The 72,089-nt window shown below is 33.8% G+C and overlaps 3 protein-coding genes and 1 non-coding gene across 7 annotated transcripts; 2 read left to right on the forward strand and 2 right to left on the reverse strand.

Annotated features, from left to right (window-relative positions):
• Positions 1-19,960: 19,960 nt before the first annotated feature.
• Positions 19,961-39,829, reverse strand: LOC120121805 (GDSL esterase/lipase At5g45950-like). The gene is made up of 7 exons (XM_039141099.1): positions 39,826-39,829; positions 30,599-30,605; positions 21,949-22,200; positions 21,008-21,138; positions 20,674-20,907; positions 20,330-20,576; positions 19,961-20,233 (listed from the first exon to the last, which is right to left on the reverse strand). Exons 3-7 carry the CDS (start codon positions 22,172-22,174, stop codon positions 20,043-20,045), a joined length of 1,029 nt encoding a protein of 342 aa, XP_038997030.1. The 5' UTR covers positions 22,175-22,200; positions 30,599-30,605; positions 39,826-39,829; the 3' UTR covers positions 19,961-20,042.
• Positions 26,715-28,130, reverse strand: LOC120121804 (peroxidase 19). The gene is made up of 3 exons (XM_039141098.1): positions 27,785-28,130; positions 27,460-27,660; positions 26,715-27,315 (listed from the first exon to the last, which is right to left on the reverse strand). The coding sequence occupies exons 1-3, from the start codon at positions 28,046-28,048 to the stop codon at positions 26,737-26,739; spliced, it is 1,044 nt and encodes a 347-aa protein (XP_038997029.1). The 5' UTR covers positions 28,049-28,130; the 3' UTR covers positions 26,715-26,736.
• On the forward strand, positions 30,492-38,444 carry LOC120121806 (ATP synthase mitochondrial F1 complex assembly factor 1-like). 4 transcript variants are annotated; one of them, XM_039141102.1, is made up of 6 exons: positions 30,492-30,966; positions 31,063-31,142; positions 31,233-31,291; positions 31,907-32,081; positions 32,134-32,226; positions 38,433-38,444. In XM_039141102.1, exons 1-5 carry the CDS (start codon positions 30,622-30,624, stop codon positions 32,192-32,194), a joined length of 720 nt encoding a protein of 239 aa, XP_038997033.1. In that variant the 5' UTR covers positions 30,492-30,621; the 3' UTR covers positions 32,195-32,226; positions 38,433-38,444. The 4 variants fall into 4 exon arrangements, with proteins under 4 accessions (XP_038997033.1, XP_038997032.1, XP_038997031.1 ...); XM_039141101.1 differs by having other exon boundaries at positions 31,907-32,226; XM_039141103.1 differs by lacking the exon at positions 38,433-38,444 and having other exon boundaries at positions 30,745-30,866; positions 30,910-30,966; positions 31,907-32,302.
• TRNAI-UAU lies at positions 34,563-34,636 on the forward strand. The gene has a single exon. It is a non-coding gene; the product is annotated as a tRNA-Ile (tRNA).
• Positions 39,830-72,089: the final 32,260 nt, after the last annotated feature.

The following is a 72,089-nucleotide window of genomic DNA, read 5'->3' on the forward strand; positions in this document are numbered from 1 at the left end:
TATGCTCAACCCCTCAAATTGGAGAGGATGATCCAAGAGAGAGTAACTCATTTCGTACCCTTAGAACTCAGCAAAGAAGTAATCCTTGGGGTCGATTTCAAACGTCTTGTAGAAGCTGACAACATTAATATTCTTCACAATTTGAGGTCCGCCCTGAGGATAGATTGGGACGATTGGAACTAAACTGAGGTATAAATAATTTTAACACGTGTTTGAGCTCCACCCAAAATATGAATAATATTTGTTTTCTTCAAATGTGGGTTCAGAATGATTTAAGCGTGCATTATCTTTAATTTTATAAATTTAAGATTTTAAATAGTTTTAAATATCGTACGAAAATAATACATTACCTAATGTATCTTATCACTCTTTTAAATCCTTTCTGCACAATAGTAGTTATCATTGTTATCTTACGAATATTATATGTTTTAAGTATTTTCAATCATTTAAAAATGAATGTTCAATCATCATTGCAGCCGATGATGTTCGAATCCGTAATCTCTAAGAACAATAATAATTTCTTTAACCACTGAAATAAGTTGATTCGTACAGTGTTACGAGATTGAATATATATATATATATATATATATATATATATATAAAAGATGTTGGATCTTCGTGGCATTTGACATCATTTTGTTCAAGATAACATTGCGATATTGATGCCCTATTAACATCATGTTTTGTGTTTTACTTTTCCCGCATCAAATGTTATTAGTGGAAGCTCTTTTTACAAGACGAGACTTATATTTTTAAAATATAATAACCACATTGGTGTGTTAATCTTGAATACAATTTATCTTCGTTTAAATTTTATTATCCTTTACTCTTTTTTTTAAATCTTGTTTTGATTATCTAACACTCAGATCTTGAGTTAGTGGGATGTTTAATGCTCATTGGCTCAATTATGCATAGAGATAAATATGTACTCATTATAGTTATAATGATGATTTCTTATAAGTAGAATCACATGTTTAGTTAGTATTGGATTGACATATACAATAAAATAAGGGTTTTCTCTACTTTATAAAGATATTTATTGAGATTCACCGATAAGATCTTCATTCGTAATTTGTTAAATCTCCGACGGATTTGTTGGGTATTTCGTCAAGCTGTCATGTCGTGTCATCCTCACTTTAAAGAATAATGTCTATTGGGGTAGGAGGGATTTTTAAAATTGAGAGGAATGGCATTAAATCCAACAGTGACAAGCTCATAACCACAGCAATTTGGAATGAGAATATTGGAAGAAGAGAGTCAATAGTTGCATGGAAAAGCATATGGTTTCCCTTATATGTTTCAAAGTTTTCTTTTATTGCTTGGGGGATATACTCACTAAATGATATTTAGCGACGTTTTATTTTTGTAAACGCCGCTAAAAGTTATGATATTTAGCAGTATTTTTTCCAAATACTGCTATTTATCTTTTCTTTTGTGGCGTTTTCTTCCAAAACGCCGCTAAATCATTTGATATATATATATATATATAAGCCAAATTTAGGTCAAATTATAATTTTGGTCCTACGTTCGAATTGAAAACGTTAATTTGACATTATTTAATTATTCAAATATATGCCGATTAAAATATGAACATTTTGAAAACATCATTTCCAACTTAGAAAATGACCGAAACACTACTAAAAAAACACATATTATGTGAGATTAAATCCCAAATCTAAATATAATAAAATGACCAAAATAGTTCAACTAAATCCAATTATGAATATATTGAGACCAAAATCTCATTATTTGAGTTCCAAAATTACATGCTTCGACTAGCAAAGATCCTAATAACCAGCAGCAGCAAGGAGTTTTATAAGCTCAAAACATTGCAAGTTTTACAATGTACAGATTCACAAACCAAAACACAAGCAAGTTGTTTTGTATTGCATAGGGAATCATGATACACAAAGATAATAAAGGTCTGCACTTGTCTCATATAACAAGCTATCAACATTGAAAGTAACATCACATGCGCCTCTATAAGAGAAGAACCAACCAACGATATCATTTGAAAAGATTTATATCGGGGTCAAGCTAACAACTCCTACACAAAGATTACCAAGAAAAAAGAAAAAGACAAAGTAAATACCCACTAGCTTTGATATGTATGCTGGAAAGATCACTTAGTTTGACACTAAAACACTCAACTGTAGTATGGCAGAATCGACAATATTGGGTACAACGTAAAGCATATAGATATATATACCACATCCATTGTCATGCCATGGATGTGCAATTATTTCAAACAGTCCAAGAGTCCATCTCAGATACATACACACACACACATATATATACATATGTTGTGTGTGTGTGAATGCTTACTAAAATAAACAAGCTAGAAATAACTATGCTCGAAACACGGATGCAAGAAAAAGAAATCAAGGGTGAGTCTGGAATTCTTGTATGCTCTGTAAACATATAGGCATGTAGATAAAAGTATATGTGCACATACCGCATGCCAATCTTCCACCAGCATTGCCAGTAGTTAGACTAAGTTCATGTCCACCTGCAGATGCATAATAAGACATAAATATAAGCAACCAAAATGAAAGTATGAAGTAAATAAAAGGGAAAATCTATAATCAAGAGAGTTAAAGTTGAGTGATCAAAAAGGAAATATGATCTAGATCCGCACACGATAAAAATGGAAAATTTCATGATCAGACAAACGAGAATATCCATGTACAGAGATTTTCATGGAAAAAAAACATGAGTTTTTGAACATCACCTGATTGTCCACAATCGTTGCCTCTGTCACTTCTGCATTACAAACATTGGCCAACAAATAAATTTAATTTGAATACATACAACTTTAAAAAGGAAAAAGTAAAAACAAAGTAAATCACTCATATAACTCATATGAGCTAAACAATCACTCATAGTAAAAGTTTGAAAACAATCATGAATAGTAATAAGAAATGTGAAGAAAGAATAATAACCTAAGAATCAATGATGACTTGAACTTAACACAAATAAGCTAAAGCATTATGTAGACAAATAGTGAAAAGCTAATTAGTATGTAGAAGTATACAAACTGGAAGGAATTGCTAAGTTAGTGTGTATGTAATATCCTCAATACCGAGTTAGTGACTAAATTGTTAAATTTCATAATTTAGTGATTAAAGTAAAATAATTGAATAATTCAAGGACTTATATGGAAATTTCTGCATAGACTAATTTGCAAAGAAGGAGAATTGGAAGGGCAAAATGGTCATTTGATCATTTAATGATTTAAAAATGTGAAAGTGGAGAGAGATATATAGCACGTGGTAATGATGGATGAAGAAAAAATCTTTCTAGAGAACTCTCTTATTGTTCTTCATCCTCTTTAACCGTGAGCCTTAAGGGGAAAAAGGTGAGTTCTTGTTAATTGAATTATTTGTTAAGCTTAAGTTGGGTTTATGATCCTTAGGTGCTACTTAAGCCTAAGGAAGGCTTAAGTTAACTTTAAACCAAAGGATTAAGGAGTTATTAGTGTAACATCCCAAACTATGGGTTAGTGATCAAATCGTAAAATTTTAAAATTTGGTGACAATAGTATAATTTATTGAAAGATTCAAGGATTTAAGTATGAATATTTCAGTATTGGATTAAATGGTAATTATAGAAAGATTATAAGGGTATTATGGTCTTTTTATTTAAAAGATAATTATCTCTTTATTAAGAGATAAGTGAGGGGAGAGTTATCTGGAAAACTCTTCTCCCTTCTTCTTCCTCCTCCCCATGAAAGCTCAAGGCAAATGTAAGATTTCTTTGTTGTTGATTATTACTTGAAATTTAAGTTGGGTTTTGATCATTAAGTGATATTTAAGCTTAAGGAAAGCTTAGATCATCTTAAAATCAAAAGATGAATAAGTTATGAAGGATTAAAGAGAAAGGGTTTCTAAATGAATTTTTGAAAAAGAGTTAATAAAGGAACTTTAAGATTAAATTTGACTTGTCCTTAATAAGAATAAGAGATTTATGAAGTTAGAAAGAATTTATAACAAAGTTGAAAGTTTAGTAAGATTCTTAATTTTAAGAATCATGATGAGATATGGAAGATAATGATGGTTTATATTGATATAAGTTGATGTTAGTAAAGGTAATTGAGTTTAATGGCATGATAGGAGCTTAAAATGGAAGATTTAGATGAGTATTGGTGAATTTTTGGGTTTAAATAGTAAATTTTAGGCTATGGGTATCGGTACTTCTTCAACCAGTATCGATACCATGAGATTTATTTGACAGATTATGCAGGGGTACCAATACCTTAAGGAGGGTATCGATACCCTAAAATTTTGAATGCAATATGGGTATCGATACCCTATGGGGGGCACCGATACTACCCTAAAATAAAGTTAAATTAAGCTTTCTTTTAGTCTAAGAAATAAATGATCGAATCATAATAATTGGAATATTGATATGAATATTATATGTATGATTGTATAGATATCAAGCACAAGCAAGTTCAGGAACAACCGCAAAGTTAGGATCAATGCAAAGAGAGAAAAAAATCATAGAGGTGGAGTTGGATATATAAAGTGTCAAGGTGAGTGCATACTACTTGTAAATGATGTGTATGGAAATAAGACTCGCGATGAGTCTAATTTCAATATTTGATTGCATAAATATATGAATGTTAGTATATGTGATTGACATGACTATTATGTATGCATGAACACATGGATAGATTCATAGAGGTTATATGTTATTTGGTGTGATATGGATATATAAATAGTTATATGATAACAAGGTATAAATTATATGAATTAAGTCTAAGTGATTAAATGAAAAAGGAAAATAAAATATAAGTTAAGAATATTAAATGATATGTGATAAAAACCATGGGCTTATAAGAATATGTGATTATAAGAGAAATGATATGAATATATGAATATAAGAATGATACAAGTGATATGAACTGTTATAAATGATAATGCCCATGTTATGTGATATGAGAGCTAGGGGTATAGTTGGCATGCCAAGGGTCGAGAGTTACCTATGTTATTCGAGACATATGGACTGTTTACCTATGTTCTTTGGGACATATGAACTGTTTACCTATATTCTTCGGGACATATGGACTATTTACCTAGGTTCTTCAGAATCTATGGACTGGTCCTTTGGGAAATTTATATGAGCTGTGGTGATAACATATGTGCACAACCTCAATGTACTCGCATACCTTGAGTTCTCAATAATGTACATGGGCCTATAAAAGATATCAAAAGTATTTGCATTATTATATGATATCGTGTTATTATTATTTACATTGAATTACATGTGTACATGGATTAATAAAGAGAATTAATAAATCAACTTAGTAATGATGGTATATGTGCATGTATGCATTCCGTTAGATGAAATTATTTATGATTTTATTATTTGTTTTATATGCCTCACTAAGTCAACGACTTAGCATGTGATTGTTTCATACGTAGGTTCCGAGAAGAGGAAGAATGATAAAAGTTAAGCAAGACATGTCAGTTTCTCCTTTCCAAAGATCAGATCAGAAAAGAATGGAATAGTATGTATTTTGTAATACTGATTGTAGTTGGCATGTAAATAAAGGTTTGAATCTGATATGTTATAATCGGTTTTGTAAAATCATATGATTGAGTTTTGTAATGTTTTAAACGTATTTATGTAAATGGTAACTTTATAGTGATAAAAGGTTAAGTTTTTATGAGTTTTATATATGTTTTACCGAATTTACTGTAACATAGTATCGGTACACTGTAGCAGGGTATCGATACCTCTGTAGCATTCTGGAAACTTTTTAGCATCGGTACTATTCACGGTATTATTCATAAAACGTTTTTCTTTAAATTTGTTATAATGAAACGTAATTAAATAGTATATTATTGAATTTTCTTAATATAAGTTCAAATATTTTGTTATTTGGTAAGAACATTGTTTTGAAATGTCAATGTGACACTTCAGATTCATATCCAGGTCGGGTACGGGTTGGGGTGTTACAATGAGAAATTAAAGATTTGGAGTTTTTGAATGAAAACTTAGAATAGGGTTGATAAGTAGAATTGGAAGTTAAATTTGACTTGTCATTAGTTGAATTAAGGGTTATGAAGTGATAGAATTGAATTTAGAACATGTTGAAAATTTAGGATGATTCTTGAATTACATATAGAGGATAAGATTTTAAGGTTAAAGATGTGATAAATGAGTATTAATGGGTTTAAGCATGTGTATGTGAGTTAAGGATATGAAAGGGGATGATATATGAAGCATTTGAGTTGAAATGAAGTAATTTTCAGGCTTAAAAGTGATTTTTGGGTAAGGGGTATCGGTATTCATTCATCAGGTACCGATACTTCAAGAGTAAAATTAAGGAATACAATCAAAGGGTATTGATACCTAAAGAACAATATCGATACCAAGGGTACTGATACCTTAAGGAAGGTATCGATACCATCTTGAATGAAAAATTATAGAATGCAATATGGTTATCGATACCTAGGTATAGTATCGATACCTCAGTTAAGGGAGGTATTGATACCCTATAGGGGGTACCGATACTACTCCAATGAGAAAAATGAAAATAGACTTTCTTTTAGTCTAAGAGATGATAAATCAGAGTATGTTATTTGGAATATTGATATATATATATAAATGTGTGTTTATGTAGACATCGAGCGTATACAAGTTCCTGATCGACCACGAGTTAAGATTCGATCAAAAGAAAGGAAATCGTTGAAGTGGATTTGGAATTTAGTAAGGCCAAGGTGACTGCATAGTATGGTATAATTCAATGGAAATAAGAATTGTGATAAGTCTATTTCCTAGGTTAATTTCATAGTCTAATGATTATAAACATGCATACATTATGGTATTTATAAAAACATGCATAAGTTATATATGTTTACATATGATTTGATACATGTTATATGACTCCTGGGAATGTACTCAAATACTTATGTTACATAATATGAGATTGATGGTTACATGCACATGTGAAATGTGATAGAAGAAAAGATATATGTGATTACAAGGGAAATGACATAAGTACTTGCTTATATGAAGTATAACACTAATTCCCATGTTATGTGAAATGAGAGCTCTAGGTATAGTTGGCATGCCAAGAGTCGAGGGATTCATAGGTCCTTCGGGACATATTCATAGGTCCTTAGGGACAAATTTCATATGCCACTCAGTGAGACTTATACGAACTGTGGTGACAGCAGATGTGCACAACATTCATGTACTCGAATACCTTAAGTTCTCAGTATATACATGGGCCTATAAAGAATATGAAAAGTGTGTGTATCACATTAGTATTGGTTATAATGAATCATATAAAATGAAATGGAATCATGAATGATAGTGATGATTTTATATGAATATTATGTTACATGCTCATATTCATAAGAAATTCATTTATTATAAGTTTATGCCTCACTAAGTCTATGACTTAGCGTGTAAGTGTTTTACATGTAGGTATTGAGAAGCAGGAGGACCAGCCTTAGGATTTGCGGAGCATCATATCTTCACTCACAGATCATATCAGAAGTAAATTCACAGTAAGTATTTTGTTGTATAAACGTGTTGGCATGTAACAAGTGTAATTTACATATGCTCTGCTCAGTTTTGTAATATTTTGATAGTACTTATGTAAATAGTCAGTGTTATATTAATGAAAATTTAAATTTTCTATAGTTTTATAAATGTATATGTTTGAAACGTCAATGGACATCTCAGACTTATATCCGAGTCGGATACGGGTTGGGGGTGTTACAGTGTAGGGATGAGATGAGAACTAGGTTTATGAACTGCAATTAGGTGGAGTAGAATATATGAGCACATTCATGGATGAAAAAAACCTTTAACAAGATCTTGAAATTTTAGCATGCGAGCAAAATATTAATACCATAAAGGATGTCTCAAAAGTTTCAAATGGGAACAAACTTCAATAGGAAGGTAACGTAGCAAAGTTAATTAAAATTTAAAAAGAATAGAAAAAAGAAAAGCAAATAATAAGATAAAGTATAAAAAAGAACTGATATATGTTGGTAAAGGAAGTAGCGGACATAGTCGGAAACAACCAGAGAATCAACAGCCTATAACATGACACTCGTTTTACTCTTCATATCTAAAAATATCTAAACGTTCTTTCCCTTTCCCCTTTGTTAAGAGAAAAAAAATCCTAAACAAAAGAGTAATATATCACGAGGAAAGATAAGTTGAAGTAGAATTAAGAATTACAGATCTAGAGCGGCAAACGTAGACGTTATCAGTGAGTTGTGTAATTTTGTCAGATGCTCGGTTAGCAACATACATCACTAATCAACCAAATCAAAAAAATAAGTACATTATTTGGTGTGAGCGCCATATTTTAATTAAAACCCATGCTAATGCTCTACTAGACCCTCTCTCATGCCCTACGTGAAACACTTTATTTTTGCCCATACTTTGTATTACACACCAACATCCCATCACCATCCTATGTCTTGCACGTTTTTTATTATTATTTTATTTCTAAAGCCCATCCAGTCACCCATGCTCCACTATGCTGTATTGTTCCCCATACCGTACCTATGCTAGTATTGCTCCACCATCTTTTTCATTTTTTTTTTCTATGTAAGGGTATATAACCCGAAAACAATGTAAACAAAGGGTGGCGAATTACAAAAAATGATGTAACAAGAATTTTTTTCAGTAATCAAAAGAAGAACCGAAATTGTTTCAAGCTAAGAGGTATTCTAGTTCTTATTCTCGATTTACTTGTATACAACAAATGGAGTTTAATTTTTAAGCTTGTTCTTCGTTCGACGTTTTCAAAAAAAAAAAATAGAGATAAGGGTTATAAACTACCTTGCTGTCGTGGATTCGTCGGGGTAGTATTGTCGTCGATGAGAGGGTAGTGTAGTTGTCACTAATTTGGGGTTGAAGGGTCATAGGTATGTGGCAATCTTGTGTGGTTTGATCATCGTTTGAGGAGAGGTAGAGTGATTTGAGATTAGGGGCTATCTTCGTGGTGTTACCATACCTTGTAGGTCTCAATTGGAGTAGAATGGCTACCCATATGGGGTGGCCGAGACGGCGCAAGTTGTGAGTCTTCGAGGTCCTCCACCGTGGGTGCAAGTGAAGAAAGAGGGGAGAGCTGCTAGGGATTTAGGAGCAAACATGCCGAATGAAACACAAAAGAAGAAGAATAGGCTATGTTTAGGAATTTTGGGGTATATCACGCTCATATCCCTGAAACTTTAGCTCCTTGTTTCGTGTTTCAATCACCAAATTCATGTGTAAATATCCTTTAGGTCCTTGTTGTTCTTGTCGTATTTTATATTTAGGTCACTAGGTTCATCTTTAATTTCTAGTTTTGATTTAAGCCCGTATGTTTTGTTTTATTTTATTCTGGTCACTTTCTATATATTATTTTCTTGTTTCGAATTGTTCCATCTGTTGTTATTATTTTTATTTTGGTCTTTTTATGGTTTTGCTTATTATTTTCATGTTATGATTTATTTCACTTTTCTATATATATGTTTATATTTGTCTAGTGTTATTTGTATATAAATCATATATTTTGTGAAAATATGCTTGTATATACATGTACGTCGTTTTTAATCTTAGCCTGTTTATTTATTTATTTGTTATTTCAAATTTATCCACTAGTTAGAATTTTACTCGAATATTTTCAAGTACACCAATTTGTAGAATGGGCATGGAAAGCATCACTTGATCGAAGTGATGTAATTAGATACAACATTCGAACAAAATGTGAATTTGAAATAAAATTGATTTTATTTTGTTAATTAATTTTAAGTTGAACTATGTGATGCATGTTACTAAATAGCGGTTTACTTTATGCAAAGATCGATTTTCATTTTATATTCGATTCGTATTTTTAAAATCAATGAGGAGGGAATATTCTTTTACTTACAAGAAATAGTCGAGTTAGCTTTCCCGATGGAGGATTGATGATTTCGAGATTTCTTTTCGAGTTATGGAAGTTTCTCTAATTAATTAATTGGAAGTAGATTAATTAAATTTCAATAAATGGATCATATTTTTAACTTTATATTCGATTCACGAATTCCACCTTTTACGACAACGTGTAAGCGATTCTAGTACCAATTTTGGTCGTCGTGGGGGTGCTCACCCTTCCCCATACGTAACCGACTTCCGAACCCGTTTTAATCGAATATTTGATAACGCATGCCAATTTTGTCTTATAAAATGATTTTTCTTAAAATTATTTTTAAAATACGTTTTTAGTTATTCGACCTACCTAACCCAAAGGTCGATGGCGACTCCTTTTCATTTTAATTCCAATCAAATTCAAAACTGACGAATTTTTCAAATTAAAGTCATAACTATTTTTTAAAACAATAAACAATTGTTCCGCCGAAAAATGGTTACGACAGCTTGGCGACTCCACTGGAGGCTTTCTAGAGAGTCAGGCTGTAGGTCGTTTACACATTGTCGTTGTGGTGGAAATTATGAGTTCGAGTCTTTAGTTAACTTATGATCCTTTTATTGAAGTTTTAAATTTCTTCATTGTTATACTAACATTTTGATTTTTGTTTTTAGATCTGTCCAAGTTTTTATCGAGTAGTTTCGTTTTACTTTTGAGTCAAAGAGTTGAATGTTCCTCCTCACACACATCACGTGCAATTGCATGACATGAGCTCTAGACACGAGCTCAGAAACCTTTTAAGTGGGGGTGAAAGTGACGCCTTTGTGGGAATTTATTCTCCGTATAGGCCTAGCAAGTAACCTTCGAAATTCATATACCTTATATCTTCGTGTGAATTTATTCTCCGTATGGGCATAAGGGAATGCATCCCCTCGAATTGAACACGATCCATTTAAGCCTATAATGGGTGAGGATTGAGGGTTTGACAGCCCAAGGGGCACCGACATCAAGGACAATTCGAGTACCTTTTTCCTCGTTAGAGCCAAAACCATGCATATAGTGAACCGTAGAATGGTCACCATAGGTACAGTCATACTGAACCTTTGTCCGTTAGTAGGTACCCAAAATAAGTATACACAAAGGATGAGTGTTTCTAAACCCTTATCTTTTTGCTTTAAGTTCTTAGAATATATTTATTTTTGAATAAACGATGCGAACTAGATACCATGCGGTTAGGATTAATTTCTTGAAAAATCATTTTGGGTAGATAACATGTACGGGTAGGAACGTTATCTAATAAAAGAAAGCTCGGGTAGATATCATGATGGGGTAGGTGTTATATTAATCTTTGAATAATATTTTTATCTGTATCGATTGTCTTACATGTACTAATTATTTTTCACTTCTTTTGTTTGTGTACACTAACCTATTTTTTCTTTTGTCTATGTCATATTTCATCACTTTTTGCATTACATTGCATTGTTATAACATAATGCAAGAGTGTTGATCAGTTAGGAGATATTCATGAGAAAATCTTAACAATAAGAGATAAAAGTTTTCAATCAAGCAATCACATACACAGACATACACCAAGGGCTAAAAGAAGTTCAGAGTACAAGAACGAGAATTGCTCGAAGATCGTGCAACATTCGAGATTGAAATGATGATCCGAGGAGTAATCCAACAGTGGAGTCTTATCTAAAATCATCTCATCGCTTACCACCAAAGAGCAACGCATTGGCTTCAGCACTGCCGATGCATTAACGGAGTTAGTTACAGAGCATTGAGGGGCATCAGTCCCAAATACAAAGTTATGAGATGAAGCAGTGAGCTCGAAGATCGTGCAACATTCAAGACGGAAATGACGATCCATCGATATGAGGAGTAACCCATTAGTAGATTCTCATCTACGATTATATCATCGCTAAGTTATCAAAGAGCGACGCACTGACTTTCGCACCACCGGGGCATTAACGGAGTTAGGTTACAAAATACTTGAGGGGCATCATTTTCGAAGATAAGGATCTAAAATGAAAGAGTGGTACACTTCGGACTCAATCATCTAAGAGAATGCATGTCTGTAAAGTAGAATGTCTTGTAATGTGAAAGCTTTTATTTCTGGTGAAAATTATTCTAAGATATTTATCGGTGGGATCAACATTTTTGCATCTGCACTTGCATCTTTGTATTTTGCATATGTATTTCATTTTGAGCATTTTCACATGCACTATTCATAAAAACATGGAATTAATCCATGGAGGATTTGATGAAGTAGTCTTAACCACGTGATACCACATGGAAGCAAAAAGCTAAAATCAGTACAGTTGGAGCTTGTTCAGCTGGTTGTAGGACTGAGCCTTCCAGAATGATCTGAGAAAAGAGTCCCCATATCCTGAGGGCTACGATGTTAATCTCGTGTACAGTTGCCACAGAGAAAGCTCAAGACATTTCTTTGAGAACAGTAAGTAACTGAAGCTCAAGATCCAGAACCTGATAAATTCAGGAGGCATGGACATTCAAACAAGAATGGGGGCATTGCATTTACCATTTTCATCGAGAGCATTGTTTTGTTTGAACACATTTTTATTCTGTCTTTCATATTTGTTTAATCTTTTAAACGACTGAATTTATGCTACCTTCTAAGGTGGAATAATTGAATGAGTTTTAATCTTTAGTTCTTTGAATATCAAATGAGTTAAGGATTCTTTTAATTCTTCAATAATTATAGATTTTTGACATATGGCAAGATTAGACCTTTCTTACCCTGTCTAAAAAAACCCGTCGATTTTTTTACCCAAAATAATTCATGGAGATACAAAGAGTCATACCTTTCTTAGAGTCAATAAAGTCACACCATTCTCTTCTTAGAAGCAAAAATGACTTTTTTATACCCATAAAACCTGAAGACATTGAGTGCAAGATGTTCACTTGAGCATGAATCTTTCTATCAGAAGACAAAACTTGGGGCATCACGTATCAACTTCCTGAAGATGAGCCTGAACATTGAGACATACTGGGAACAAGAAGAATAAAGTAGAATTAGTTCGAAATAATTATATCATGCATTAATTACATTTTTTATGTGAATAAAATTAATCCTGAAAATATATCCCCCTAGGATACCTCTTCTACAAAGACTTCTGTGTATGAGATGATGAACGGCTTTGTTTCATTTATCCATATATGTATATATATATCTCTTGTTGTCCCCTTTTGAGCCTATAATATTTTTCTTCTGATTCAACCCTAACCAAAGATCACCCTCCACACTCAGGGGCAATGTTAATGAAATCTGTTCGCATAAGTGAAGACATGGATTCATATGTGATACCGAAAGGTGAACTAAATGCCAAGTGTGAAGATCCAATCAAAACAAAAAGAAAAGAACAAGAAAAAAAAGTGGAAAATAAAAAAAACAAAGAGCAAAGAAAAACAAAGAGCAAAGAGAAAAGAAACAAAAGAAAAATAAAGAAAAAAAGAGGATAAGAAGAACATGCAAAGCTCCCTCAACTCAAATGACACATCGAGCTTCAAACTATAAGATTGATTAAGCACAATCATTCCAGAACCACTTCACTTGAAGATCATAGAGCATCCAGAGAAAATCAAGAGAAATACATACGAGCGGATTCAAATCGAGCGAGATAAAATTGAAGACAACAAGACAAATTGATTCTTGGTTTAATAACCCTTAAACACTTATTTAAGACTATTTATCATTTTCTTTCATAACCATGAGCCCTCGCTTACATTACGTTCCCGAAAAGTCCCTTCTAATCATACATGGATTTCTAAGTGGAGAGACTATCTTCATATTTCATCTCGCCCATCAGGATTAATCTTTATTTGCAAAAAGTTTTTTAAAATCTTTAATGTATGATAGAGAAAAATAACAAAGGGGGGTTCAAGACGTAAATTATGAATAACGTCTTGAAACCAAAGGAGGATTCGAGTTGAAAACCTAAAGAGGCAGCTCGAATATAAAAATTGTCCAACTGAGATGATCACACAAATTCCTTGATAAGTCATCGCACAATCCGAGTGTGGCCATGAAAGCTGGGAGCAAGAGAACACTTCCAGTAGAGAAGCATACAAGCTACCCCATCAAATCAGTGAACATCAAAGAAAAAAGAAGGTCAAACCATTGACCAAACACAATAACCTGAGACTTTTTATCCTTTCCTTACTTAACCATTGCCCAAATATAGCTCTGATCTTGACACTTGTCAAATAGCTATAATTTATTGAAGGATTAATAGTGTAATTAATTATTTGATGTCCAATGAACTCAAGTTTTATGATTCGTCTATTTTTAAAACTTTTTGATAAAACATTTTTCAAAACTCTTCTAATTGATATTTTCATATCTCAAAAATAAAAGAAGAAATAAAACATTTTCAAACAGGACAATCTCTCTGGAGAGTTTAGCCTGGAAATTAATAAAGGTCCCTCAGACCTAGAAGCTCGGAATCAAAAATTAAGGCAAATAATTTGAATGTGAGGGATCTTGGAAAGCAGATGCTTGTAAAGAAATGCGGCGGTAAACCTTGGTGTGAGAAGACGAACAGATCAAGAAGAAAACCAAGATTGCTTGAGCACCTTTTCATTGAAGAACATGAATTTGCATCTTTGCATCAAACATCCATTCATGATAGTTGCATTCAACTACATTTTTGCTAATCTTTCAAGAAAGAATAAGATTCAACGACAACAAGACATCCTCAACAAGAGGAAACAATCATCTTCAGATTCAACATTTCCAATATAAATTTTGTCTCACTTGAGACAATCTCATTTAATACATAAGATTTATTGTTTTTCTTAAAACAAGATTTGTCTCACTTGAGACAGTTTTTACTCAAAAAAGACATTTCATTTCACTCAATATTGTTCTTAAAAAAATATTTTGTCTCGCTTGAGATAGTTTCCCTTGAAAAAGAAGATTTATCTCGCTTGAGATAGTTTCCCTTGAAACCAATGATTTATCTTGCTTGAGACAATTTCTCTCAAAACATAAGATTTTATCTTGCTTGAGATAGTTTTCCCTTGAAACAAAAGATTTTGTCTCGCTTGAGATAATTTCCATTGAAACAAACGATTTTGTCTCACTTGAGATAGTTTCCCTTGAAACAGAAGATTTTATCTCGCTTGAGATAGTTTCCCTCGAAACAGAAGATTTTATAAGAAACTAAGCCTTCGGGGGTTTCTTGATTTGTAAGTCCTTAGGGCCATCCATAAGACCTTTGGGCAGGATGTTTTCAAATGAGTTTTTAGAAACTAAGCCTGATTTTCAAGGGTTTCTTGAGGATTATTTCCAAAGAGTATTTCAAAAAAGAAATCTAAGCCTAATTTTTAGGGGTTCATTGACAACTAAGAAACTAAGCTTGATTTTCAAGGGTTTCTTGATGAGTAAGTCCTTCGAGCCATCAGTAAGTCTTTCGAGTATGATGTGTAAGTCCTTCAGGCCATCTATAAGTCTTTCGAGCAAGATGATAAGCCCTTCGAGCCATCCATAAGACCTTCGGGCAAGGTGTTTTCAACATTTCCTTTTATGCAAAGCATTACATTTTGAATCAAACGCCCCACTCGTGGGACAGACATTTCTAGTAGACGGATCATGAGATATTTTTCCTAAGAACAAATTTTGTCTCACTTGACACAATTTTTACTTTAAACAAGTTTTGTCTCCTTTAAGACAGTTTCCCTTGAAACAAATTTCGTTTCTCTTGAAACAATTTCCCTTGAAACACAAATCTTTTAGATTGTTTCCCTTAAAACATCAATCTTTGAATCTGTTTCTCTCGAAACAATAAATTTTATCTCACTCAAGAGAGCTTCTCTTAAAATAGTTTTGTTATTTATTTTCATCCAGATATTGAATATTTGACAAGAATTCCAAAGTTAGCAGAGGTTTCATTTCACAATTAAAGAAGAAGATTTCAGCAAAGAATTGATTCACGTCTTCATTTTTGAAAAAAAATGGATCTCAACAAAGATTCGAGAACCTCTAGGTCAGTACCTTCGGGTACTTCAAACACAATTATTACTAACACATGATAATCTTTTGCAGGTTGGAAGATCTTCAAAGAGAACCGATCAACATTTCCAGTGGAGAGTTCATAATGAGAAGAACTCATCCAACGAGGGAGAAGAAGTTCATAATGAGAAGAACTTGTTTAACCTTGGTTCAACGTTTCCAGTGGAGAGTTCATAATGAGAAGAACTCATCTAACGAGGGAGAAGAAATTCATAATGAGAAGAATTTGTTTAACCTTGGCTCAAAATTTCCAGTGGAGAGTTCATAATGAGAAGAACTCATCCAACGAGGGAGAACAAGTTCATAATGAGAAGAACTTGTTCAACCTTAGTTCATCATTTCCATTGGAGAGTTCATAATGAGAAGAACTCATCCAATGAGGGAGAAGAACTTCATAATGAGAAGAACTTGTTCAACCTTCACTCGATTCGTCGCATATGGAGTTGAATCAGCAACACCTCACTCGAGGGATCAACATTTCCAATGGAGAGTTCACAATGAGAAGAACTCATCCAATGAGGGAGAAAAAGTTCATAATGAGAAGAACTTGTTCAACGTTCGCTTGATTCATCACATATGGAGTTGAATCAATAACACCTCACTTGAGGGATCAACATTTTCAGTGAAAAGTTCATAATGACAAGAACTCATCCAATGAGGGAGAAGAAGTTCATAATGAGAAGAACTTGTTCAACCTTTGCTCGATTCATCACATATGGAGTTAAATCAACAACACCTCACTTGAGGGATCAATATTTTCAGTGGAAAGTTCATAATGAGAAGAACTCATCCGATAAGGAAGAAGAAGTTCATAATAAGAAGAACTTGTTCAATCTTAACTTGTTTCCATCACATACGGAGTTGGAACATCACCAACATGTCGTTTGATTTCATCATAGAATAAGGTGGATCAAACATTGTCATCTCACTTAAATCCATCACATAAGTAGTTGGATTAACATCATCTTGGGTCAACCATCACAGAAGATAGTGGATTGATATCCCCAGCGGAGAGTTCATAATGAGAAGAACTCATCCAACGAGGGAGAAGTTCATAATGAGAAGAACTTGTTCAACCTTGGATCAACATTTCCAGAAGAATCAGCGACTTGAAGAGCAAATATTGAGTCAAAGATAGTCCTCTTTTATCTTTGCTTCATTCCCGTTTTATAGCAATAAGCAAAGAGGTGCAGCTGTGAGCACCATATTTTAATTAAAACCCATATTAATGCTCTACTAGACCCTCTCTCATACCCCACGTGAAACACTTTATTTTTGCCCATACTTTGTGTTACACACCAACATCCCACCACCATGCTATGTCTTGCACGTTTTATTATTATTATATTTCAAAAGCCCATACAGTCACCCATGCTCCACTATGTTGCGTTGTTCCCCATACCGTACCCATGTTAGTATTGCTCCACCATCTTTTTCATTTTTTTCTATGTAAGGGTATATAACCTGAAAACAATGTAAACAAAGGGGGCGGATTAAAAAAAACGATGTAACAAGAATTTTTTTCAGTAATCAAAAGCAGAATTGAAATTGTTTCAAGCTAAGAGGTATTCTAGTTCTTATTCTCGATTTACTTGTAATACAACAAATGGAGTTTAATTTTTAAGCTTGTTCTTCGTTCGAAATTTTCAAAAAAATAGAGATAAGGGTTAGAAACTACCTTGCTGCCATGGGTTTGTCGGGGTAGTATTTTCGTCGAGGAGAGGGTAGCGTAGTTGTCTCTGATTCGAGGTTGAAGGGTCGTCGTATGTGACGGTCTTGTGTGGTTTGATCCTCGTCTGAGGAGAGGTAGAGTGAGTTGAGATTAGGGGTTATCTTCATGGTGTTACCGTACCTTATAGGTCTCGGTTGGAGTAGAATGGCCACCCATATGGGGTGGCCGAGGTGACGCAGGTTGTGAGTCTTCGAGGTCCTCCACCGTGGGTTCAAGTGAAGAAAGGAGAGGAGAGCTGCTAGGGATTCAGGAGCAAACAGGCCGAATGAAACACAGAAGAAGAAGAAGAAGAAGAATAGGCTATATTTAGGAATTTTAGGGTATATCACGCTCAGATCCCTGAAACTTTAGCTTGTTTCGTGTTTCAGTCACCAAATTTGTGGGTAAATATCCTTTAGGTCCTTGTTGTTCTTGTCGTATTTTATATTTAGGTCACTAGGTTCATCTTTAATTGCTAGTTTTGATTTAAGCCTGTATGCTTTGTTTTATTTTATTCTGGTCACTTTCTATATATTATTTACTTGTTTCGAATCGTTCCATCTATTGTTATTATTTTTATTTTGGTCTTTTTATGGTTTTGCTTATTATTTTCATGTTATGATTTATTTCACTTTGCCATATATATGTTTATATTTGTATAATTTTAGTTGTATATAAATCATATATTGCGTGAAAATAAATTTATTTACTAAGTACTTTTAATGCTTGTATATACATGTACGTCGTTTTTAATCTTAACCTGTTTATTTATTTATTAGTTATTTCAAATTTATCCACTAGTTAGAATTTTACTCGAATATTTTCAAGTACACCAATTTGTAGAATGGGCGTGGAAAACATCACTTGATCGAAGTGATGTAATTAGATACGACATTTGAATAAAATGTGAATTTGAAATAAAATTGATTTTATTTTGTTAATTAATTTTAAGTTGAACTATGTGATGCATGTCACTAAATAGCGGTTTACTTTATGCAAAGATCGATTTTCATTTTATATTTGATTCGCATTTTTAAAATCAATGAGGAGGGAATATTCTTTTACTGACAAGAAATAGTCGAGTTAGCTTTCCCGATGGAGGATTGCTGATTTCAAGATTTCTTTTCGAGTTATGGAAGTTTCTCTAATTAATTAATTGGAAGTAGATTAATTAAATTTCAATAAATGGATAATATTTTTAACTTTATATTCGATTCACGAATTCCACCTTTTACGACAACGTGTAAGCGATTCTAGTACCAATTTTGGTCGTCGTGGGGGTGCTCACCCTTCCCTATACGTAACCGACTTCCGAACCCGTTTTAATCGAATCTTTGATAATGCAGGCCAATTATGTCTTATAAACTGATTTTTCTTAAAATTATTTTAAAAGACGTTTTTATATATTCGACCTACCTAACCCAAAGGTCGATGGTGACTCCTTTTCATTTTAATTCCAATTAAATTCAAAACCGACGAATTTTTCAAATGAAAGTCATAACTGTTTTTTTAAAACAATAAACAATTATTCCGCCGAAAAATGATTACAACATTTGGAAATTCAAATTTCTAATAATAAGAGTAAAAGACAAAGGAATAGAATACCAGTGCTGGTACAAGAGTCGGCTACGTGGACGACTCCGCCGTTGTAGGTGACTCTAGTGATAGTTGTGCACATTGAGTGAGAGGCGTTCAAGACCATTTTCAGATCCATTTGGTTCTTATTTTCCTTTGATCGTCTCTTCCCCCAAACCCTAAATTATAATCCAAACTCTGCTTCAAATTGTTTGAAGACCCTTCCTCAACAATATCAACAGAGAGAATAAATACAACTCACCTCCACTTCCAATAAAACTCCTTTTCCTCTCTTACCTGTCCCTCCACCACCACCATTTCCAAGAACTTCTGGAGGGAATGAAAAAATAGCTTAAGGGGAAAAAATGAAAAAGGGTAAAAGGGGCGTGCGATTTAAAAACTGTAAATTTACGGCGTTTGTAAACACAAGCACCACTAAAGTACGAGTCTTTAGCGGGGTTTGTATAAAAATGCCACTAAAGTATAGTCTTTAGTGGCGTTTATATGAAAACGCCACTAAAGTATGAATATTTTCTAAAAACACCGCTATAAACCCATTTTGCTGTAGTGACTATACAACATCTAAAGACAGGATGATAAGATGTGGATTGAAGAATTTATGATCATTGTCTGTTCCGTCAAAAGAGGCTAGAAATCACTTATTTGGCTCAAAACTAAGAGTTGTAATTTGATTTGGCTCAAAAGCAATGACTTTGGATACAATTTTAAAAGCGGTACATAGATTGATGAACAAACAATAGGAGCTAAAGCCAAATGCTAAACAAAGCAAAACATTCTCTTAAGAGTCTTAATACAAACATAGCGAATTAACTCAAGTCATCTACCTAAATGTGTAGCTAGGCCATCAGCTGTTTCCGGAGAGAATCAATTGCCTGGCCAGCGATTATTTCATACATTCTTTCCGTGGGGTGAACAGCATCCCAGAATACATATTTTGATGCATCAGCGCATGTGCTCATGCCTTTGCATGTATCTCCATACTCCACGGTCCCCGTCCCGCAACACCCTTTTGAAGTCTCAATCAAACCTGTCAATTTTCATTTGTTTTCCCCGTGCAAGTTAATTGATATTACCAGTTTATCTTCTGCATCTCTAAACCAAAAGGGATAATTTAAAAGCTAACCGTATTTTTTGGGGTTGTTGACAGCATCCCGAAAGATGCCATAAGCATCAACGTAGCCGATTTTCATCCCTAATGTTTTCCTGGCGACATCCAACTTCAGCTGTAGCTTGGAATTGAATGATGAGGAGAAATTGTTGTACTTCTCCACGCATGTCTTCTGATTCATTAGAGTCTTGACAAGGGGCATACAACCGAGGGCAGGCACCCCAACTACCACTAATCGTGTAACTCCAAGACCGTGCATCGTCTGTAACAATAAAAAAGCTGTAACTCTTGCAACTAATGGAATGTTAATTCTGACTATTAAGATATAATATGGCAGTAGCAGAGAAACAGGGAGACACCTTAACGTGGTCAGACATGCAAGAGGCCAAGTAATTTTGGTACTGTTCCAAAGTATACTGCTTGGGGCGAATGGGTTCTAAGTAGTAGTTTTCAAGAAAGTCATTTGTGCCCATACTCAACACAGCTACTGAATTCTTTATAATATTTTCTGCTTTCCCCGCTCCAACCAATCGCCTCAACCGCATCTTATATTCCCTGAAATACTCCAGCTGCTTGGAAAGCGGCAGGACATTCTGTTTCCCCAACAAAAACAAAAGGGAAATATAATATATAAAATATATACATATATGTGCGTTTACTTTGAAATGAGAGGGGCAGATGTTAAAGACTTACAGAGAGATTGGCAGTGAGCTCATCATAACCAGAAGCAGCTGATGCGAAACTAACACCATGTAAGATATCAACAGGTCTCAATCTCTTGTGAAGGAAGGGTCGAATTGCCTTTGTGTAACCCAAAGCTTCAGCTGATCAATTATTAGCAGAGGTCGTTATCAATATTTATTGACCAAATTTTCCTTTTGTAGGCTTTGACATCGAAGATAGATTCGACAGATTAAACTAATCATGCATGAAAAATGGAATATTTGTTTTGTTTTCACTGCTTTTGAATTGAAAAAGATGTTTGGCCAAAGAAGATCCAAAGTGATCAATTGAATAATTAGCTCCAAACAGTAATAATACGCCGCTTCTCATTAGCTGCAATCATACACTTCATCTTATTAAGTTGTGTCTTACTAATTTTTTAATAATCGAATGGTTTAAATCTTGATTATAGTTATTTTAAATATTTAAATAATCATTTTTTATAAAAAATATATATATTTAAATTTATTTGATGTTCTTAAAATATATTTTTACATTTTTAGTAATAATAATTTTTTAAAAATAAGAAATTGAAATTAAAAAATTAATAAAAATAATTTTAATAGTACATAAAAAGTATGGTTTAACATATTAAAATATGACTTGTAATTGAACCAACAATATGGAAAAGGTTTTACACAATACTGCCTATCGGAGCCAGGATTTCTTGTACCACGACAAGCACTATATTTACATCGTAGTTCTATTTTGTATATTCATTTTACTCATCTTTACTGTGTTTTTTGTTTCATTTCACATTAATTAGTGAAATCTTTTTTTTTTGTTAGTGCTTAGTATACTTGTAGGATTTATATCATAATTCAAATATTATTAATGAAAAAATGATAATTATAGCATGACATATCAAGGTGTGGGCAAGGGATATGTGCAGAGATATGGCAGTGAATTACCAATAAAATCAGTGGCTAGCCTTCCATTGCTGAAGCGTCCAGTTGGGCGGCCTCTGAAGAAGTCTTTCCCATAAGGTAGGAAATTACCCTTCATGGACGTCGCGATATAGTTGTTGTTGCCCGGATCAACGCTCGAGTCTCCGAATACTACTACACAAGTCACGTTGAATCTAGTTGCCAGTAGCTTCACTTGTTTGTTATCTATACCTCCTGTGAGCAGCGGCATAACAGCAGCCAAGGCTACTACCAAAACAACTGCTCTCGTCACCATTTTTTGAGCTATCCTGTATCTGGGCAGATGAAGCTTGGAAAGAGAACACGCCCCTTTTAGAGAATCAACTCTGGAATGTTTCTCTTTCGCTGCTGTATTTCCGGTCTTAAATAGGCCTCAGATGGGCTGGTTTGTGTTGGTTGAAACATTTAACTGCATCCTCCAAACTCTGGAGAACTGCTAGGCTGCAAACTAATTGCATTAAAGATTGACGTGTAACAGTTACAGTCGTAAAACTGTAGAAGTAGTGAAGTTGATCGTGTATATCCTATTATTTTGACCGCATTGTTAAGTTTCCACTCGGTGGAAAACACGTTGCAGCCTTGCAGGAGATGAATATGTACGTGTCGGAAGGGTTGTAATCGAGTGCATATCATGTCTTAAGAAGATTTTTGAGTATATAAGTCTACTAAATTAAAGTTGGTATATTATATTTTATGTTCGATTAAAGTTGATATATAATTTTGCCTTTAAACTGATATTTTTAATAATAATTAAAAAAATTGTTAGAATACTTAAATTTAAATCAAACTACTTGAACTTAACTTTAATGAAATTACAAATCAAATCCAAATGACTTGCATGCACATACTTCGTTTACAACTTAGAAATTTTTATAATAAAAAAAATCGATTTTAAACCTATGTCCATTGTATCGAATGTATCTATTTTAAGCAAAATAAAGATCGAGCTTTGGGGGTTGACAAGATATCATGAGTAATTAATATTTGAAAACTGGAAATGAAGACTATTGGGTGGTTCTTATTCGCCATGCCAAATTAGACAACCAATCAGCATGCAAAATGATCATGTGCAGATTTAATGAGCGCGTAGATATAGATAGTGTACAATATTTAATGTGTACATGATATTTATAGTGCTTATGAAAGAGCATATTAAATAATTAAATCGGACTCATTGATTGAATATGTAGTATATTAATAAGTAATATTATTTTAATTTCAATTAACATTAAATTTTGAGATAATTAATTTTAAATATTTTTTCCAAATAGAAAAATAATTAAAGTAGACCCTCCTCCCAAAACATATTATTTAAATTTCCATGTGGATCCGTTGAAAATATTAAAAAACGGGGAACAGTTTGAAAAGTTGGGTATGTAGTGGTTGACATAGACATACCGGCAACGCGTAACACAAATACATAACCAAATATGTTGGCTCCAGATCATTTAATTTCCATGCCCAAAATGTCGGATTGGTTTTAACTAGAATGTAGATTATTGATTGCATTTGCGGTACTCTCCAATTCGTCAAGTCAACTATCATTATACGATTGTTATTACTGAAAAACATTTAATTGATGGCTTAAATTGTTTTTTTAAATTGATTTCAATAATAACAATCAACAAGTTTAAATTTTTTAAATAAATATTATTTCAAATTATTTTTTAAAAGAAAAATTAGTATAAAAAAAATAGTTAAACTATAACTCTTTTCTCATTTAGGTGTCTAAACCCTTTTCTGGTCAATCTAAATGCCTAACGTTACAACCATTACTATTTTAAGTGTTTCGGCCTTAACGGTCGTTAAAAAATTTCAATAAATAAAACATGTCATATTTATATAATTTTAAAAATTTTATTTTAAATAAAAAAACTTAAAAGTATAATTAAAAATACCTAAAATTTTCTCAAATCTTAAAAAAATCAAAACTTTGAAAACCCTAATTCCAATTCCTATACCTACGTCGACTGTCTTTTTTGCCGCCATTGTCATCGATCGAACTTTCACCCAACGATAAAACATCGACGACCCAGAACATGGCGACACCCACGTCTCCCAATGTTAAAAAAACTTTGAAAATTTGTGACTCACATGATCCGACGACAATCGCAACGGTAATGATAACGACGATTGACAAGGGAGACAATAAGGGCGGAAATGACGGCGATGGTCATGGCTGATAAGGGAGATGGTAATGTTAAGATTAGGGAATTGAGTTTTTTTCTTTATTTTTTTGTAATTTTAGGGAAATTATGATTTTTTTTCAAATATAATAATATTTTTAAGTTTTTTAAAATAAATTTTTTAAAATTATCTGAATGTGACACGTATCACTTAATTTAACAAAACTTTTTAACTGTCGCTACGGTCGATACACTTAAAATAATAATATATTTATAATGTTTGACACCTAAATTGACTCTCAAAAAATTACACACATAAATAAGAAAAGAGATAGTTTAGATATATTTTCATATTAAGCTTAAAAAAATAATAATAACAATCAATAATCTACCTTCTTGGTTTAAATTGAAAAAAAAAATCATAATAATATTCAGATGATATTAAATATTTTTAAATTAGATTTTATGAAATCAAAAAGTCAAAAACCAGTCCATCCATCTCCAACCGAAACAGCTGTCTATCTTTTCGGTTTTGTGATCCAAGATAAATGACGAACGGAAAATATTGAATTTTGTGCTTATTTCGTATTGATTGGCCATACACTGAATGGATTGAATTTTTGGCTGCAAAAGTAGTTGCTTTTAATGCTGTTTCCACTGTTCCTATTATCATAATGTGTCTAGTTATTCCACCCATACAAATAATAAGGTGTGAACATCAAGAAAAATTCTGTTCATGAATCATTATATTAATGACACAAACTCATCAAGTATTAGAAATTATTCCCCTGATGTAATTTATAAGTTAATGGAATATTTTGATAAAAGCAACATATGATATTAGCATGGATGATTGGATGTTTAAGAGGAGCTTCTAGATGGATAATGAGAGACATGTCAACTACGTTGATTAATAAGTTGAGCAATTCGTAAGTAGTTTGAATTCGACTTAATCAATACTCGGTTAAAACTTGATTTGGGTTAACTTGACTCGAATTCGATTCGAGATTTTAACGAGTTGAGATGTGGAAAGTCTAACTCGACTCGATAAATTCACGAACAGTTCTTTATTTATTTTTATAAACTTTTATAACTTCGTAGTTTGGTGATTGCATGAGATAATGAATGAAGTGAAGAGATGTTGATTTCTTTATTTTTAGGATTGATTGTGTTGTGGAACTTTCTTTTTCAAGAATGTTTTTAATATGTTAGTTTGATTTATTTATGGATTGTTATTTGGTTTAAATATGTTAGTTTGATATATTTGTAGATTGTTACTTTGGAGTTTAGACTCTGAAATTGTTTCATACACTCTTTTAATAATTTTTTGGTTAATTATGTTTATATTAAGTTCTATATAGTATTAATAGATTTTACCTATAGTTTAAAAAACAAGGTAAAAGTTCCAATGAGTTTAATGAGCAACAAACTTAGCAGGCAGCGAATTGAGTCGAGCAACAAGTATATTTAAAGAGCATGAGTCGAACAAGTTTTAACGAACTTAACGAGTAACGAGTCGAGTAACAAATTTTTTTAACGAGCATTGCCCAACTCGTGATCGACTCACTCGATAAGCACCCCTAAGATGAACCCAATAAACTGAGTTCTCTGCATTAACTACTTAATAGATAAATAAGTAGATAAATAGATAAATAAATGGTTCATCTAACTAATCCCGTCTTGATTTTCTTATTTCAAAGTATGAAAAACAAAAATAAAAAGAATGATAGACCAACAGTTATGCAATGCCATTTTTCTTGTTTATTTTTAAAATTTCCTGCAAAAAGTTTTAGATAAAATCACATGTGCATGTGATAAAAATATATTATCTCAATAAACAATAATTCTAATTTAAAATTCGTTAAATAAAGGAACCGTTTCATTTACAACCAAATTGCCAAACATAATTTTCACACACAATTATACTCTATTATTCCAGAAGAAATAAGCTTCAAGATTATTCGTTGCATATATCATACATATATCGAACAACTTTCTCACTATTCAATACCCAATAATACACAAACATATATAACTATATAAAAGACATGATACGTGCATAAACTCTAGTGATCTTGGTGATAAAGAAATTATTGTTATTTCTTAAGGTCTTAGGTTCGAGTACCAAAAATACCAAGAGTACAAGTGTTCAATGCCAAATGGTTAAAAATATTCTTTGAACGGATAATACCTTGTAATTGATCGATTAATTTAGATTAAATACTTAAAGATTGAATATATTCTAATCCATCTTATTTCATTCATAACATTTGCATTCTAATCAATATGCATACTTAAAAAATTTATTATAACCATCTCACTAGACCAAATAATTATTATTGATTGATCACATTATTTATTTTTTCCCTTTTAAATTAGTTTATAAAGAGGAAATTATAACATAACATGAATAAAGAGCATTAATTATTTCGGTTATTTTTAATTTAATGGTAACTCTACTAAATTCCTTTCTCCAACTTTTATGTTGAGATAATTAAAATAAATAAATAAAAACAATACCATTGATGGGTAATATCTCCCGTTTCCGAAGTCCCATGCTCTTAGGGGATTAAATTCTGTATACATTCACAAAAGCCTACAAAACCCCAACCAATAAAGGAGAAAGAGAGAGAAAAAGCAACAAGCTTCACATGTGCATACTACAAACTTTCCTTTTCTCTCCATGTCTTCTTCCCCTTTTGACACCAATGGAGCCCATTTTGTCCATAGCTGCTGAGAAGGCCTGGAAGAACTTTGCCTTGTCCTGACCCAAAGATTGGACTATAGGCTTGGTCCTCGGGTCCAAAAATAGACCTTGGTCCGATGCTAACAAGCCCAATTTGCTCTGTAAATTTGCATAATAAGCATGGTCGAATACGAATGGGGTGGTGACATCAAATGGAGCCACAATGTCAACATTGCCACCAGCTTGTGGGCATGACATTTTCAGGGCCTTTACTAGCCTTGGATCAATGGAAGGATCAGCCTGCTTGGTGCCTTTATAATTGTAGAGTCGTTGCAAAAAGTTGTTGCAGTGGGCAAAGCCGATAGTGTGTGCACCCGAGAGCACAACCAGGTCCTGGACACTTAACCCCTTTGAGCTAAAGAGTTTGATCAGTTGATCGACGGTTGAATTCGCATGTGGGAGGTTGTAGGGCACCCTGGATGCCATTGATATTTTCCCATCCCACCTTCCTTTCTTCACCTGATAATAAGGTCCCCCAGCCTGGAACCACACATTAAATATTACTTAAAATTCCCTGCTTGTTAGTATTTTAAGAGGAATAATAAAACCAACAGATTCAAGTGTCTTAACATTGATAACGATAAAATCTCTGGATAAAAAAAGAGTGAAAATGGTTGAACTAACCAAATGGATAAAATCTCTGGCTGCAATTGCAAGAATATCAGCGCAGGAAACAATGCCGGGACATTTGCTCTCCACCAAAGTCTTGGCTCTCGTTATTGTATCAAACCCTTCTCTTCTCAGGTCCTTGTTCTCCTCTGCATCTTTCTCAGCTAGTAATTTACTTCCAGGCTTTGTTGCTATAAGGATAGACGCATCGCAGCCCTACAAAATATAACAATAATCCATGCAAAAAAAAAAAATTGATCAATCGTCTGCCAAATCTTATCTGGCTGGAAATCCATAGAGCATTGTAGCGTTAATGCTGATATTTTCTAATTAGCATTACTTCTATAAAGCAGTCATGGAAGAAGAGGCGAATAGTGGCAGGTGCAGAGACGGGGGCTTCTTTGAATTGTTGGGAGGTGATGGAGCTGATGTGCTGCTCGACTTGAGGGCAAGATTTTGCATAGTAATTGACAGAAATCTGGCGTGGGCGGCGTTTGACATTGGCTTTGATGGCTAGGCAGCAGGGTGAGTTTATGGTTACAAAGAAAACGATGAAGAAGCAAGTGAAAACGAAGAAAGAAGAAGACGGGGATAGGACGGGCATGATTGTAGTCTGTTTGGTCGGCAGCTTAGGACAAATAATGCAATAGTAGTGGAGAATAAAAAAGTGTTAGCCAAGGTGTAAATATGCTTGGAAATTGGAATGGGACAAATTGCCTCAACCATAAATGAAGATTATCAACTCCTGTGAAGCCCAACCGCACATGAATGGTAGGGAAAAAAAGGATTTCAGGTAGTAATAGATTGCCCTTTGACTCTAGTTTGGTTTATGACTAGAAATATAAGGTAAGGATCTGCTTAATCATAGCCATTTTAGAAACCAACAACAGCTATGACCATGATTCCTCACGGGCTTGTACAATGATTAAAATTACCTCTTACATATACTTATAAGAAGGCAATATTATTGGTGAATACAAAAATAAAAGGCTTGGTAAAAGCAGTGAAGCTGATGGGTGGAGAGTACTGAACCCCACTGGCTAACTGAAGTTTGAGTTCTTAAATGCAAAGCATGTGCAAACGAGGGAAATCATCTGATCATAATAACTCTCTTGACAAGCAAATTGATCAATTCAGAGCCATTTGCTTTTTACTCCTCCCTCTCTCTATATAAGGTATGCGTCAATTGCTATTTTACTTACCCTTTTCATTCATATCTTAAGTGGAAGTAACCTTTTCCCTGTGACCCTATTTAGGGATGGCAAAAAAATCCGAACCCGACGGGGAAAACCGAAAACCGAATTAAACGGGTCGGGTTCGGGGATGATAAACGGGGACGGGGACGGGGACGGGGAAAACCCATTTATTTTAAACGGGGACGGGGACGGGGACGGGTTTGGTAATCCCCGCCCCGATTACCCGATTACCCGCCCCGATTACCCGCCCCCGATACCCGACCCGATAAATATTAAAAATAATTATTTATATATATATATATAATATTAATAAATTTAATTTAAATAAAAAATATATATTTATATATTTAATTTAAATATATATACCCGGCCCGATTCTCGGCCCAATACCCGACCCAATACCCGGCCCAATACCCGTTTAAATAACCGTTTATGCTAAACGGGGATACCCGTTTCCCCGCGGTTTTCCCCGATTACTCGACGGGGATCCCCGTTTAAATCCCTGCGGTTTTTTAAACAGGGATGGGTACCGATTTTTTAAACGGGGACGGGGACGAGAGGACCAATACCCGGCCCGAACCCGGCCCGTTGCCATCCCTAACCCTATTAAAAGCTGCTTGCACCATCTCACGCGCAAATTCCTTTTTTTCCTAGTATTGTTTTATGCACACCGAAATATACCAGGCAAAGGTAAATAGTTCTTACCTTGGGTTTGTAGATTTGAATATGGATTTGAGACATCATGCTAATAAACTCGATTTCCCTTAAATTATTTCATGTATTCAAATGGCCATCCTGTTGCTGGAGAATTTTTACTACCCAGATTTTGGCACATATAAATCAGGTTTTCTGTTCTAGAGAGTTGGGTGAGACTACAAAGCCAAAAATTTATGTCTGCAAATACAAATCAGGCGTGTCATTGTGGCTCACATGTGTACATAAACAGTATAAAATGGATAGTTAACTGCAGAATTCTGCTGCTTTTAGTTACCTTGCTTTGATAGTTAATCTGGTCCAGTTCTAACTTCCAGATAGTGACCTCTGATTACAGTTTTAAAGTCAAACTTTTCATTTAAATAAAAAACTAAAAAACGCTTATGAATATCATGGGTAACTGAGCTTGCTGGGACTTTTCCAGTCAAAAACAAAGAAGCCAAGGTCTGGAGAGAAAACTGTGTTCTGGATTATTGAAAAGACAGAATTGAAACATTTTTTATTCATTTAATCAATAGGAAATTTCAGAACAAGGAAATGTGAAAGAAGTAATTGTTTATTAATTACACTCTTAATTGGATTCGGTTTGTCTGTCACTGTTTGTTGGTGGCCTCCATGCAAAGACGACACTTTTGGTGGGCTAACAACCAGTTTTTTACTTTATATCAGCACTGTATTTCGGCGGATTTGAATAATTTTTAGACCACACCCAATCAGCTTCCATTATTACAGACAATGAAGAACCAAGGAATTATTTTTTTTATCTTTTATTTTTCTAAATAATGGATTAATTTCTTTTTAACCGATCAATTATATTATCCATATAATTTTTAGAGGTAATATATATATATATATATATATATATTAAATTTAGGTATCCATAATCTCTTTGAAATGCCATCAACAGAAAATAAACATTAAAATTGAAAATATAGTTCGTTCTTATTTGCGTGCAACTTGAGAATGTTTATTATAGATAGATTTTGAGAATTTCGTTTTAGGCCTAAATATAGTTCAGTTTCCAGAGATAGGTCTTGCACAGCCCAATTCATAATATTTTCCAGTGGGCTAGAACCACTGTCTATAACATACTCGCGTTGCATTTTATTTCCCGAACGCTGGTTTTTATTTTCAGCGGGGTACACTGTGCTTCGCTGGTTTTGACCCGAGTTTTTGGCGCGTTGCATTTGCACATAGGGTGTTTGATAAAATCACCCACCGAATCAAGTTTGAGCTGAGTCGATTCCGCACCTGAGAACTCAAAACAATGCAACGGTTAACATCAAGAGTCACCGCAACCGCGAAAGTTTGCTCGTTGCTGAGAACTATCCTCATTAATGAAGCACCATCTTCTTCTTCTTCTTCTTCTTCTTCTTCTTCTTGGCTTCCAAGCCGCTGCTTCTCTACTTTCTCTGTGCAGGAACGTGCTAAAACCCCAGGAAAAGTAGCGATCCCAGGAGATTTATTGAAATGGGGTTCGCTTGGGTTTTGCAGGACTTTGAGATTTGCATCAGGGTTTAAGCCTTTAGAACCCAAGCCGTTGGATTCCATCATGGATTTGAACAGAGCAAAGAACCGTTCACCTGAGGACCTTGCTTCCATTTGGGATGATGTAATGTACCCAATTACTGAACTTCTTTTTCCCCCTTCATTTTTTATGTTGTCAATATGAAAGAACAATTTGATTAAGCAAAATTTTTATGTTCAGTATCACTTGGGAAGAGGTCATATTGGGTTGACCATGAAGGCAAAGCTTTACCGTTTGTTGGAACAAAGAAGCTCGGATTGGTAATTCATTTGATTCCATTGTTTATGCTGTTACATACACGTTGCTTTCTTTCATAATTCTTGCTAGTCTCACTTCTATCTGCTTAGCAGCCGCTATTTTGTCGTTCCTTTGTGGAGAGGAAGTGGTTATACAACAATGTTTGCTCAAGGTTTGTTCTTATATAGGTAGTCTTCGATATTTTTTCGTTTTGGTCTTATGACGTTTGATTTGTTTTGTTCTGATTTAATTCTCTTGTTTGTGATCAATTTAACCTACGATACAACCTGGGAAAATGTTCTCTTTACTAAAGTGGTCATAATCATGTTATGGTTTTTTGAATCATGCTTGTGGTAGAAATTAAAACAGTAAGGCGTGTATTAAGAAACAACATAGTATCAGTTTCGAGTCACAATTATTAAGTAGTATTCTCATACTGTTTGAATCAGGCAAAGAGTCATGGCTTTTGCTGTTAGAAAAGAGCATCAGAAATGTCTTTCTGCAAGAGTTTCAATCTATTGGCCATTCTTATGCTTGCATGGATGATTAACTGGAGTTTAAGAGACTTTTTGGCTGCTGATTTCCAAATTTCTGATGAACTCATAGGAACCAGGAATCCTATTAGGGTTATTTGCTATAACGAACAATACTAAATACCAATGTGTTATAAGTTACGCCCCTCGTTAGGATATTTAGATTGCATATGCTGATGAAGCAAACAACAAATTTTATATTTTTCCATGAACTTGTTAGTTTGCTTAAATGTTTATCCAAAATTTTCTTGCAGTGCAATTGCCATACATGCTTTTCACCGGTCTTGAAGATTACAAAGCAAGGGGAACCCAAGCATCTCCTTACTTCACTGCAACCTTTTATACAGACTTTGCGGAAAGCAAGGACTTGGTACTTATTCGTGGAGATATTGTTTTCACCAGCAAGCTTACTGATGAGGAAGCAAAGTGGCTCCTGGAAACCACTCAATCTTTTTATCTGAATGATGTGAGGTACAAGCTAGTTGAATGTTTCAATAAAGAACCCCGTGATTTTGAGTTCAAGGATGTGTTACGAGCTTTAGACATGCCTATTTTTTAACTTCTTAAAATGATAGTCCCTGAACTGCTATGCTTCATTTGTAAGAATTTGGAAACAATAATGTTTCCAGTAAGTTTTATGCAATTACTGGTGGTGTTAGCAGATGTTCAGGGTCTGCCTTGGTTGTACTATTATTTCATCTAATAAATTTTTAGGCACTCTTTTCCTCCTTTCTTTCTCCTTCATGTTACTTTCATAACATGGAGGGTGAAAAAGGGGGTTTTTAATGAGGCCTAATCTTCTATCAAAAAAAAATAATAATAATGTTTCCAGCAAATGTCATGCTTGACAGTTTCTTGTTTCATTTTCAAGAAAATATTTAAATCCTCCACTGGAGAGAGGATGGTCTTGAGATAGATTATGTAGAATGTGGTCATTACATTATAATTTACAGCCTGTAAAGTTGTCACATTCTAACTTCGTGGAGGTGAATTGAAAATGACAAGAAAAGTACTTCATCTAGTCGTACAAGAGTAGCATCTTACATTTAGCTAGACATCTGGTGTTACTAGGAAAGGTGCATTATTCTGGAAACGATTAACTAATATAATTTTCAGGGATTGAACATGAACTAAAGCTATCAATAAAAACTCGGCCAATGATAGATCCTTGAATTTCAGTACCATTAATTTATTTAATCTTTTAATTTTGTTTTATGTTTTTCTGTCAGCCATAGATTAGGGACCTCTAATGTGATTGCTCCAGGGACCTCTAAACTCAGGGTTGGACTGGTGCTCCTGCATTCAAGCTATGAACATTGTGTAGATTAAGATGACCGCCGTGACCGACCACATTTCTGTGGTGGTTTCAAGAATATCCATGTCGAGTCCTCGGACGTTGCCGGAATTATCACTGACAACCCTGATGTTGCATCTGGCTGAGTAAATTGCACGTGATCTGCTCTCGTAGCTGATATAGTTATGTCAACGACAGCTGCATCATAATTCTTCCATTGGTTTTGGTACGCAAGCAAAAAGAAAACAAAAACCTCACAAGAGACAAAATTATAGAAACAAGAAAACTGAACTAGAAGCAAATCGTCCTGGCTATTCTCACAGGTTTTTTCACATCACTGTTTAAGTGAAAACAAGACCGAGCCTAAATTCGATATCTTATAGACGTAATATCCTATAAAAGTATAATTGAACTATTAAAAAAATACTAAGGAAAACAAATAAAGTAAATTAACATAGGAAGACAAAAAGATTGAGAAACATGAATTGAAAGAAAAACGGATATTACCTTGCTATGGACTTCGTTAACAAGTTCATCATATTAATATGAGCCATTGTGGCGATCAAATCGATAAGGTAGATCATAACCTAGCACGTTATTATTTGCATTTAGGTTATTATGGAAAGAAAATTTTATGAAAGAAAATGCTGTTATTGTAATATTATAGATAAATGTTATTTAGATATCCTTTTAAGCCAGATAATGTTAATGCTCAGTTTGGGAGATAAGTGCAAGATATTGAGTGCTTGTTATAAAGAAAAAAATTCAAATATGTAATTTATCTTGGAAAAATAAAATAACAAAATGAGCTTTGAATATATCTGAAAAGGAATATTATTCATACTTCTAAAGGAACCAAATACCCCGATGATCCGCCTTCCTTTCGCACTTCGGCAGCACCAATGGATGCGCTTTCCATTATAGGGGGAGCCGTGGATTGAAAGCCGCTGCACAATTCTTTATCCTCTAGCGCCTGAACTGTCGATTCAGCCTCGGTACGACATATGGGGCTCGTTGTATGTGATCCCAGCCACGTATCTATACACTCCACATGAAGCATGTGCTTACAAATTGGTAAAAGCCCGACTGTGGAGTCTTCCGTGATGGTTCCCAAACAAACTGATCGAGCACTCTGTGGGCTCGTCATGGACGTTAACCTGGCCGGTGGTTAGCTTGTATGTGAACATTAACAATGACACTATAACCAAATGGTCGAGCCCTGACTTCGGTGGCTCGAAGACGGAACTTTCATAAAACGCTGCAATTTGAGTTCTCCGGAGATTAAAGGCGGCACGCATCTCAGAAGATACCCTGTGTAGAGTTGGAGCAAGACTATAATCATCACAACTACAAATAAAGAGGCGATTACCGCGAGCATGATGTTGCGACTGACATCAAATTCTTTATTATCATAATCTTCTGAACCCATAGTTGCTTAGTTTTCTCTTCTGAGAAAGGGTGTGTTGTTTAACTTAGCTAATAAATGCGTAATAAAACGACGAAGTCAGCTTGAACAACGACGTAAGCTAATAAATCCACGTTAAGTAGGGAATTCTGATCGTCCGTTCTGTTCAAAACAGTTCCAAGATAATCTACGTTCGATTTGATATTGTTGAGGTCCCGTAGCTCAGTTGGTTAGAGCGTTGGTCTTATGAGCCGAAGGTCGCGGGTTCGAGCCCCGCCGGGACCAGTTTTTCATTGTTGGTTGATTTTTCATTATCTTCCTTCAATTTGGTTCTATTTTCTTCAATAAATAAATAACCGAACCAACACGAGAAACTCCCCAGTTCTTCATAATTCACATCAGTTGTTTAGCCCTTGATTGATGAAAAAACGATAATTAAAAAAAAAACAATCTTTTAAATATAATTTCCTTTTCCATTACACCAGCTTTTGATTCTTTGTGAGACAAAAACTAAAATAAACAGAAGACATACATAACAAGAGATAGGAAAAAGCTGGTAAATGGGCCATGACAATGCGCATTCCATATCAACCTTTAATTATTTTCTTTTCCCTGATTTCAGGCTTTCTTTCTTCTTAACTACAACTCATACTATTTGTTGCCACCACATTTCCCTTTGATCTCCCAAAATCTTCTCTTCCTCCAAAACTACCTCTTTGGACAGCTTTGTTTGGTATATCCTAGCTAACTCATATTTTTGGTTCGGTTTCTTAGTGCTTCTTGTTTTGTTTGCTTTACTTTATAATAAAGGGAAAAAGGGTTATTTAGGGATGCCCCGTGATTGGGAGGAATCCTGGATGAGTCAAAATTTACAAACTAATTTATGGACTGAAAATCAAATCTTTAGTTTATGATATTATGAGGTTTATGTAGCTGCTGCAATTTTCAGCTTCTTTTTGCTAGAGGATAGGTGGGTTGACTTCGATAGTTGCATGGTTGTTCATTTGTGGAAAACCTTTCTGTTCAGTAACTACTAGTTGTTTTCCATTAAAAAATGACCCCTCTTTCAAATAAAATCAAGTTCATAGCATGAAATTCTTCTTCTTCTTCTTCTTTTTTTGAAACTTTTCTGTCGTGTTATTTTATGAAACTGATTTTTTTGTGTGCTAAATTATTCCTGTTGTTGTTTCTGATTATTTTTGCACTGGAAAATGCTGTCAGGTTGATGCTAAGCTGGGTTATGATACTTACCATCAGCAATGGGTTCTGGAAACTTGTTGAAGACAATAATAAATATAGTTAAAGATGACGGTTCAAAGCAAGTAAAGGTCGGCTTCTAAAAGCTTAATCATAAACTAAGCAATGCAACTCTCTGTTTTTTCCAGTGATAAATGATTAGTTTGCAATTTGAATCCTTTGGGTTTATATTATGCATGATCTAAACATTTTGGAAGATTGTTTCTCCCACTAGAATGGTCTTTTTTTTTAAAGCTTTTACAACTGGAAGTGTCATTGCCCATTATTCATTACCCCTTGATATCATTTGCTATTTTGTTTCCTTTATTAAGGTGACCTTTTAATTGGTCTCATCTGTTCGGCACAGGGATCTTCAGCTTGCACAAAATCCAATGGCTTCAAATGGACGAAACACCAGCGAAAGGCATCCACTAGAACAAGTTTAACTAGCAGAAATTCCAACACTCTTGGCATGCTAATTGAGGATTTAGCAGCAACACGGATTCAAACTGCATGCAGAGCCTAAAGTCCTATAAATAAGATCATAATTGGTGAATATATATATATATATATATATATATATATATGCATGTCTTTGCTTGCATTGGTGAAGCCCATGTCTAAATGATAGAACCTTCTTTTATTTCAACCCTCTAGCTCCCTCTAGCTGCAACACATTTAACTGGATTCTGTTTGTTAATGCATCATTCTCAGTTAATTGAATCATCATATTGGAGTGACCAGTGAATTTGTGAAATTCTTTCTTGAATAGGAGCAATATAGGCACTTGGTATGTGATAATCAATTGAAATCATGAACATCTGTCCAACTACCTCTCCTGTTTCCAAATTTGTTGATAAGTTGACAATGCAAGTTAAGATATATGCTCACCATTGAGTTAGTGGAATGGTTTAATAATTTCTTTTCGCATGATGCAGGCTAGAAAACAATTACGTAGATTGAAAGGTACTGTAAGGTTACAGGCTCAAACCCTAAGCGCTGTTTGGATGGGGGGAAAGATGATTACTGGAGGGAATTTTTTTTCCAGAATTTAATACCCATGTTTGGATTGGTAACGGAAGGCTGTCTTAGACAGAAGAAAATAGCAAATCAACTAAAGCTCGGGGCTAAACTACATGACATAGAGGTTAGATCATCAGCCCTGGCTCATGAGACCATGCATGGACTAAGATCTTGGCAGCATGCTTGTTAGGGCCATTAGTCTTAAACATGTGAATTCAACTAGGAATGCAATTTTAAACATCTAATGGCTGTGAATAATTAGCATCACCTTATTTTCCTAAGTATTATGTTTTACACCTAATGATCAGTATAAGTTAAAAGCTTACTAGGAATTGAGTAAAAGAAGTTTTGACACCTGGAAACATGTAGGAATGGTCATTTGGCATGCATATTGTGGTGTAGCAGCATCTACGGCAGGGATTCAAATAGCGACCGTGTCGCGGTATAACGGCCGTTATTTCACGGTTGTGGCGCCGTCCGTTACTGATATCGTCCAAAAACACGGTGTGAAACAGAATCACACCCATAACAGACGATAACGGTTGATCGCGGCTACAACGGACTGCTATTCCCGTTGCAACACCAAGCATTCAACAACAACACAACAACTTAAAAAAATGACAATTTTTATATAAAAATCAACTTACTTTCCATCAAAAAGTGAAAAAGTGAAATTCAAAGAATATATTCCATGTGGCCTGTAAAAATCAATTTACTATCCATCAAAAGTGAAAAAAGTAATCAAAATTAAAGAATCGGTACAAAATACAAATCATTCAAAACAAAAACCAACAAAAAAAACAACCCTAATTGAAATATGAAATTTTTGCTTGCAACTTAAAAAAATCTCTCAAATTTCACTGCTCCCAAACTCAAAATCAAACAAATAAATAAATAAAGCCTTCATTTTAAAGAGAATTTCATAATTTCAAGTAATCAAAACAACCAAAGGTCAGTGATTATTTTTTAAAGACTATACACAAGAATGGGTGAAGCGGTATCTAAATTTTTAATATATGAACGACTTTCTTTTCAATTAGCAAGCTCTTCATGGTTATATAATTTAATTCAAATGTCAATAGAAGTTTGACAAGGTGTAAAGTTGCCAACACCTTATGAGGTTTCAAGTGTGTATTTGGAGTCAGAATTTCAACGAGTTCGTGATTGAGTAAATGGACTGAAGACTCATTGGAAAGATTTGGGTGCAACTCTAATGTGATGGTTGAACTAACAGTTTGAACCAAATGCACATCATTAATTTCCTTGTTTATTGGAGTAAAGGAACCGTTTTCTGGAAATTCGTGGATGTATCAAGTGTTCGTAGCAGAGATGTTGAGTTCTACTACAACTTGTTAGATTCAGTTGTAGAAGAAATAGGAGAAAACTACATTGTCCAAATAGTGACTGATAATGAGGCAACAATGAAAGCCGCTGGAAAAAAATAATGTTAAAAAGAAAACATCTATATTGGACCTCATGTGAAGTTCATTGTTTGGATTTATGCCTTAAAGATATTGGAAAAAGGCCTAGTGTAGCAAAAGTGTTAGAAAAGGCTTAGAAAGTGACTTGCTTCGTATACAATCACATTTGGACTGTTTATCTAATGAAGAAGTATACACACGGAAAGCAAATACTTCGACCCGCTTTTACTTGATTTGCGACTCATTTCATCTAGCTCGAAGAGATAACAAGACAAAAGCAAGGCCTGATAGAAATGTTTAATTCAAAGGTTAATATTTTATAATTAGTTATATAATTACTTAAATATGACAACCTTTAATGATTTTATTAGTTGTAAATAATTTAAATTATATTATTTTAGTTTTTTATGAATATACAAGAATTTAAATAATCAAAATGTGAACAACAAAAGACATGGTCAGCTTATGAAGCCAAAAAGATTATTTTGGGAAAAGAATTTTGGGAAAAAAAAACAAATGACCTCATAAAAGTTTACGAGCTCTTAGTGAAAATATTGATACTTGTGGATAGTGATGAAAAACCAACAGTGAGCTTTATTTATGATGTTGTTGATAGAGCAAAACGAGCAATTCAATAAGATTGTCGATATTTCATCGAGTATGAAAAAATATTGACAATAGGTGGAATTTTATGCATTATGACTTGCATTCAATTAGTAAGATAAAACGTTTCATATAATTAAGAATTATTTTTATATTTTATTATAGATGAAATTTTATTACTCTATGCTCTAAATTATTATTATTTGATGATATTCTTATAAATCATGCTTACGTTATTTTCTCAATCCTCAATTTCAATTTGGGATAGAGCACTCTGATAATGTATTGATAGAAACAATAAAAGGTACAAGCTTGGTAATTGAAAAATTAGAACCTTCTCTTGACACTAAGTCAGAATGGTTAATCATGTTAGATTCAAATATTATTATTTGTAACTTAGTTACATAATTTTATTATTTTAAAGCTAAGTGATGGATAATATATGGCACATGTGTTCCTGAGTTACAACGATTACAATTAAAGTACTTAGTCAAACAACTTCGGCATCAAATTGCTAACAAAATTGGAGCACATTTAACCATATTCACACCAAGGCAAGAAATAGGTTGAAGTATAAAAGACTTGAGAAACTAGTGTTCACCTACTACAATATGAGGCTCCAGATTAGACATAAGAAAATAATAAGCATCGATGATATAAACACTAGTTTTAATCTTATCAACCTTGATCATATCTTTGAAGATGTTGATCAATTATCATAATAACTTCAAGAGAAAGAGAATTCATTGTTAGATGGTGAAATTGTCGGTTTGTTTTCTGTGGATACCTCAGATGATGAAACTAATGTTAACAAATCTCAACAACAAATTTTGGCTTATTCAAGTTCTAGTGAAACACAAAGTCAAAGTGGTGATGGACTTGATGGTGGTGGTTTAAGTCCAATTGATGATGATGATGATAGTGGTGGTGGTGGTAGAGATGAAATTAGGTCTTATAGTCGATATGGAAGAGAATATGGGGTTGGTATCACTAGTGGACATTTCCGTGATGGATCAAAATTTGGTGGAAATATATCTCCGAAGGCTAGAAGAAATAGAAGTAAACCTAAAGCTCTATCAAAAGGAAAGTGCAAGAAGCATACTTCTATAGGCTCTTCATCTGGTAGAAAATCAAGTTCTAGTAACCTTGGGCATAGAGATTCATCTACTAACACGCAAGGTTTTTATCCACCAAAACAACTTTCATATTTCCAGCCTTCACATGGTTATCCACAACCATATGGTTATTATCCATCATTTTCTAATTATGGTGTGTCATATCAACCTCAAATGCATCATCCTCCACCAATGTATCACCCACCTCCACCTCTCATGTATCCTCTTCAGATATATCCTCCACGTCAATTATATGAAAATCAAAGTGAAAATGTTACTTTTTTGGATATGTTTTTGGACAAAGGCCACGAGAATCAAGTCAAGAAGGCTTTCAAAATAAAGGTGAATGATCTGGACCTCTTTGTCATTTCACTAATTGGAGAAAATTAAATTCTTCCTCTACCACTTTTTGAAAGGTTTTTTTAAAATAATTTTTCGACAATGTTTTTAATTTTAATGATAATAAAACATTTATATATTCCTTCTCAATTTTAATGTTTGACGTATTATTGTAATTGTTGCAGTGAATTAGATTCTCTCATATTTATTCTCAAATTATTCTACTTATGAGTACAAAGCTAAATTGATTTTATGCATTTCATTGAAATGATGTTACTCAACTTCCCAAATGCATATTTGTTCTTTTGTAGTTTTAAGATTTCAATAAACATTTATTTCTTTAGTAACACCCAATTATTGCATTGAAAACTTTCCGCATTCCTACTCCATGTTGAACTCAATTTTAGAAACTATTAAACAAAATCAATAGTAGAATAATCGAAAATTTGTTTGTAAAAAAGTGTTCTTTAACATTGGTTTTAGCTTGAGCTGATGTGCTCTTTTTTAAAAAAAAAAATTGGCTCATGTTGGAGATAATATTTTTTATATGCATGGGAAGTTTTTGAGGTTTCATGTTGATTTCAAGCTAGCTTTGAAAAGAGAAATATGATTAAGGATAAATGAATTAAATTAGTCATAATTTAAGGTTTCTTTAAATTGTTTTTTTTATCTTAGCACCAATGTGGATTTTTGGTTCACGACATCAAATCTAAGGTTTCTTAAAATGAAGCGTTTAAGATTCTACAAGTTAATATATACTTTTTTTAGGTACGACTTTTAATTATTTTATCGATATTTTATTGATAGAAACTTACAAACTTATTAAGTATGATGGATGTTTAATATTTTCTATTTTTTTTATTTGTTATGACTTATGAGTTAATATAATATTCTTAAGAAATTTAAAAAAAACAAAAATAAGTTCATGATGGTAAAAATTATGTTTACGTATTAATAAAAGTCTATAAGTGTTAGAAAATAATCTAAAAATCGTTAAAAGTGATTTTTTTTATAATTATAATTATAATTATTATAATTTATAATAAGTTGTGCGAATTTCAAAAAAACTCATGTATGTGATACCCGCAGTGACTGCGATAGCATCCATTTTGTCCGCGACCGCTATAAACGCGACCGTAAACGCGGCCGCAACCGCAATTTGAATCCTTGATCCACAGTAGTTTCTATTTTTTCCAATCACATCTCTTTGTGCCATCTTTACATATCTGTATCTTAGCGGCATTCTGTCTATTATCAGCTTTCCTGATATGAATTTTTACTTTTATAAGCAACTCATTGAATAGAGTATTAGAATATATAAAATGCAGTTGTCTACAGCTGATTAGCTGTAACTGTTTCTGGTTAAGTTGTTGTAACTGTTCCTGGTTAGTTGGGCCGTTTCTGGTTAGTTGAGCTAGTTAGTTAAGCCTGGTCTTATATATAGTGGGCCTGTCCACTATTCATGAACCGGGTGAAGTGTTATTTTGTATTCTACTGAACCTTGTATTCGTTTTTCTATCATTCAATAAAGTTTTACAGTGTTCATCTTCTCTCTTTTTGCTTTGATTCTCCTTTTTCTTTCCAGTTCATCACTGCTACTGTTATCTTTCTCTTCTATCATGGTATTTCAGTCTTGTCTGCTACACTGATGCAGACTGGGCAGCCTTGGTGGAAGACAGACGATCTACAACAGGCTATTGTGTATACCTTGGAGGTAATCCAATTGCGTGGTGCTCTAAGAAGCAAAGTGTTGTCTCCAGGTCTACATCAGAAGCAGAGTATAGGAGTCTTGCTAATTCTGTTTCTGAGTTGGTTTGGATTGAGTAGTTACTTGGTGAAGTATGGATTAATGTAACTGGAAAGCCAGTTGTATGGTGTGATAACACCTCTGCAATCTCTATGGCAGCGAATCCAACACATCATGCTCGCATAAAGCATGTAGAAATTGACATTCACTTTGTGAGGGAAAGAGTTTTGGCTGAACAACTTAGTGTTAACTTTGTTCCTTCTGCAGAACAGATAGCTGATATACTCACCAAACCATTGCCACCTGCAGTGTTTGGTGACATGCGCTCTCGTCTTGGTGTAAAGTCTTTGGCTGAGATCAATGGTATCAGCCATGTCAAGCAAGTCTGAAGATGCCAAGAAAATGTTGAATTGGCAATTCAGATTAGTAGAAAACCCAGAGAATATTAGAATATATAAAATGCAGTTGTCTACAGCTGATTAGCTGTAACTGTTTCTGGTTAAGTTGTTGTAACTGTTCCTGGTTAGTTGGGTCGTTTCTGGTTAGTTGGGTCGTTTCTGGTTAGTTGAGCTAGTTAGTTAAGCCTGGTCTTATATATAGTGGGCCTGTCCACTATTCATGAACCGGGTGAAGTGTTATTTTGTATTCTACTGAACCTTGTATTCGTTTTTCTATCATTCAGTAAAGTTTTACAGTGTTCATCTTCTCTCTTTTTGCTTTGATTCTCCTTTTTCTTTCCAGTTCATCAATGCTACTATTATCTTTCTCTTCTATCATAGAGATTCCAACTCTTGTATATTGCTAACTCATTTAATGTTATTGAGTCAATAATGGTATGAATAGTCCTTAAGATTTGCTACGTCGTGATGTACGGATCTTCTATGTTCTGTTTTTGCAAGCAGCATGTGGAATTACTGACAAGACTCATCCAGGTTCAGGATCCTCTTGTATTCAAATAGCATTTCCTTATGTCATACTGATCTGTTTTGTCGTTCCCATTTTATAGTTTAAGATGTATGATGTGTCATTTGCCCAAGTATCTAAAACTTTGGCTTCACAAATCAAATAATCCCATATGCTCTTACTGCCTGCTAAAACCTCCAGATATCTTTGTTTTCGTCTTCCTCCTAGTCTCAGGTTGAGGCTGGCCTATTCGACTTTCTCTTTCACACACTCTCGTTTAATACTTTTTGAATCAACGACAGGTAGAATGGTCTTGTGGCCCTGAAACAATGGAGGAAATTCTCTCAAAAATACATCATAGAGAAGAAGCAGCTATTAAACGGGAGCGAAGTATGGCAGACTCCTTCTCTCATCAAGTATACCATTCTCTGAAGCTGTAACTTTTGTTATTCCGGGAAAGCTGTAGAAACAATAACTAACCATCGGATACGCGTGATTTTCAGTGGAGAGCCCCAACTCTAACAATAATGGGATTGACAATTACGAGCTTGCTAAAGCTAATTGGAGTTGGAGCTGGGTGGAACGCTGGATAGCAGTTCGTCCATGCGAAAGCCGCCTCCCTACTCAGTCCATTACCCCTAAGAAACCGCCAAACAGACAGATAAAAACCGCTGGTAAAAACTCGAATTCACCGAAACTGAAACCAACAATATCAGCAAAACCCCATCTTTCCAATGAGAAGGAAACCATGAAGATGAAGCCTAGGAAGCTGTCTTACCCTGGTGCTGAGAAACCAGCTGCAGAAGTGAAAAATGAAAAGGAAGGGATAGGGATTTAGCAGGAAGCCAAAGACAAGACATAGTTAGAGCAACTAAACTTATCGGCTATATAAGTGTGCAAAAATCCTTGTCTTTTTCTTAGGTTTTGAAAAGTAAATGTATGTATGAATCGATACGACTATACCACCCTGATTTTGTTTCCCTTTTTGTATATTAAGTGGTGAGAACTGAGAAGTTAATGTCTTGCATGACTACAAAATTATGGAACCTCTAACTTCTCTCCAACATAATCTCCTTTTGGATAAATTGCTTAAGCAAGATGAAAGAGCTACTCCAAACCCATAGTTTTCAGTAAACAACTGCAAACAATACCCATAAACTAGGCTCATTTGGGGCTGCGCATCCTAAAATATTTCGTTGGTTTTTATTTAAGAATTTATGATATTCAAACCAAATTTAGGCCTACCGAGGTTTGCATTTATGTAGTGGCTTGGGCTTGTTTTAAAGATTTGTTATTAGGTTTTGCCTCCACCCAATAGGCAAATTGACACAAACAAACCTGACAATGCAACGGGTTAGCAATTTACTACTACCCCATGGTTATTACACTCTTCGTATCACTGAGACTAAAACAGCGAATCTACACATTTTTTTTCATTCAATAAAAATCCAAGGCAAAAGGGAGTGCGATGCCCTCATACTTAAAAAAAAACTAATGAGGCTGTCATTTTTTCATAAATATGACTCTCAAAGTTAGAAAAATAAATTCAATATGACCCTTTGACCAACGGTTCCTCTTGTTAACTATTACGGTACTGACATGACACTTACGGTGCTAATGTGACGGTCTACAGTGGTTGGTGACATAGAAGATGATGTGGCAAATGGGTTAAATTGGTTTTTTGGTCGAATTCGAGGGTCAAATTGAGTTTTTTTATTTCAAGGGCTTATTTGATTTTTTAGAAAAAAAAATTTTAAATTTTAAATTTAAACTAAATGAAATTAAAAAATATAAAATAATAAAAATTAAAATTAAATTCCTAAAAAATTAAAAATATAAATATTAATCATAATGATTGAAAATATTATTGTTCTATGTGCACGATGGTTGTATATTTTTCAAACTTGTCAAGAAATTTGATTCCTTTGAAAAATTGGATAATTTGGATTATGGATGATGTGCTAAAACTGAAGGTTCAAAGGGTTGAAAGAATTTGTTTAAATAGGCTGGAAACAATTAAAAACATAATATTAATATCAATTTATTTCTTCGATCATTTTATTTAATTATAGATTGGATATTAATTTAGTTGACATTATTATAATTAAAAACAATTAAAAACATAATATTAATATCAATTTATTTCTTCGATCATTTTATTTAATTATAGATTGGATATTAATTTAGTTGACATTATTATAATTAAAAAAGTTTTTATATGTATTTAAATTTGTTATTTTTAACTTAAAGGTTGATGTTGAGTTAATCGATCGATGAAATCGGCCAAGAGTGAGGTGAATTGACAATTAAAAATTTGGTGGAAGCTTTTGCAGAAAATTGAAAGTAATTTGCACACGATTTAGAGTGGTTTGACTTTCTCAACCAAAGTCTACGTCCACTACCTTAGCTATCCACACTAAGGATTTTTCAACAAATTCACTAATTTGTTCTTTCTTTTGAGGACAAAGAGATAACCTTACAACCCCCTCAAGAATATACCACAATTCTTAAGAATACTCTTTCCCGAAGAGAAGATTACAAATTCACAAACTTAATGAAAAACCTCACAAGGCAAATGTGTTTGCACAATTCTAGAACAAAGAAAGAATACTCAAGAATAATACAATTGAGCACAATAAGTGTTCTTGAAAGCAAAAATGAATATTGAATGAAATAGGCTTGAAAATGCTCAAACTTGAGGTTTGATGCTTTCTCTTTGATTCTCTCTTGAATCTTGTTGATTGTTGTTTCTTGTTGTTGATCAATGGCTTCTAAGCTTGTTTAAATACTCCTTCAATTGATTTTGAATGTTGGGGATGATTAGTGGAGTCAATGGAGCCGTTTAAGTGTGAAAACAATTAATAAAATCAGTTAGGAGCGTGTGTGCATCGATGTATAAGGCTAGTGCATCGGTACACTATGTGTAAAATTCAAATATTTCGACCGTTGGAAGACTTAGTGCATCGGTACATTGAGGGTGCATCGATGAATAAAACATATTCGGTGTTTTAAAATAGCCTGAGTGCATTGATGTATAGTTTGTGCATCGGTGCATTGAATGCATTCGATGTTTCTATTTGTTCAAGAGTGCATCGATGCATATAGAGTGCATCGGTACACTAAATGCATTCAAAATTCAATTTATTTGAGAGTGCATCGATGCATGGACTAGTGCATCGCTACATCTCTTTGAAAAATTGAATTTTTGGCTTAATTTTGGTTCGAAATACTTTGTTAAAATTGTTTCAAAAATATTTTAAGTATAAAACACAACTTTACACTTTAGTAAGGATTGAAATTGAACTTTGAAAGACTTAGAGTAATATTTTGATATTTGAATAAATATATCGAATATACTTTAGAAAATCTTATGTAAAATCTTAAAATTCATTTAACTTAATTTGTTATATCGAAACATCAAAATGTTTTCAACAAACTCCCCCTTTTTGATATAACAAAACATTTTAGTAATTTTAAGATTTTTGAAATAAAGTTTTGAAATTACCCCCTTACTTTAACACTTCTCCCTTAACACTTCTCCCCCTTTTTGTTAAATCAAAAAGACTCTAAAACGTTTTTAAACAAGGTTTTGAAAAATTAGCCAATTGATATTTAGAAATTTAAAGCTTAAGCTGCTAAGATCACAATCAAGAGAAATGTTAGCCATTAGTTTCATAAAACAATATTCATATAAAATGTGTAATGAAGAATTGGTCATATATGTCTAAATGATGCAAAAATTAAGATAAACCAATATAAGTTCAACAACCAAATATATAAATATAAGTTCAAGCATCCAAGCAACCAAAACATAAATTCAAACATATAATCATCCAAAACAATCGAAGAACATCAAAATATTTATCAATCCAAGTTCTAAATCCAAGAAAGCATGGCAAGTAAAGATCTACTCCTTCGGAGGGTCGGGAGGAGGAGAATAATGTGCTCGTACTTCAAGAGTGAGAGCATCCATACGTTCACGCATCTCCCGTTGAAACTCTGTTATCTGAGATTCCATGGATGCAAACCTCAGATCAAACGACTCTAAGAAGGATCGAAAATATGATGGCGTTTGATCTTCTTGCTGTGCCGGATCTTGATGCTGCTCTGGCTCGTCGTAGGGTACGTGATCGTCAATATCTTGCATTAGTTGTTGAAGTTCGGGATCATTGTCAGCAGCCAGTGCCGGAGGAGGAGGAACACGAGAAGAGCTAGGAGCAGAAGGGGCTCGTGAAGAACTGGCTCCCGGAGTTTGCTTATTGGGTCGAAAGACCCATTGACCAGTTTCCTCATCCTGTTTCCAATCAGCTTTCTACAAGGAAGTGAGATTGATTTGGTTTTGGAGAATGATGGGATTGTCAAGAGAAACTCTAAGACTGAGTTTGATAAAAAGATTACTAAGTAGACACCTATAAACTAAAGTTTCGACATGTTTAGAGGGGACAACATTTATAGTATCTACTAGTTCATTAAAAATGATTTGTGGCAAATTTATCTTTCTATTATGCTGAATACAATGTATCCACCATAAATCCCTAACACGAAGAGTGGAGTACCTACCTCCGGATGGTTTAAACCACCAAGAGATCATTAAATCCAGAAAATGATCGTGATGTGTACGTAAGGTACTAACACTAGCGTTAGGAAGATAGGGATATGCCACAGTCTCTTTCTCATTATATAAACCATTGTCATCTAGCCCAAACTGTTTAGCAATCATTTCAGAATCAATATGAATATATTTTCCTAAAAGGTAGGATTTAATTCCTATAGTCCTAGTTTGACGCTTGTTTTGGATACATACCGCATTAGAGTAGAAAATGCAGACCAACTGATGATAGACAATTGGTTTAAGGTGAAACAGTTTATCAAACTTCCTGGATTTTGTATGTTCGGAAAGAATCCATGTACCTATGGTAGAGTTCTTCTCTATGACGACCAGGCATATTAAAACAGGAGTTTAGAATGGTCATATTGGGATCGTTTGGATTTGGAGGTTGAGGAGAAATAGGATTAGGTCGGTTAAAACGACTCGAAGAGGACCTAGGACGTTTAGGGTTGGACATGGTTTAAGAAATATAATGGGATATATAACCTGCAAATTGAAAAACAAGTATGCAATATAATCAATCCCAAAACTCAATTGAGTATGCAATAATTCAAGGTTCTCTAAATCGAATCCTAATGAGCAAGATTTTGAAAACTATTTGAAAAATCATAATACGTATAGATTTTATGAAAACAATACAATTAAACCAATAATCAATAATTTTCGAAACTAATTTTTTTTTAAATTTTGAAATTCAAAGAACATTTTGAAAATTGTTTGTTTTTGATGAAATTGATTGTGAAATATAGTTTAGAATCATAATATCATCAATGCCCGATATAATTTTCATCCTAGAACTAATCTAAACTAGTTCTAAAATCAAAATTTGATAAAATAGGGGTTTTTAGAAAAATAACTTGAAAAATTCAGATTTGTGAGAACGAGATGTTGTTTTGCACGATTTAATGATGTTAGCAGGATTTGGAGATGTAATGCTCGAAGATTCTGACTTTAAAATGTTGATTTTGGGAAAATAGAGAGTATAGGGTGAGAGAGGGATGAACGACGGTTTGAGAGTGTTTTAAAGGGTTTTGAGAAAATGAAGAAGAAACATGGTTTTTAACCAAAAACCTGACGGATGCATCGATGCATGGCTCTGTGAATCGATGCACATTCAAGGCGTGCATCGGTGCATCTTCATGATGTATCGATGCACATTCATAGGGATACATCGATGCACCTTTATAGTGTATCGATGCATTATGCACAAAAATGTCAAAAATCCGTTTTAAACACTTAAAATGCTAAATAATTTAGCTCTAGTGGTATTAGCAACTCATATATTGAAAATTAATCATGTTCAATCAATCAATTTTATCCTTTAAACTACATTTGAACATATAATTAATTTTCACCAAAGATCATAAACTCCCCCTAACTAATAGCAAAGAATGCAATCAAAATTATTATTATTATAAGCATTTTTTCATTTTTTTCTTAAAAGTGCTAAAATTAATTTAAACACTAAGTGAAGATAGGTCAGTTAAACCTAATTCTCTCCTAAGTGTCCAAAATCTTTCTTTTTCTAAGGGTTTTGTAAAGATATCTGCTAATTGGTGCAAAGTATCAACAAATTCTAGAACTACATCTTCCTTAGCGACATGGTCTCCAATGAAGTGATGTCTAATTTCAATATGCTTAGTTCTAGAGTATTGGATGGGATTTTTAGTGAGACAAATAACACTAGTATTGTCACACTTGATAGGAATTGTACCTACTTCAATTCCATAATAAAAAAGTTGTTGTTTCATCCATAAAACTTGTGTAAACCAACTACCGACTGAAATGTATTCTGCTTCAGTGGTAGATAATGCAACACAATTTTGTTTCTTTGAAAACCAAGAAATCAACATATTTCCAAGGAATTGGAAAGTACCGAAGGTTCTTTTCCTATATAATTTGCATCCTCCATATTCCGTATCAGAGAAGGCATGCAAGCTAAAGCTAGAGTCTCTAGGATACCAAAGTCCTAAACTTGGAGTGTCCTTAAGGTATCTAAAGATTCTCTTAACAGCTAGTAAATGTGCTTCCTTAGGACATGATTGAAATCTAGCACATAAACAAACACTAAACATAATATCCGATCTACTTGCGGTTAAATAAAGAAAAGTGTCAATCATTGACCTATATAATTTAACATGCACACATTTACCTCATTCATCTTTGTCAAGCTTTGTAGATGAGCTCATTGGAGTGTCATGAGGTTTCCCATTTTCCAATCCAAACTTCTTAAGCATATCTTTGATGTACTTAGCTTGATTGATGAATATACCATCTTTTCTTTTCTTGATTTGGAGTCCCAAGAAAAATGAGAGCTCCCCCATCATGCTCATCTCGAATTCACTTTGCATTAGCTTAGAAAATTCTTGGCAAAAAACATTATTAGTAGAACCAAAAATTATTTCATCAACATAAATTTGAAGTACTAATAAATCTTTACCTTTATGCTTTAAAAACAATGTAGTGTCAACCTTCCCTTTTGAAAAACCTTTTTCAATTAAAAAGTTTGACAATCTTTTATACCAAGCTCTAGGAGCTTGTTTTAAACCATAAAGCGCTTTTGTCAATTTAAGAACATGATTTGGAAATTTTAAATCTTCAAAACCAGGAGGTTGTTCCACATACACTTCTTCTTTTATAAAACCATTTAAAAATGCACTTTTAACATCCATTTGATATAATTTAAATTCATTGAAACATGCAAATGCTAATAATATTCTAATTGCTTTCATCCTAGCTACGGGAGCGTATGTTTTATCATAGTCTATGTCCTCTTCTTGAGTATACCCTTGAGCAACAAGTCTAGCCTTGTTTCTCACTATATTAACGCTTTCATCAAGCTTATTCCTAAATACCCACCTAGTACCTACAATAGATTTATTACTAGGCCTTTCAACTAATGTTCATACTTTACTTCTCTCAAATTGATTTAACTCTTCTTGCATAGCCATAATCCAATGTTCATCATTTAATGCTTCTTTAATATTCTTAAGCTCTATACATGAGATAAATGCAACATAATTACAAATATTTTTAAGAGAAGATCGAGTTGTTACCCCTTTGGATGGATCACCTATTATTTCACCATCCTTGACATAGTTGTATTCCCTTGGGTAAGAGACTTCCCTTTCTTCAATGGTTGGATTCTCGAGATGATCTTTCATTTCTTCCTTTGACGATGGTTCTACAACGTCATGTCTAACGTAATTTAAGTTAATAATACCTACATCATCATGCACACAAGAATCCTTCCTCGGAACGGTATTTGTGGCTTCCGCCCAAAAATATTTTGGCAAATTATTTTCACAAAGCATGGTTCTAGCCATTTCTTCTAAAGTTCGATTTTTTCTCACAACAACTCCATTTTGTTGAGGGGTTCTAGGTGCTGAAAAATTATTGCTAATACCGTTAGAATTACAAAATTCAATAAATCCAATATTTTCAAATTCAGTTCCATGATCACTCCTAACACTAGTTATAGAGTAACCTTTTTCATTTTGGATTACTTTTGAAAATGTGATGAATTTTTCTAATACTTCATCTTTAGTACTTAAGAATAGAACCCAAGTATATCTAGAATAGTCATCTACCAATACAAATGCATATTGTTTTCCACCCAAGCTAGTAATTCTAGATGGCCCAAAAAGATCTAAATGGATCAATTGTAATACTCTACTAGTGGATACGTCATTAATGGATTTAAAAGAAATTCACTTTTGTTTTCCTTTAGCACAAGCAATACAGATTTTATCATTATCAAATTTTGTTTTCCTATGCCATAACCAACTATCATGCTCATTCTTAGTAACTAGGCATAAATTAGTCATATATATAGAATCTAAATGCACCATGTAAATATTTCCTATTCTATGACCAACAAGCATAATCCGATTAGATGCAATGTCAATGACTTTACAACCATTAATATCAAACATGACATTGAATCTCTTATCGCATAATTGACTAATACTCAATAGATTATGCTTTAATCCATTCACATATAAAACATTCTTAATTTGTATAGAAGAGGTATTACCTATAATGCTTATACCTTCAATGTGACCTTTTGAGTTATCACTAAAGGTCACCTCTCCTCTATTTTTGGCTTTGAGCTCTATAAACCGGCTTTTGTCTCCAGTCATGTATCTTAAGCATCCACTATCAAGGTACCATGAGTTTGAATTTGTTTCCTATGCCTTGTAGCAATGCTTCTTTTCCTACAAACATAGATTAATTTTTTATTTTTGGAACCCAAATTCTTTTGGGTCCATATTCATTAGTTTCCAAAATCTTAGTCCCCTTAGGTATCCATTTTTTTAGGATATCCTTATCTTTAGTAGTAATGAGTTCTTTAGGAACCCATATACTTCTAACGATTTTTCCATTAGAGGTTCTTTGGGACCTCTATGATTGTAGTTTTTAAAATTTTTTCTAACAAAGTTGGATTTTGAATTTTCTCTATTTTTAAAATGTTTTGTTCCAACTTTATCAAAAGAAGCTTTAAGATCATCAATTTTCTTTTGATGATCATCATTGACCTTTGAAAGTAAATTTTGCAAATCAAAATTTTTCTTTTCAAACTCTTCTAGTTTTATTTGTAAATTTTGATTTTATTTTCAAGATCATTGTTGGTCTTGGATATGAGATTATTTTCATTTTTCAATTTCGAAATATCATTTTTATACTTTAAAAATAATTTCTCATAATCCGAAGCCAACCTATTATATTCCTCTAATAGCTCATCAAACGAATAATCTTTAAAATTAAATGAGCTAGAGGTTGCCTAAGAATCTTCCCCGAATGTCATCAAGCACAAGTTTGCTACTTCTTGTTCCTCTTCATCGAAACCTTCTTCATCGCTCCATATAGCCATATGAGCCTTGTGTTTCTTTTTGGATTGACCATTTTTCTTTAATTGAGGACAATCGTATTTGACATGCCCCGACTTTTTGTATTCTTAGCAAATGATCGAGTCCTTCTCCTTTGGTTCAGTTTTGAAGCCTTCATTTCGTGTGAATTTTCTTCTTCGGTTGGGCCTCATTAATTTTCTGAACCGTTTGACAAATAATGTCATTTCCTCGTCATAGTCATCTCCATTAGAATCACTCTCATCTTTTGTGGATTTGAGAGCAACTCCAACGTTCTTCTTCTTCTTCTTCGGTATCTCATCAGTCTTATCGAGGTCTACCTCATCTTGAAGCATCATTTCATGAGTGAGGAGTGAACCGATTAGTTCTTCAAGGGTTAAGGACTTTAAGTTCTTAGCCTCGATGATAGACGTCTTCTTTGATTGCCACGATTTTGGAAGTGAGTAAACCAACTTCCTCACAAGCTTTTCATTTGGAATGATCTCTCCATATGATTTGAGACCATTGACAATTGTGGAAAATCTATCCGTCATAGCTTTGATGTCTTCATTCGGTTTCATCCTGGAAATTTCATAGCTATGAGTTAGAAGACTAATTTTAGATTCTTTTACCTCGTCGGTGCCTTCATAAGTGATTTGTAGTTTGTCCCATATTTCCTTAGCGGTTGTACAAGATGAAACTCTCCCGTATTCATCCGGTCCAAGAGCACAAAAGATAATATGGATGGTTTTGGAGTTGAGCTGGAACATTCTTGTTTCTCCTTCACTCCACAATCTTGGATGAGTAGAAGGTTTGAAGTATATCCGTCTTCTATAATATTTCATGCTCCCATGTCACTTGCTTGAATGAAATACATTATTATATTCTTCCAATAAGTATAATTAGCTTCATTGAAGAAATGAGGCTTGTTAACGGGCAATGAATCAGGACCGAAGTCGGAGTTTGAAGTAGAGGCCATTGATGACTTGATTATCGATGTAACTCTTTCTGAGTCGACTCAATAAGCGATTAAACCTTCAAATAAGTGAGGCTCTGATACCAATTATTGAGTTAATTGATCGATGGAATTGACCAAGAGGTGGTGAATTGCCAATTAAAAATTTGGTGGAAGCTTTTGCAGAAAATTAAAAGTAATTTGCACAGCGATTTAGAGTGGTTCGACTTTCTCAACCAAAATCTACGTCCACTACCTTAGCTATCCACACTAAGGATTTTCCAACAAATTCACTAATTTGTTCTTTCTTTTGAGGACAAAGAGATAACCTTACAACTCCCTTAAGAATATACCCCAATTCTTGAGAACACTCTTTCTCAAAGAGAAGATTACAAATTCGCAAACTTAATGAAAAACCTCACAAGACAAATATGTTTGCACAATTCTAGAATAAAGAAAGAACACTCAAGAATAATACAATTGAGCACAATAAGTGTTCTTGAAAGCAAAAAAGAATATTGAATGAAATAGGCGTGAAAATGCTCAAACTTGAGGTTTGATGCTTTCTCTTTGATTCTCTCTTGATTCTTGTTGATTGTTGTTTCTTGTTGTTGATCAATGGATTCTAAGCTTGTTTAAATACTCCTTCAATTGATTCTGAACGTTGGGGATGATTAGTGGAGTCAACGGAGCCGTTTAAATGTGAAAACAATTAATAAAATCAGTTAGGAGCGTGTGCATCGATGTATAAGGCTAGTGCATCGGTACATTATGTGTAAAATTCAAATATTTCGACCGTTGGAAGACTTAGTGCATCGGTACATTGAGGGTGCATCGATGCATAAAACACATTCGGTGTTTTAAAATAGCCTGAGTGCATCGATGCATAGCTTGTGCAACAGTGCATTGAATGCATTCAATGTTTCTATTTGTTCAAGAGTGCAACGATGCATATAGAGTGCATCGGTACACTAAATGCATTCGAAATTCAATTTATTTGAGAGTGCATCGATGCATGGACTAGTGCATCGGTACATCTCTTTGAAAAATTGAATTTTTTTGCTTGGATTTAGTTCAAAATACTTTGTTAAAATTGTTTCAAAAATATTTTAAGTATAAAACACAACTTTACACTTTAGTAAGGATTGAAATTGAACTTTCAAAGACTTGGAGTAATATTTTGATATTCGAATAAATATATTGAATATACTTTAGAAAATCTTATGTAAAATCTTAAAATTTATTTAACTTAATTTGTTATATTGAAACATCAAAATGTTTTCAACAGTTGAGATTTAAAATTAATTTATATATCGTAATTTAAAAAAATATTCCCGAGAAAGTATATTTGGTTGGACGGTCAAGTTTGTAACACCCCCAACCCGTATCCGACCCGGATCCTAGTCCGAGGTATCACATTGACTTTTCAAAACTTTTACTTGTACAAAATTAGTGAATAATTTAAAACTTTTTATAACATATAACTTATTTAAAACGTTTATAAAACTATTCAGAGCTTATACAATACATTATTTTGAATACATGCCAACTAAAACTTTAGTTGTTAACATACATATTATTCATCTTTCTTCTGATCTGACCTTCGGTAAGGGGAACTGACCTGTCTTGCTCCACATTTCTCTTTACTCTTCTCACTTCTGTAACCTACGTGTGAAACAATCACACGCTAAGTCTATGACTTAGTGAGGCAATAAACATATAATGTAAACATTTACTAGTAATCATTTCTTACAACTCATATACTGTTATTATCATTCATATCTCTTATCTCCTGTTCCTATGATCTTTTATGTCCATATTATATATCTGATAGACTTGTTATTATATCATCATGTCAATCAATTATACTCATTCACATATACCTTAACAGGTACTTACGTATACCATATAACATATATATATATATCATGTCATGTAAAACATATATCCTATCGTAAATCAAACACACAAGCAACTATATCATCATCTTCATTCTTATCACTATCATTGGTTCCTTTTATCGTATAATCTTATAATTACCATTTGTACCATCATATTTCACACATAACCTTTCATAAGGAAACAAACATATCATCATATCCAGTTTATTAATATTATCTCTTTATTAGCCCATGGTACACATGTGAGAACTGTAGATACGTGGGTCTATTGAGGTTGTGCACCACTATGCTGTCACCACAACTCGTATAAATGTCCCGAATGACCTATCCAGAGGTCACAAAGACCCCGGTAACTATCCAGAGGTCATAAAGAACCTCGGCAACTGTCCATAGGTCCCGACGAACCTAGGTAAACTGTCCATAGGTCCCGAAGAACCTAGGTAAACCCTCGACTCTTGGCATGCCCTCATATCACATAACATTGGCAATATCATTTATAACATTTCATATCACTTGTTATTTCTCTTCTGTCACATACCACATGTATGTGTAACCATATATCTCATATCATATCACATGTATCACATGTGCATGTATTCACGTAGATCGTTTCATATGACTTATATCATTTCTCATTTGTTCATGTAACTCGCATGTCATATCATGTAATATATAACACATATACCCATAACTTTATATCACATACTTATATCAATTCACACTTAGTCACATGGGTCATTTCTCATAACATATATATTCTCATATAAACTATGACTTATTATCAAGTACTCAATTAATGTTCCTATATGGTTCCATCTTTATCATATAACCTATGAGCTATTCTTATATTACCCTATATCAACCATACTTTGTTTATCTCACTTTTCATATCATTCATTTATCACATATATGTCACTTTGCTTATAACACTTCTCTGGTTTTCATATGACATGTAAATCATTGTCAGCTCTTGTTCTCATATAATTCCATATAGTCACTTATCACTTATCACATAGTTTACATCCTATGATCATAGAATCATATCAATAACACATATACTCATGTACACATATAAATCATAACAAACACATACATCTATGAATTCATGCATTTTACTATTGGAAATAGACTTATCATAAGTCTTATTTTCCATTTAACATCATATACTAAATAATGTGCACTCACATTGGCCTCACTAAGTTTCAATCCACTTTATGATTTCCTCTCTTCCGATCGAATCTTAACTTGATGCACAACCTGGAACTTGTTCATGTTCGATATCTACATAATTATACATTGATACATATCAGTATCCCATTGTTATAATCTAATCTATCATTTCTTAGACCAGAAGAAATGTCTATTTCAATTTCCCCTTGAAGTGCATCGATGCATGCTACAGTGCATCAATGCATTCTTTAACATGTGCATCGATGCACTACCCATGCATCGATACACAAATTACCTTCGATGTTTTCATTTTAAAGGGATGCATCGATGCACTCCTTATGCATCGATGCACCATTTGCATTCGATGTTTCTTCTTTAAAGAGTGCATCGATGCACATTGAATGTGCATCGATACACCTTGCCCAGAATTTGCATTTTAAGCCCGAAAATCCATTTAATTCAACTCAAATGCTTCACATTTCATCCCCTTTCATATTCCTTACTTACATATACATATTTGCCCTCATTTCTACTCAATAATCACTTCTTTAACCTCCATATCCTATTCTTCTTAAGAAATTCAAGAATCATACCCAAATTTTAACATATTACAAATCCAATTCTAATACTTTATACATGTTAATTAGATTGATGACAAGTCAAATTCACTCTAAAACCTCATTAAAGAACCCTCTTTCAAAATTTCACTTATTCCTCTCTTTTCTTTAATCCCCTCTATTCTCTTCATCTTATTGTTTCAAGATAATATAAGCTCTTCTTATGCTTAATTATCACCTAATAATCAAAATTCAACCTTAAATTTCAGCTAATAATCAACAAATAAAGAAACTCACCTTTGCCTAGCTTGAGCACGTTGGAGAAGAAGAAAGCAAGTGAAGAAGAAGAGAGTTTCATCTTCCTCTCCCCCACGTGTTAATCTCCTAATAAAAGGGAGAAAATATCTTTCCTTGTCAATTGACTATTTTACCCTTTACTTCATTTAATAATTACCAATAACTTTTATGATTTATTTCCAAATAAATCATTGAACTAATCCATGGTTCTACTCTAGTCACCAAATTCTAAAACTTTACAATTTGATCACTAACCCGGTATTGAGGATGTTACAAAGTTGCTCATTATTGTTTTACATATTTCCTTAATAATTTAATTTAAAAAATTAAATATATATTTAATTTGTTTTAGTAATTTAATTTTAATTTTTATATTTCTATATTTAAATTTTAAATTTTAAATAATTTTTTAAGAAAAATCAAATAAGCCCTCGAACTTTAAAAATACTCAATTTAACCATCGAACTCAATAAAAAAAACCAATTTAGCCCATCTACCACTTAATTTGCAACGTCACCAGCCACTATGGATCATCACATCAATACTGTAACGGTCAACAATGAAAACCGCTAATCAAAGGGTTACATTGGGTTTATTTTCTAAATTTGAGGGTCACGTTAAATGCAAAAAATTACGAGAGCTACATTAATCTTCTTTTTTTTTTTTAAATCCGAGGGCCTCACATATCCTTTTACCAAAATCCTAAAATAACACTATTTGATCTATTCTCCAAATAAAGTCCATTGGAAATAGACCCACGCTAACACCAGCTGACTTTCTGTTTCACTATACTTTGAAATTTGAATCTATGAGTTGATGAATACGTATTTGCCAATTGCCATGACAAACTCAGGTATATTCAACGGTGTAGTCAGCAGACCACTATGATATACAGGGAAAATCTAGAATGCATACATCAATTTATCACCACTAATTTTATAGAGTACAATTTATAGATAGACATTAAATTATTTTAAAATGATCTTTTTAGATACTAAACTTTTAAAAGTTACATAATAAAGGTTAAATTTTAAATTTTATTACAAAAAAGGAACAAAACCATTATTTTATTAAAGACGTTACGTGTCATGTTAAATTAATAGAAAATATCTCATTTGATCCTTCAATTTTAACTAACATTTCATTTTACTATTAGTATTAATTAAAACAATTTCTATTAGGTTCGTTGAATTGAAAATAAAATAGATATAAATAAATTAAATATTAATTTTAATTTCATATTATAAATATTGAATTTATACCATATAAATTACTGGCTACATTATTAAAACTTAAAAGAGTGTTTTGATTATTTTTATTTAAGTTTGAATTAATTTTGTTGTTAATGTGATACTATAATTTTTTGGATGTATTATTTTTAAACTATATTTAAACAAAGTTGAATGTTTGAATCACATAATTTGATGAATGAAAAAATTCAAAAAAATTATAATTTATTTAATTTTAAAAATATTTTTTTTCATACAATTTTAAAAAATTGTTAATTTTCAAACCTTTTTGAAATTATTACTTAGAAATATTGAGGAAAATATTAAAAATACATTTCTAGTTATAATTAAGGGGTAAAATAAGATATTTCCTATTAATTTAGCATGTTACGTCACTCCTTAACAATATTTAACAACCGATATCTGTTTTTAATAAAATCTAAAGTTTAATGTCTATTTTATAATTTTTAAAAACTTAATGACAAATAAAATCATCTTTAAACAATGTAATGGTCATTCATAAATTTTACCTATTTTATATTAGCTAGTGTATATCAGCATATATCATTAGTGATGCATATCAATATTTGTCAGACTTATCCGATGTATATAGTGAATTTGACATGTGCTCAAAGGTTTTAATAAAAATCTTACATGACATAATATTCAATTATAATAACGACCAGGTAAAATGATTAAAGCTGTCGATTATTCTCACTATTACTACTGCTTTTATTTTTAATTAAATTCTGCTTTAGCCTTTACAAGAAGCCGAGGAGACATGGCTCTTGCATGCATCCAAGTTGATATGTGCTGATAAAATTAACATTAGTTTACAGTTGTATAATTAATTATTAAATTAAAATATGTATATACACATCAGTTTGAGGATATGAATCAGGCTCAACTACAATATAATAATTTCATGCTTGTGGAGTCCTTTTCACTTACTGTTGGTTGGAAAAGGGATCATCTTCATAGGATCCACGGAAAGCAACATTCCTGCGGCCTATATATACTACTTATCATTCAAAGCTTAGACAAACAAGAAGACTGCAGTGTCAATAACCGCTACAAGAAAATGGCTCAGTGCCGATCTCTTGCATTGTGCTTGATACTGGTTTTGTACTCAGTTTCAAGGTCTGAATGCCGCCTTCTTAATCCAAACATTGATTCACGGAATATAAGATTACTAGTAGGAATTTAAGATTACGATTACTGAGAATGTTGTATTTTGTGTTTGGTTGATTTAACAGGAATGTAAGATTATCGTGTTTGGTTAAAGGAATAAAAGATTATTGGAATGTATATTTGACCAAATTGTTCTTATTATATATTTGATTTTTTAACAAGTTGAAAAATATTTATATATTTTTTAAAAAAATTAAATTCATAAAATTTATATATTTTTTTACAAAATTGAAAATATAAAAAGGTTTAATGAAAGGGTAAAATTTTATTTTAACCTCTGAACTTCATATAAAATTTTAATTATAGATTTTTTTTGTAAATCTAAAATAGTTTAAGGATAAATTTGTAATTTAATATTCGTAGAATTTTTATTATTCAATGACAGAAGAATGATATTTTTGAAGAAATTTTTTTTAATGACATTTTAGTCCAAATCGCCAATAATCCAACAATACCTAAAGAAATAGTGGTAATGACATTCCCGGTAATATACTCAAAAATCTACTATTGGCAATCTTATATTACCGAGAATGAAATTACCGGGCTAACCAAACGAGAAATGTGAATTTCATTCATATGAGGATTCCACATTCCCTCATCCAAACGCCCGAAGGGTAAAACCCGACCTCATCATCTCGAATGTTGTTCCTTGAGACAAGTTCAGGGAAAGTACTGTACCGTTTCAGAACAGAGCTAAGAGATGATCTGTACAGAAACAAAAACTTGTACGACTCAAAACGTCTTAGTCCTGGGGGTCCTGATCCTAGACATAACTGATGTATACACTTGGCAGTACTGTTTCATGTATTCTCTGATGACGAAAGAAATAAAACTGACAAAACATGTTGAATGTAATGTAAAACCATCAACAATCATGTTATGCTATATATGTATTTGGTTTATGTTATTTGGATGCAGTTTGTGTAATGTATCTAGTTTTACATTCTATCCAGTTCTTATATATGGCGAGTTATTTAAGAGTGTTCTGTGCATGATAATTTAGAGAGGAGAATACTCTTGACTTTCTCTTCTGTGTTAGTAGACCATTTATTCTCTAGCCAGAGAGAAAAACTTAACCTGGACAGCAAAAAGCAAGTTATAATTTCTTGTTTTGACGGTTACTGGTTACCGAGGACATTAATTCAAGTGAATGAGGTGCACCAGTACACACTGGTCATAATATGTAGGATTCAAATGCTTTTCCAAAAATCTTCTCAGTGAATTCTCAAATAATTATTTTGAGATAGAGTTGATCCATTATCTGTATATAATATTACAGTGTAAACTTATCAAAACAATACTCCGTTCTCATAATAGGATGATATAGCACAAGCTTGGCCTTTAGGGTTGACTTTTAGTACAAGTATTAATTCTGAACGTATGATGGGCAGGCACGGTCATATAGCACTCAAGAACCCATCATCAGCGTGCCACTGAGTTTGATGTAGTGGATGTCGAAAAGTAACTCGAACGTGACAGACGTCACCCTTGGGTATTTCCCTATTGGATAAGGAGAAAAGCTAAAACCTAGTTGCCTTTCTTAAATGCTTTGAACATTTGTCCCACTACTAAAAGACAAATTGAAACATTCACCAAATATTCCTGAAGTCGTTTGTATGCGCCACCTACATTTGCAAGTATGAATCAGGCATATTGGGTTTCATAATAATCATGGGGAGAATGATCGGCAATTACATATATTGATTGCTCAACTAAAAGTATATAATCAATTTCTCTGGTCTATATATACTTACCCCACCTCCTGCCATATTAGATAACCTGTTCAAAGATAAACACCCACATATGGCTAGCTTACGGTTTTGTGCTTGCTTGATATTACTGATATGTTATGCAGTTTCAAAGTCTGAAAAGTCGTCACTAATTTCATTAAATTATTAACCCACAAATAATTAGAACAAGAAAGTAGTTAGGTCTGGTAGCTTAGTTTAGACTTTACAGTCCAACATTCACTTAGCAATTCTTATAATTAGTGGTTTTTTGTCTTCAGACAACCTGGATAGATGTTTTTTGAATATGGAAATGGAATTATGGAACATTGAATGTACAAAGCCTTTCCCCTCTTAATTTGATGATTTTGAGGGCAGGTAGCCATTTAAAATGGTAGACTTTTGCTCCTTATTCAAACCTACAAAGGTGCTGCCATCTCTAATTCTCTATAATATATAACAATATGTGTGCATATATGGACTATTAGCTTATAAACATGAATAGTTGGATCACATACACAGGTAGAAAGGAAGGAGGGAGGTGAACAAAATGCAATACGGGTCTCTTTCATGCCATACGATGAAAAGATATTCAACTGATGAAGATTATTATCCAATTAGTTGGATCACATACACAAGCCTAATCCAAACCAAAACAAGGTTCAATAACTGCAAAATGAGCTGTTAGCCCATATGTATAGGCAGAAGCATAGCTTCACAAAGGATATTGAAAATCCATGTGGAGCTCAAAGCCCATCCTGAGATAAGATACCTTAAAGAAGGTAAAACTAAATTATTAAGTTTGTGGTAAAGTATTTAATTAAGTTGAGTGAAATCGAGTGAATAAATAATATTTTAGTATTTAAATTTTTATTATTATTGATACAATACAATTTATGGAAATTGAGAGTATTTTATGATTAATCAGATTATAATAAGTTGATACATCTGAAATCAACAATTGAATGTATTGATGATCACGATAGAATCATAATACTTAGAATATGATGTCAAAACTTTGAGTGGATGAGAGTAAACAGAGGGTACCAAATACCAATTTTTTAAGGAATATCTATTAATTTTATTTTATTTCATGATTTTTTAGATAAATGTTTTTAAGATTTTTAAAAAATAAAGGGTAAATTATGTATTTAGCATCTAAACTATCAATTTTGTTTCATTTTAATACCCAATATTTCATTTCTTTCAAAATCATATCTAACATTTACTTTTTGTTTTATTTTTGTACATCGTTGTTAAAAAACTTAGCGGAACAGTTACACCATGACATTTTTTATGGATAAATTACATCATTCATAACTCAACTATCACCTCACTCCTATTTTGGTTAATAAAGTTTATTTTTTTAATTTAATTACTTAACTTCCAAATTACTCCTAATTTAATCACTCTAACTTTCAAATTTAATTTTTTTTTATTTTAATTATATATTAATAAAATAACAATAAAAAATGTCATCTCACAAAAATCATTAGTAAAATAAATTAGAGTGATTAAAAAAAAGCACTTTGAAAGTTCAGTAGTTAAATTGGAAATTTATAAATTTTAGTGACCAAAATAGAAGTAAGAAGATAGTTAAGTGATTAATGATGTAATTTACCCATAAAAATCTCACGTGTAGTAATTTTATTAAGTTTTTAACGATTAGGTACTAAAATGAAATAAAAAAAAATAAACATTAGATATGATTTTAAAACAAATGAAAGTTTAAGTATTAAAAAAATAAAAATGATAATTTAAGTATTAAACGTGTAATTTATCTAAAAATAAATTGGGTGTACACCTACTATATCTCCCTGCTAGTTGAAGAGAACAAATAAAGTTGATAAAAAAAAGGGAGTTGGGTAATTATCATGAATAGACATAGATGGACAGGACAGTCTTCTTAAAAGTTTTAAAATTTTCTTTATTTTAATTTTTATATTTTTTATTATTAATCTATTTTCGTCTTTCTAAAATTTTATAAGTTTATCTTCTTTTCAAAATTTATAAGTTCTTCTCCTAATGTAAAATCTTGAGTCTATCCCTAATAATTATGGATTAGAAATTAATGAGGATTACTGAAACCACTGTTGGGCGGTGCTCAGTGAGTCTATCCCTAATAATTAGGATTCTGAAGTTACCATGATCCGTGGATAACGTAAACAAGCCTACAAGTTGCATTATCCTTCACTCATTAGTACAAAGAAGCACTGATACCTCACTACATGACTTAATATCACTCATTAACCCGTATAGAATCAAAGTGAATCGTCTTATCGGTTAACAAAACCAAGGATAATGATTCATGCTTCAAGTACCTTTATGTCACTTTCCAAGTCAAACAAATAGAAAATCCAGCAATAAAGCAATACTCCATTTGCGACTAAGTTCCTGCAAGAATGGCCTGATTGGGATGCAGCTCTTTCATGCCATACTCTGTTTCTATGTATCTTTCTCTCTTCAGATTACGAGACGGAAAGACAATGCTATATAACTATAGCTTTTCTATAATAAAAGAATAATAAGAAATTGATTTGAAGAAGGTTTATTATCTCTTTCGCTGCAAGATTCAACCTTATTCTTTACCCTGAGAAAATATTATTTTGATTCTTATGGACTTGTTATTTATACTTGGACATAGGTACAGGATATAATCCTCCAAATGAATAGAAAAATGAGGCCACCTCTTGAGTTGCATACAGTACACGATTTGCAGGATCCTCCGAGTGAACTGTGTAGGCTTGAATCAAATACCATTTATGTCTTTTATATTTACTTCAAGCTTGTTACGAAATATTGATTCCCCGTTAATCTGTAACGTTAAAAGCAGAAAGTTGAGCTGAATCATTACAATGACTGCACAAACTTCGACAGGACTGCACATTTTAATGGAAAAAGATCGTTTAAATGTTTAATTGATTAAAATTGCATTCAATGACATACGTAAAATTTTATATTAGGTGGTGAAATTTAAGAAGAATACAAATTTATATTCATTATGAAAATAAATTATCAATAAAAAATATTAAAAAAATCTAAAATATTAAGATAATTTGAAATTCTCAAGAGAGATCAACTATTCCAACCGCCCCTCTCAATCCATCCCGACTCTATTCATGTTCTTGTGTGTGGCTACAAATATTAAGAATATGAAAGAACAAACAGTGGAACGGAATATATATAGGACAAGAAACAATGGCTCAGTTTTGTTTGGTAGGTTTTAAAAATATATAGACAAAATCTAAAGTTATGTTAAAAGTGTAAGCGAACACTTAAAAAATTTATAATTCACACGCTATAATTAATACGAACTAAATTCAAATACGATACAAACACTAATTGCAACTAATTTACAAACACAATCTCACTATCAAAACTTTTTCTAAGCTCTATTTATCACTCGTTTTTCTTCTCATGTACATTCATACATGCTAATTACACATTTATAGGTAAAGAAAACCGCTTCATGAAAGCTCTCGATATTACTATTCTACCGCCTTGAAATTGCTTCTAAACTACGCACTTTATAAACGGCTGCCAACTCAATCTACTAATGCCATACACGTTGATAAGCTTCCAATTTCCAAGTGTTTTGCTGCTCACCTAGCCTTCAAAAGTTGCTTCACTTTTTGCCACATCATTGTTAATAATCACTTGCTTGCCTTACCAAAACTCTCTTATTTTCCACCTTGATTCTTTAATATTTTTGTTGACACGTTTTAAGCTACTTGTGTTGCCATTTTAATTCTCCAATTGGTCAATTCAATAACCATGAAATTCTTACCGACATAAATAAATTATCAGGTTAACAAGCTCGTCCCAAGTATTGGGCGTTGATTAAGGCCAAAAATTCCTTGTCTTTACTCTACCTTGTGGCTATTAACGAAAAGGAGAAATGAGATGTTGCTGGGATCTAATTCAAATTCCTTATTCCTTACTGGAGAAATATACTCGGGCGTGCAGTTTATGAAGTGGAAGTTACGATGTCGATTGGTGAATCAAAAGAATCCAAAACTAAAGTCTGCATTTGTTGATACTCTAATGGAAACTCATTGTTAGTCACAAATCAGTCACTTTGTTAACTATGGAAGAAGCTTAGCATGAAATGCAGCAAAAGAGAGATTTGCTATTGACAAGAACGATGATTATTTACACAAATTGAGCAGCTATTTAAAGGCTGCAATACAAAGCTACACAGTCGGTTACACATAACTATAACCAGTTAACTTCTTAACAGCTCCTAACTACCACTTAACCGAAAGTGGTTTAACATTCACCCTGCTTCTTACAAACTTCCTTCAACTCAAAAACACACAATTTACTCTTAAACAAGTCAAATTTGATCAAGGGAAGGGGCTTTGTTAGTATGTCTGCTACTTGACTGCTGGTTGGCACATAGTTGATTTGCACTTCACAAGCTGCCACCTTTTCACGCACAAAATGTAAGTCTAGCTCGATGTGCTTGCTCTTTGCATGTAGTATGGGGTTTGCTGCCATAGCTACTACACTGGTGTTGTCGCACCAAACCTTGGGTTCTTCGGGCAGTGTAACGTTCATCTCATTAAGAACAGCTTTAATCCATACGGCTTCAGAGGTGGCATCTGCAAGGCTCCTGTATTCGGATTCTGCAGTGGACCTGGATATTGTTCGTTGCTTTTTCGAGCTCCATGCTAGCAGGTGGTTTCCATTGTACACACAATAACCAGAGATCGATCTTCTGTCATCAGCGTCTCCTCCCCAATCAGAGTCTGAGAAGGCAGTGAGTGTCACCGGCTTTTGTGCTTGAGTTGAGAACCAGAGACCAGTTTCTAGTGTTCCTCATAAGTACCTCAAGATACGTTTTACTGCAAGCCAATGAATCTCAGTGGGCTCTTGCAAGAACTGTGCAGCTTTGTTGACTGCAAACGAGATATATGGCCTCGTATGGCAGATGTACTGCAGTGCCCCAACTACACTCCTGTACTGCTGAGGTTTGCTTAACACTTCCCCATCGTTTTTACTAAGTTTCATTGTCATTGCCATGAGAGTAGATGATGAGTTTACATCCATCATTTGGTTCTTTTGTAGCAACTCGGTGATAAACTTCTTCTAGCTGAGGAATAAGCCATTGTCTGCCCGATGTACTTCGATACCAAGAAAGTACTTAAGCTGCCTAAGATCCTTCAAGGAGAATTTCTCATGTAATGCATGAATAATTTGATTGATTTCAATTTGAGAGCTCCCTGTGATGAGGATATCATCCATATACACCACCATGTATATAACTTCACAATCTACTTGTCGAATAAACAGTGAGGAATCTGCTCTCGAGGGCTTGAACTTTAAGCTAAGAAAGAATTCCCTTAACTTAAGAAATCAATTTCTTGGAGCTTGTCTCAGGCCATACAATGCCTTCTTCAGCTTGCACACTAGAGTAGTTCCGTTACTTGACTGTTCTTCAAAACCAAGAGCATGTTGCATGTATACATCCTCGATTAGATCACCTTTTAGAAAAGTATTGTTCACATCCACCTGCCTAATTTGCCAGTGGCATGAAACAACCAGTGAAAGCAATATATTAAGAGAAAATAACCTCAGTGACCAAAAATGCCTTATAATATACGATTTTAACCAACTTTTTTTGGATTTGCCAAAATGACCAACTAAATCGCAATGCGATCGATAATTCACAACGCGATCTCCGGTATCGCAAATCAGTTTCCAGATTCGCAACGCGAACTTCGACTATCGCATTACGATTACATATTCGCATTGCGATAGTCCAAGTTCGCGTTGCGATAGTCGAAGTTCGCGTTGTGATTTTCCAAATTCGTTGCGATAGTCGAAGTTCGCGTTGCAATTTATTCCAAATTCGTTGCGATAGTCCAAGTTCGCGTTGTGATTTATTCCAAGTTCGTTGCGATAGTCGAAGTTCGCATTGCGATTTATTCCAAATTCGTTGCGATAGTCCAAAATCGCAACGACTGGTGGTATTGCATTTGTTTCTTAAGAATTTTCTCTAAAAATATAGTATTCGCGCGGACGTGTCGAAGACACGTATTACCACGACCACGACCATGACCCGAGACGAGACGAGACGGCGGCAGCGGTGGCGCGCGAGAGTCCCCCTTGTTCTCTATCACTCAACAAGAAAGTGGGAAAGCCAAGCCTTAAATACCATTCCCAATAGTGTTTCCAATACTATGTGGGATTGAGCATTACCAACACTTGTTCCCAATACTATGTGGGATTGAGCCTTAAATAGTGATATTATTTTTAAATGTTTTGCTTAAAATTGCAATAATCGCGATTGATTGTAGATTGACTTTTAATTATGACATATTTAATCATATAATACTAATGTATTTGGTTGTTGATTCAGTTGTTTTAAGGTGCATGATTGTTAATTATTTCCTGAATAATCACATTGTATTGGAAACAAGTGTTGGTAATGCTCAATCCCACATAGTATTGGAAACACTATTGGGAATGGTATTTAAGGCTTGGCTTTCCCACTTCCTTGTTGAGTGATAGAGAACAAGGGGGACTCTCGCGCGCCGTCGCCGTCTCGTCTCGGGTCGGGGTCATGGTCGTGGTCGTGGTAATACGTGTCTTCGACACATCCGCGCGAATACTATCTTTTTAGAGAAAATTCTTAAGAAACAAATGCAATACCACCAGTCGTTGCGATTTTGGACTATCGCAACGAATTTGGAATAAATCGCAACGCGAACTTCGACTATCGCAATGAATTTGGAATAAATCGCAATGCGAACTTCGACTATCGCAACGAATTTGGAAAATCGCAACGCGAACTTCGACTATCGCAACGAATTTGGAAAATCGCAACGCGAACTTCGACTATCGCAACGCGAACTTGGACTATCGCAATGCAAATATGTAAATCGCATTGCGATAGTCCAAGTTCGCGTTGCGATAGTCGAAGTTCGCGTTGCGAATCTGGAAACTGATTTGCGATACAGGAGATCGCGTTGCGAATTATCGATCGCATTGCGATTTAGTTGGTCATTTTGGCAAATCCAAAAAAAGTTGGTTAAAATCGTATATTATAAGACATTTTTGGTCACTGAGGTTATTTTCTCATATATTAATTGTGAAAAATCGAACCACTGGACTGAATGTGTCCATAAAATCATAGCCTGGTATTTGGGAATACCCATTGGCAACCAGTCTAGCCTTCAACCTTTCTACTGAGCCATCAACATTCTTCTTCACCCTGAAGAGCCATTTGCAGCCATTGGCTTTCCTACCAGCTGGTAACTCCACAATATCCCACGTGTTATTGCTAAGAAGTGCATTATATTCAGTCATAACAGCTGTCCTCCATTAATCATCTTTGAGAGCATCTCGAATATCACCAGGCACTTCCTTACATTGAGCTGAATAGATTTTTGGTTTAAAAATTCCAAGCTGGGACATTGTCTTGATTTTGAGTTTGCTCCTTGAAGACAGGTTTTTCATGTTGAGAAGATGCAATTTGATCATGTTGGGATGAAGCATAAGCAGGAGATTCAATAACATGAGAGCCCGATTCATTGTTTACTGAGTGTTCTTCAGTGTGTACATGCAATTCATCGTCTGCAGCTACATATTGGTCTGCACTGCTAGCTTCAATTGTTTGACCAGTACCAACTCTTGCATTAATATTTGAGCCTGAAGCAGTCCTGGCTGTTCTGGCTTGCTCGTTTGGACTGAAAACAATCGGAATGGCCCTCGATCGAACTGCTCCATTACTACTTCTATTGCAAGTTGCTTCCTTGTGAGCAAAAGGGAAGATACTTTCATTGAATACCACACTCCTGGAGACATAAATTTTGTCATGATTATCCATGCATTGATAACCCTGATGTATATGAGAGCATCCTATGAAGACACAAGCCTTGGATCGAAAATCCAACTTGTGAGTATTGAACATCCTGAGATTAGGAAAACACTGGCATCCAAAACTTTTAAAGAATATGTAATCAGGAGGCTTATTATATAGCTTATGATAAGGAGACACATTACCAAGGTTCTTGGAGTGCATCCTGTTGATGAGGTATACAACACTAAGAACAGCATGAGACCAAAACGTTAGAGGCATTGAAGCTTCTGCTAGCAGAGTCAAGGCAGTTTCAACTATGTGCCTATGTTTTCTTTCCACTACCCCATTTTGTTGCGAGGTATGTGGCCATGATTTCCTAAGTTTAATGCCTAATTTCCGTGAGACAGCTTCTAGAAATCAAAACTCTCCTCCATTGTCTGTTTGTAAAGTAAGAATTGTAGTTTTAAACTGGTTAGAAACCAAGGCTGAAAATACTTCAAAAGACGCAACAACTTCACTTTTATTCCTTAGTAGATATACCCAATTGTTTCTTGAGTACAAATCTACAAAGCTCACAAAGAATTTGAAACCACTAGAAACAATAGGGGCAGGACCCCATACATCGACTTCAACTAACTCGAAAGATTGTTTGTACATAGTTTGTGATATAGGAAAAGGCTGAGTTTTGCTTTTTCCCAACTGACAGACTGCACAAACTTCACTTTTGTCTACATTTAGTCTCTTATTGAGGGTTTTCATTACCACCTCAGGCGCTGGATGACCGAGCCTCTTGTGCCATAACCAGTACTCATTGGCATTTCTAACAACAGTGTTGTTGAGTGTTGTTGCTCCTTGCATAGTCTGACAATCAAAACCGTACAATCCTCCATCAAGCTTCCTTTGTACCAGCACGACTCCTGTGCATTCATCCTTAACATAGCAAGCATTTTTGTGAAATTCAAAGAAAACCAAATTGTCTTGTGTGAGTTTCGAAACTGATAAGAGATTCTTGTTAATATTTGGAACATGTAGTATTTGGTAAAGCAAGAGATCCTTAGAAACAATTTTTAAAGCATTCCTACCAATGTGAAGAATTGGAATAGAGGAACCATCACCTAGATGAACCTTACCACTGCCAGTGTATGCTTGCTTGCTCGAGAATGTGGAGGTGGTTTCAGTCACATGGTGTGTGGCACCTGAATCTGGAAACCATTTGGCATGGTTCAAAGGTCCATTAGCCATTAACTCATTGACCTGCACGTTATCACTTGGTTCAATGGCAGATGCGTCTTCACCTCCTGCAGTGTCACTTACAAAGGGATTGTAATGGCAGTCAGGTGTATGCGAAAAACATGTACACATATTTGCCTGCATGTCATTAGGTAAGGAGTTTTGTTGAGCGGTTACTCCTTTGAAGTTATGATCAAACCTATGCCAGCACCTGTCAACTAGATGACATAGCTTCCCACATAATTGACACTGATGCTTAGGCCTTTCTTTATATTTGTTGTTCGTGTTGCTGTTGGATTTAGAAGTCCCACGACTCCTGTACTGTTGTGTATCAGAAGTCTGGGTGGTGTTGTATCGTGTGAGATTAACACCTATTGGGAACCTTGATGAGTCATCAAGATGAGATTCAACATCCATTAGAACAGATACCACATAATCGAGAGCAAAAGGATCTCTACTTGCAGTGATCGCAGCCACCGTTGGCTTGTATTCGACTGGCAGCCCATTAAGAATAGTGGTAATATGATCAATGTTTGAGATAGGGTTACCACACGTGGCCAAGAGATCACATATTTCTTTGATGGCCATGGTGTAATCTCTCATAGACTGGGAGTCTTTCTTCATCGATCGAAGGCGACAATGTAGGGCCATTATTTTTGTGGTAGAAAGTTTGGAGTACAATATGGTGATGACATTCCAAACTGCAGCAACAGATTCAACACCAACCAATTGAGGCAGAAAGTTGGTGCTAACAGTGGAAAGAAGCCATGAGGCCAAAGAACTGTCTTGCTTGACATACCGAAGATAAGCTGGATTAACAGTCTGTTCACCAACCTCGTTGAGTATCAGCTTTGCTGGAACCACCATGGATTCATCAAGAAAGCTATCAAGACCGAGCCCTCTGATTGTGAGAATCACTTGTTGCTTCCAAAGAAGGTAGTTCGAGTCAGTTAAGCATACATTGATTCTTTTATTAGCGAAGGTATGCGAGCTAGCTTCTGTAAGCTGCTCATCCTCGGCCATCATTGTAATGCCTTGAACCATAACTGTTCTTTGAAGACAAACAAGAACCAGAAAGCACAAGCAAGGAAGGAATGGCACACAGCGGAACTTTTTTTTTAGGATCTAACGGCGAAAGATACCATGTTAACTATGGAAGAAGCTTAGCATGAAATGCAGCAAAAGAGAGATTTGCTGTTGACAAGAACGATGATTATTTACACAAATTGAGCAGCTATTTAAAGGCTGCAATACAAGGCTGCACAGTCGGTTACACCTAACTATAATCAATTAACTGCTTAACAGCCCCTAACTACCACTTAACCGAAAGTGGTTTAACACACTTCTTTTGTTTAATTTTGCGCGCTTTTGAAGTTAATAATAATCACAACAAATAGCAACCACGTGATATGAGCTGGTAGATGTTATGAAAGTAATTTTATTTTTAAAAAAGGAGTCCAGGCCTAACTTAACTATCAACTGGGATTCTATTGTTCCTCGTCAGATATGGCTAATGTACTCGGCAACTTTCCAGCCCTGGTTGTGTCACCAATGACAGTAAAAGGCTAAAACTAAAGGCAAAATCCTTGATTATCCGAAAGGATCGTTGTCTACATTAATCTGACGCTTATCTTATTCTTTTGCGGCTCTGATATCCTTACCAATAAATGATTAAGCAGAGACAAATACAGGGCTTTCTACTTTAATTACCTCAAGGAATTGGTTTAATGGAAAGTAAGTTTGTTTTTATCAAGCTTTTTTAGTATCATGCGTCAGTAGTCTATGTGGTTTATCCACTAATAATCCTCCATGACAGCCGCAAGAATGGCCA

The sequence above is a fragment of the Hibiscus syriacus genome, unplaced genomic scaffold (assembly GCF_006381635.1).
Source record: "Hibiscus syriacus cultivar Baekdansim isolate YM2019G1 unplaced genomic scaffold, ASM638163v2 tig00110383_pilon, whole genome shotgun sequence".
NCBI lineage: Eukaryota > Viridiplantae > Streptophyta > Magnoliopsida > Malvales > Malvaceae > Hibiscus > Hibiscus syriacus.

Coding starts and splice junctions, on each gene's coding strand:
- LOC120121805 (XM_039141099.1), bottom strand. CDS start 22,174: ATGCCGCTGCTCACAGGAGGTATAGATAACAAACAAGTGAAGCTACTG. Junction 20,908..21,007: donor AGCTCACTGCCAATCTCTCT/GTAAGTCTTTAA, acceptor TTGGGGAAACAG/AATGTCCTGCCGCTTTCCAA. Junction 20,577..20,673: donor GCATGTCTGACCACGTTAAG/GTGTCTCCCTGT, acceptor TTATTGTTACAG/ACGATGCACGGTCTTGGAGT.
- LOC120121804 (XM_039141098.1), bottom strand. CDS start 28,048: ATGCCCGTCCTATCCCCGTCTTCTTCTTTCTTCGTTTTCACTTGCTTC. Junction 27,661..27,784: donor TCCATGACTGCTTTATAGAA/GTAATGCTAATT, acceptor TATATTTTGTAG/GGCTGCGATGCGTCTATCCT. Junction 27,316..27,459: donor CCAGAGATTTTATCCATTTG/GTTAGTTCAACC, acceptor GTGTGGTTCCAG/GCTGGGGGACCTTATTATCA.
- LOC120121806 (XM_039141101.1), top strand. CDS start 30,622: ATGCAACGGTTAACATCAAGAGTCACCGCAACCGCGAAAGTTTGCTCG. Junction 30,967..31,062: donor TTGCTTCCATTTGGGATGAT/GTAATGTACCCA, acceptor TTTTATGTTCAG/TATCACTTGGGAAGAGGTCA. Junction 31,143..31,232: donor GAACAAAGAAGCTCGGATTG/GTAATTCATTTG, acceptor TCTGCTTAGCAG/CCGCTATTTTGTCGTTCCTT.